Raw genomic sequence first — 72,089 nt, forward strand, 5'->3', positions numbered from 1 at the left:
ATTTTTCTTTGTACTTCAGTATAGATTTTCATACTATACAGTCATGGCCAAAAGTTTTGAGAATTACATAAATATTAGTTTTCAAAAAGTTTGCTGCTAAACTGCTTTTAGATCTTTGTTTCAGTTGTTTCTGTGATGTACTGAAATATAATTACAAGCACTTCATACGTTTCAAAGGCTTTTATCGACAATTACATGACATTTATTCAAAGAGTCAGTATTTGCAGTGTTGGCCCTTCTTTTTCAGGACCTCTGCAATTCGTCTGGGCATGCTCTCAATCAACTTCTGGGCCAAATCCTGACTGATAGCAACCCATTCTTTCATAATCACTTCTTGGAGTTTGTCAGAATTAGTGGGTTTTTGTTTGTCCACCCGCCTCTTGAGGATTGACCACAAATTCTCAATGGGATTAAGATCTGGGGAGTTTCCAGGTCATGGACCCAAAATTTCAACATTCTGGTCCCCGAGCCACTTAATTTTCACTTTTGCCTTATGGCACGGTGCTCCATCGTGCTGGAAAATGCATTGTTCTTCACCAAACTGTTGTTGGATTGTTGGAAGAAGTTGCTGTTGGAGGGTGTTTTGGTACCATTCTTTATTCATGGCTGTGTTTTTGGGCAGAATTGTGAGTGAGCCCACTCCCTTGGATAAGAAACAACCCCACACATGAATGGTGTCAGGATGCTTTACTGTTGGCATGACACAGGACTGATGGTAGCGCTCACCTTTTCTTCTCCGGACAAGCCTTTTCCAGATGCCCCAGACAATCGGAAAGGGGCTTCATCGGAGAATATGACTTTGGCCCAGTCCTCAGCAGTCCATTCACTATACTTTCTGCAGAAGATCAATCTGTCCCGGATGTTTTTTTTGGAGAGAAGTGGCTTCTTTGCTGCCCTTCTTGACACCAGGCCATCTTCCAGAAGTCTTGGCCTCACTGTGCGTGCAGATGCGCTCACACCTGCCTGCTGCCATTCCTGTGCAAGCTCTGCACTGGTGGCACTCCGATCCCGCAGCTGAATCCTCTTTAGGAGACCATCCTGTCGCTTGCTGGACTTTCTTGGACGCCCTGAAGCCTTCTTTACAAGAATTGAACTTCTTTCCTTGAAGTTCTTGATGATCCTATAAATTGTTGATTTAGGTGCAATCTTAGTAGCCACAATATCCTTGCCTGTGAAGCCATTTTTATGCAACGCAATGATGGCTGCTCACGTTTCTTTGCAGGTCACCATGGTTAACAATGGAAGAACAATGATTTCAAGCATCACCCTCCTTTTAACATGTCAAGTCTGCCATTCTAACCCAATCAGCCTGACATAATGATCTCCAGCCTTGTGCTCGTCAACATTCTCACCTGAGTTAACAAGACGATTACTGAAATGATCTCAGCAGGTCCTTTAATGACAGCAATGAAATGCAGTGGAAAGGTTTTTTTGGGATTAAGTTAATTTTCATGGCAAAGAAGGACTATGCAATTCATCTGATCATTCTTCATAACATTCTGGAATATATGCAAATTGCTATTATAAAAACTTAAGCAGCAACTTTTCCAATTTCCAATATTTATGTAATTCTCAAAACTTTTGGCCACGACTGTAGAAACATGTATCTAAAAAGCTCAATAGCATTCAGTTTGACACAAACATTTAAAAAGCTCAAGAGCATTCTAGATAAGAAATAATAGAAAAAAAGATTAGAAATATTAGATAATTTAGATAGATTAGAAATGATGGATTATAATCATAGATAGCAGTTTGATTGTGTCTAGGGCTTCAAGGAGTTTAGATTTGAATTTTTGACAGTTGGGGAGATTGATCTGAACATTCTGTCAATGCAAGTCAATGGGTGATTTTCCGAGTTTTAATAAGGGTAAACATAAGTCCAATCAGTCAGAAAAGATAGCATACCGAGTCAGAACAGTCTGAAGGTCTGAGCCGAGTTTGGAGTTTGTACAGTTAAAGCTAGGAGGAGATAGATTTCTAAATTTAGGGTCAAAATAATAATAACGAAGATAGTAAAGTATTACTTTTCGAGAAAAAAAGACAGATAGATAGATTAGTTAGAAATAAAGAAATATAGATTAGTTAGAAAGATAGATAGATTAGTTAGAAAGAAAGATAGATTAGGTAGAAAGAAAATATAAAAAATAAATACAATATTTTTTATTTGCTTTGGTACTATTTTCACAAGTTATGTGTACATTTTCCAAACTCTTAGTGCTAATATCACAACAGATCATCAAAAGTGCACTTTTTTCAAACATTTCATTATGTTTTCAATTGTGTTAGCACAATACACAAAATCACAAAGTATCCTTTTCACAACACAAAATAAGTGTTTCATCTACATAAATGTTTCATTCACAGATTTACCACGATTTACCATAGTTTACCATGATTTACTATAGTATACAATGATTTACCGATTCTAGCATGATTTAGCATAGTTTACCATGATTTACCACGATTTACCATAGTTTACCATGATTTACCATAGTATACCACGATTTACCATGTTCAAGTATGATTTATTGATTCTAGCATGAGTTACCATAGTATAGCATGATTTACCATAGTTTACCATGATTTACCATAGTTTACCATTATTTACTATAGTTTACCATGATTTACCATGTTCAAGTATGATTTACTATGATTCTAGCATGATTTACCATAGTTTACCATGATTTACCATAGTTTACCATGATTTACCATAGTTTACCATGCTAGCATGATTAGCATGTTGCTAACATGTCGGTAACATAATTAGCAAGTGACTAGCCATGTCGCTAGCATGATTAACAAGTTAGTAGCATGTCGCTAGCATGTTAATAGCATGATTAGCATGTTTCTAGCATGACTAGCATGCGACTAGCATTTTGCTAGCATGATTTTAGCATGCGACTAGCATTTTGCTAGCATGATTTTAGCATGATTAGCATGTTGCTAGCATGTTTCTAGCATGAATAGCATGTTGCTAGCATGTTTCTAACATGACTATCATGCGACTAGCATGTTTCTAGCATGATTACCATGTTGCTATCATGTCTCTAACATGATTAGCATTCAACTAGCATGATTAACATGTTGTTAGAATGTTTCTAGCATGATTAGCATGCAAATAGCATGTTGCTAGCATGATTTTACCATGATTAGCATGTTGTTAGCATATTTCTAAAATGATTAGCATATTGCTAGCATGTCGCTAGCATGTTGCTAGCATGATTAGCATGTTGTTAGCATGTTTTTAACTGTTGATGTTGATTAGCATGCGACTAGCATGTAGTTAGCATTATTTTACCATGATTAGCATGTTGTTAGCATGTTTCTAGCATGATTAGCATATTGCTAGCATGTCGCTAGCATGTTTCTAGCATGATTAGCATGTTTCTAGCATGTTGCTATGATGTTTCTAGCATGACTAGCATGCGACTACCATGTTGCTAGCATGATTTTAGCATGATTAACATGTTGCTAGCATGTTTCTAGCATGATTAGCATATTGCTAGCATGTCGCTAGCATGTTTCTAGCATGATTAACATGTTGCTAGCATGTTGTTAGCATGTTGCTAAAATGTCGCTAGCATGTTTCTAACATGATTAGCATGTTGCTCTCATGATTTAAGCATGATTAACATGTTGTTAGCATGTTTCTAGCATGATTAGCATGCAAATAGCATGTTGCTAGTATGATTTTACCATGATTAGCATGTTGTTAGCATATTTCTAACATGATTAGCATATTGTTAGCATGTCGCTAGCATGATTCTAGCATGCAACTAGCATGTTGCTAGCATGATTAGCATGTTGTTAGCATGTTTCTAACATGATTAGCATGCGACTAGCATTGTAGTTAGCATGATTTTACCATGATTAGCATGTTGCTAGCATGTTTCTAGCATGATTAGCATATTGCTAGCATGTCGCTAGCATGTTTCTAGCATGATTAGCATGATTCTAGCATGCGACTAGAATGTTGTTATGATGTTTCTAGCATGACTAGCATGCGACTATCATGTTGCTAGCATGATTTTAACATGATAAACATGTTGCTAGCATGTTTCTAGCATGACTAGCATGCGACTAACATGTTGCTAGCATGATTTTAGCATGATTAGCATGTTGCTAGCTTGTTTCTAGCATGACTAGCATGCGACTAGCAAGTTGCTAGTTTGATTAGCATGTTGCTAACATGATTTTAACATGATTAACATGTTGTTAACATGTTTCTAGCATGACTAGCATGCGACTAACATGTTGCTAGCATTATTTTAGTATGATTAGCATGTTGCTAGCATGTTTCTAGCATGATTAGCATTTTGTTTGCATGTTTCTAGCATGACTAGCATGCGACTAGCATGTTGATAGCATGTATCAAGCATGATTAGCATGTTGCTAGCATGTTTCTAGCATGACTAGCATGCGACTATTATGTTGCTAGCATGATTAGCATGTTGCTAGCATGTCGCTAGCATGTCTCGAGCATGATTAGCATGTTGCTAGCATGTCGCTAGCATGTTTCTAGCATGATTAGCATGCAACTAACATGTTGCTAGCATGATTTTAACATGATTAGCATGTTGTTAGCATGTTGTTAGCATGATTAGCATGCGACTAGCATGTTGCTAGCATGTTTCTAGCATGTAGTATTTTGCTAGCATGTTTCTAGCATGACTAGCATGCAACTAGACTAGCATGTTGCTAGCATGATTTTAGCATGATTAGCATATTATTAGGATAGATAGATAGATAGATAGATAGATAGATAGATAGATAGATAGATAGATTAGATGAGTTTGAATGAGTTTAAATTGATTAGCATCAAAGCTTGATTGAGTCTAATGGGATTTGGAGCTTGGGTCATCTGAACATCCTGTCAATGAAAGTCTATGGGATTTTTATGATTTTTAATATTAATTTTTAAGAAAACCGTAACTCAAACCAGTCTGAAAAGATATAGCACACCAAGTCAGAACAGTATGAAGGTCTGACCCGAGTTTGGAGTATGTAGCTTGAACGGTCTAGGAGGAGTTAGTTAGTAAAATTTGCGGTCAGAAAAATAATAATAATAAGAAGAAGTTTAAATAGGATTTCAGTAAGTTGGCTTTCTCAAGCCAACTTAATAATATAATAATATAATTTATTGGCATTTATAATCTAATGCCAATACTCGCTGACGTTGACAATATTGCTCTGATAAAATGGCTCACTCTCACATTTGCTCCACTTTTGTTCGCACTGATTCAATGCGCTCTAGCTCGAAGATTTTGTATAGAAGCATGACGTTTTTTTGAGTCAGAGATGAAGTATTACATGTCTGCCATGTGGTGCAGGGGGGGTTGCATGAAATTTGACACCCTATTTGATAAAACCGGCCGTTTTATTCAGTGCTGCATCTTGTCGGGTAAACTCGACCGTGGCGCCAAGAGGGTTAATATAGGCAGGGTAATGACTATCAAGTGAAGACACCTGAGTGCAATTAACAGGAGTGCAATTACTGTGATGAAAGGACAAGGCTTTGTGGGAATTGTAGTGCCTACGGTGAGGTGCCTATGGGGAAGTGAGACCACTAGTGGAGACCCAGGGAAACAGAGACCAGACACCTTGACACCTGGACATGCTGAGAAAGCATGGAAGGAATGTCTGTGGAGGATGTACTTAAAAAATACTCATACTTCAGCACACCTGTGTGAGTGAGTATAGTAAAAAAAAAATCATTACCCGTAAAATATCTTGTTTCAAATATTTTCATGTATTTTATTCTTCTGTTCCCTTTTAGCCCATCTGTTAAAAATTTTAAACAATAGTTTTAGAAAACAATGTCAGATTTATCAGTGTATACAAGAACATGATTGTATATTGTGACAATGATTGTATATTGTGACTCTTATACATTAGCCTTCTAATTCTACTTGTCTGAGCCAAAGAGGATAGAACAGAATTTGATGAATTTGAAAAATGTTTTAATTTTTTCCCTCTTTATTATTTGTATTATTATTTATTTATTTATTTATTTGTTTTTAATTTTTATGTAGGGGGACCCTGCTACACCCTTTCCTTCCATACACCTGATGGATACTTACTGTAAAATGTCAATAATAGGAGGAGGGTGTGGTGACAGAAGATTGAATAGACGTGTGTCAGTGCACCAGCCTTGATGAAGCCTTCATAACAGCCTTCTGTATGTATTCTGTTTTCAACATTGCATATCCAACACACATGAGAAAGACACTGACTTTCCTTCAGAGGCACATTCTCAACATTAGAAGATGAGACAAGCTCTGTCGGTAACTTTACTCTGAATGATTTGCCTCTTGTATTAGATCCTCATGCCTCAACTCTACCATTGCCCAAAGTGCACTCCAAGGACATTCACTCTTTTGAAGTTAATCCAACATGTGTGAGTTGTACATGCACATGAACCAAATATTAGTATAACCCGTGGTATAGATGAGTGCCAGTCAACTTTTTTGGGATTACATTCTTTGAGAAAACATGCACAGGATGCATATGTACTTTTGGTACTCCGTGCAGAGTCAGCAGTACAGTTGTATTATAATATAATGGAGAAAGGTCAGGCTGCAGACTTGCACTCTCAGACTCTTGCGCTTCCACTAGTGAAAACACTTGCAGTCTTTTTTTTATTTGATATTTTAGTCTACTTATTGGTTACTTTTTGTTTGATTCTCTCAACATTAGTTTTTTTCTCTTGTGTAGGTATGGTTGACTGAAAGTCTGTACTGTCCAGATGTAAGGAAGACATACAGAGTGGAATTGGAGCTCAGCAGATGTGTGACGGCTGTAGATACTGTGGTCTTGGAAAGAAGGACGTCTTCACAGCTTTCTATTCAGACAAAGAATTGGATTCTGTTCTATGGACTTCACTTCACAGTGCCAGTGGCGCCCCCAGAAAATGTTAACAGGGGTGGCCAAATGAGGCCACAGTAAATTTTGGGGGTGGCACATTAAAATAAAGAAAAAAAATTAAGGGTTTGCAATATAGACAAAAAGTTATATCTCTGTGAGTTCTAGGATTTTATCGATAACGATAATTACACTATTTTGCTGAGTGTTATTGTGCTGATATCTTATTTTTAATTGTGCTGACACCGGAGTGTTTTTTTTTTTTTTACCTTTACAACATTGTTTCTAAAAGTGTGCACCATATTTTAGGTCAAATACTTGCATTTGGGCTGTTACCAAGCAAATGCAATCAGTATCAACAAAATTGATCTTTGCAATGTAGATAAAACAGAAGCTGCATCTGAAGTGCCATTTAGATGTTTTTACACACTGGGTAGGAGGCTGGAGAGGACGCTGGCATCGTGTGTTCGCCGCTTCTCAGCCTGCTGGACTGCTGTGACTGTTCTGTGTGTCTGCTCTGCTGGTGGCAGATATTGAGCTTTGTTTGGATGTTGGAAGGGTGTGGACCCTTGGACGGTTCACAGTGTAGTAGCTGGCTGGGGCTTTCTCGCCCAGTGAGCTGCATTGGTCCGTGGCTAGGCTAACCGGCTGCTGCTACCAGATGCTGTCCTTAAACCAGGTCTTCTGTAGTCCGCGTGGGCTCCCCTCACCTCCAACGCGTGCCACGCTTGTCCCCTGGGTTGCTGCGGGCACTGCCGCTTGTCCTGGTGTGCATAGTCATCATTCATCCACGTTTGCCGGATCCATGGATTACTGCTAACTGTAGCATTACAGCGCCTCTTCCATCCACCATGCTCCGGTACCTGCCGAACCAACTCTTGGAACTTAACACTTGCTTCGCCCCATCAAACATCTTTGCTCTCAAGCAATTGGGCATTCTTCGCCGACCCCGCTACGTCCATAGAGGGTCACGGCGGCGTTTTGTTTACCCCCAGAGCATCCCTGAGGGCTCAATTCCAAGCCTGTGGACAGCTGCTGGCGGCGCGTGCCAACGACGTCATCGGATGCGTCATCAGAGCTCTCATGGTTCAGGTCTAAAAAAAAAAAAGATAACCGGCCACACTTAGGCCCCCTGCTGGAGGAACCACTCACTGCACGCCCGGGGAAATGCGGAGTGGACCATACTGTGCTGCGCTCTCTGGTAAAGTGGACTCCATCTTCAGTGATTAAAATGGAACTGTTAAACTGCCAATCACTTACCAATAAGTCATCCTTTATCCACAACTATATTTTTGATCAGAAGATTGATTTTATGTGCCTCACTGAGACCTGGCACAAATCAGAAGTGTATTCTGCACTTAATGAAGCATGTCCTTCTGGCTATACATATCTAGAAAACCAGGGGTACTGGACGTGGAGGGGGTTTGGTGGTTATTCATCGCTCTGATTTGCACCTTTCCTCTGTGACATTGCAAAGCTATCATCATTTGAATGCTTGGCTTTTACATGCGAAAAACCCATCCCACTTACAACCATCATCATATACCGGCCACCTAAACCACACCCACGTTTCATTTCAGAATTAACTGAGCTACTCATGTCAGTGTGCACCACATCAAACAATGTGGCAATTCTTGGAGATTTTAATATCCATGTTAATTCTCCCACTAGTCATTATACTACAGAATTATTACAACTTCTTGATACACTCAATCTCAGACAACTCGTGACAGTCCCTACCCATACAAAAGGGCACATACTGGACCTCATTATAACAAATTTTCCTGTTAACAATGTTCATGTACATGATTTAGGCATATCTGATCATAATGCCATATCATTAGAATTTTCATTCCTGACCTCACTCAACAAGCCTAAACACAAAATCTGCTTTCGCAAAACAAAAGAAATTAACCCTGAACACCTGTCTTACGACCTACAAAATCTGGCCATATCCGCCCATCACTCTTCTCCTGACGCACTTGTTGATCATTACAATACCGGACTGCAAGAGATACTTGATGCCCATGCGCCCCTCAAGACACGAACTGTAAACTTTACACGCTCTGCCCCATGGTACACTGGTGTGCTGCGTAGACAGAAGGCGGCTGGGAGGGTCCTTGAGAGGCGCTATGTTGCCTCAGGGCTGACTGTCCATAAAACTGCTTATAGAGAGCACCAAAGATCATATTCCAAATTACTCAGTCAGGCACGATCACAATACTATTCCAACATCATTAACAATAACCCAGGAAATTCAAAACAGCTCTTTAAAACAATAAATCATCTTCTTAGTCCACCAACCCTGAGGCAAAATAACAGTACAGATGATCAGTGCAATAAATTCCTTGATTCTTTCACCACAAAAATAACTACCATCCGTTCTAACCTAACACCCAGCAATGTCATTCCATCCATCCCCTCAACCTCAGCACCAACATTCTCTCATTTCATTCTCCCCACACACAGACAGGTTGAGCCTCTCATACACAGTATGAGACCCTCAACGTGCTCACTGGACCCCTTTCCCACTGCTCTGATCAAATCAAATATGACTTTCCTAAGCCCTCTCATCACCACCATTATAAACTCTTCCCTGCAATCTGGCCATTATCCAATCTCTCTGAAAACTGCACTTATCAACCCTCGGCTTAAGAAACCTTCCCTCGATCCTGATGTTTTATCAAATTACCGGCCTATTTCTAACCTCCCATTTCTCTCCAAAGTCATTGAAAAAGTAATTGCCACCCAAATCCACAATCACCTTCACTCACACAGTCTCTATGAAAAATTCCAGTCTGGTTTCCGCTCCGCCCATAGTACAGAGACAGCCCTGGTCAGGGTCACAAACGATCTGCTTGTGGCCGCTGACCAGGGCTCTCCATCCCTTCTCCTGCTCTTGGACCTCTCAGCCGCCTTCGACACTGTTGACCACGCCATCCTCCTCCACCGTCTGCAACACTTCATTGGCATTTCACACATAGCATTTCAGTGGTTTCAGTCCTACCTGACTGATAGAGTTGAGTATGTGGCCCTGGGGGGAGCCAGGTCGAGGCCTCACACAGTCACATGTGGAGTGCCTCAGGGTTCTGTCCTCGGCCCCACCCTTTTCTCCATTTATATGCTTCCCCTGGGCCACATCATAAGCAAGCATGGAGTTACCTTCCACTGCTATGCTGATGATACTCAGCTCTATGTCAGGTTGGACCCCACATCCCCTACATCATCACTCCCCACTCTAACTGCTTGCCTGGAGGAGACAAAGTCATGGATGACTGACAACTTCCTTCAGCTAAACAGCTCCAAAACTGAAGGTCTCCTCATTGGGACCCCACACCAACTCCGATCCTCCACCCTGACCATTTACTCATTTGCTGGCCATGACATTTCTCTCACATCGTCTATAACAAACCTGGGGGTTCGGTTTGACCCCCACCTATCATTTAACACCCACATCCAACATATCTGTAAGACTGCATTCTTTCATCTCCAGAATATCTCCAAACTCCACCCCTCCCTCTCCTTTTCTGATTCAGAGAAGCTGGTTCATGCCTTTGTCTCCTCCAGGCTCGACTACTGCAATGCACTCCTCATCGGGATCCCTGGCAGGAGCCTGCAGAGACTGCAGTACATTCAGAACTGTGCTGCCAGGGTTCTGATGAGGGTGTGTAAATCTGAGCACATCACACCCATCCTCTATAAACTTCACTGGCTTCCTGTTAGGTTCAGGATTGAGTACAAGATATGTCTCCTGACCTATCAGTGTGTCTACGGTAGCGCACCAGTGTACCTCCAAGACCTCATCAATAGGCAAAACCCAACCCGACATCTCCGTTCCTCTGATAGCCACCAACTCCAGGTCCCCAAGTCCAAACTCCGCACTATGGGAGATAGGGCCTTCCAGGTGGCTGCACCTCGACTGTGGAATACCCTCCCCAACCACCTAAGGACACCACAATCTATTGAGGTTTTTAAAAATAATTTAAAGACTCACTTATTTTGTATTGCATTTTCTTAATATAATTCTGTTTTAATGCTGTTTTTGACTGTTTTTATGTTCAGTTATTTTATCTGTGCACCTGTAGCACTTTGAGATGTGTTCTTCATGTGTAAAGTGCAATATAAATAAAATGTATTATTATTATTACTGTTTACTGCAGCTCTGTGGAACATGGAATACTTTAACCTGCAGTTACAAATGAATAAATAATGTTTTGATATTTTAAAGATAAAACTTTGAAAACTGATGTTTGAAATTATTTAAAAAATGAAAAGGTTCCATTAAATGTGAAATTAAAACCGCCAATAGGTGGCAGCGAGTCACTGTTAATAAGTGAGTCATTGCGATTGAACCGAATCATTTAAACGGTTGATTCATTCAGGAACTAAACACTTTAATGTTGCTCAGACAGGGCCGGCCCTGACCAATTTGCTGCCCTAGGAAAGATTTTACCTGGCGCCCCATGCATCACAGCCCATTTCACCCTGTCATTGTGTTCATGATTTAGCATATATATATATATATATATATATATATATATATATATATATATATATATATATATATATATATATATATATATATATATATATACACACACACATTACAGCAGAACTGTTTCCAACACTCATAATAAATCATCATATTAGAATGATTTCTAAAGGGTCATGTGATTGACCGGATGTCACATGTGACACTGAAGAATGGAGTAATGATGCTGAAAATTCAGCTTTGCATCACAGAAATAAATGATAATTTAAAGTATAATAAATTGAAAACAAATTATTTAAATTGTAATAATATATCACAATATTACATTTTTTTTCTGTATTTTTGATCAAATAAATGCAGGCTTGATGAGCAGAAGAAACTTCTTTCAAAAACATTAAAAATAGTAATGTTTCCAAACTTTAAGCCTGTACTGTATCCCCCCAAAACTGCACAACTGTAGAGTAAAACATTAATAAAAAAGTGATAATAAAAAATGCGTCTTAAAACTGACATGATTGTACAAAATCACAGTCTGGGGACTCAGAACTCAGAACAACTGCTAACATTAAGTTTAAGGTAAAAAATAACTGCAATGAAATTATAGTATCTTACTCCTATGCAATAAATATTTCTTTCACTGCATCTCTTTACCTCTGTCTTTATCCTCTTCTCTTCTTTTTGGCACTGTATCTATCGCAGACTATGCTCATTTATAATGTGTCATGTAAATTCGGCCTTCCGTCACAATCAGGAAACTTTCACCGTGTCTAGAACTGGCGCGAGCTGCCAGGCCCGAATCTACGAGCTGTGTGTTAACAAAAGCAGTGCTGTCTACATTGGATGCGGCGTCGGGCACGCTACACAACAAATTACCAACAACTGATCGTGCGCGCGCTCTGTTTTCTGATGCACTTCAAGCACTCGATGGGCGGGGGAAGATTGAAGAGTCAGACTTTTTTTTTTTTTTTTTTTTTGCTTTATTTGGTAGTATTTCAAATTAATGGTTTCTAAATAGTAGCCTATTATAAAAAAAATATGTAAAAAAAAAAAAAAATTCACTCGTTCACTCATTCTGGCGCCCCTATGGATGAGTGGTGCCCTTAGCATTTGCCTATACCGCCTATGCCGCGGGCCGGCCCTGTGCTCAGAGACGCAAAACTGTGGCTGCAGCAGGTGCTGCACTTTTTTTTCACTTCTTCAACTATTGTGAATTTACATTCTGCATTTAAATTAATAGGACCCACTGTAAATAATCCTAGGGGTGGCCGCAGGGGTGGCCAGAGTTTATACAGGGGTGGCCGTGGCCACCCCTGGCCACCCCTTGGGGGCGCCCCTGCACAGTGCATTAAGTAATGTTAACAAATACAACGTTTGACTTTAACTTAAGAACAGCTAGTGCGACTAACCGTGTTAAAAGACGTATGTATTCTCGAAAAATAATTTTAATTTTGTTAATATATAATTAAAATTTGATTACTGATAAATCAAGACCTTAACTTGTGGTGGTGATGACATCAGTAACCCATGCCATGAAGTTTTAAAGGTACTTTCAAAAGTAATGTAAAATAATATTCTTAATATCATTAATGCCGTTTTTACCTTGGAAGAATTACATTTGTTTTTATAGGATTATGTTGAATTTATGGCTTCCTTTTCATCTGCGATTAAGAGTATATGGCTTGCTATCCTTTTTTTTTTTTTTTGTTTTTTTTTTTTTACAGCCAGCTTTCCCATTACCTTTTGGCATGCCCCCTACCTTTCGTTTCACCAATGAGAAACCTTTTGGCACGCCCCCCACCTTTTACCACGCCCCCACCTTTTGGCACGCCCATTGCTCCAGGCTGCAGCTTCCCCGACTTGAACAAATCGTCTCACCAAGTAATTTTCCCTGTATTTCCCTCCTCTCTCCAAGTGTGTACGTCTGCAGACTGCAAGACGGGGGCGTAACTTGAAGTAGGAGGCGTAACTTGAAGTTGTACAAATCACACAGAACCACGCGAGACCTCAAAACGATAAGTTGTTGTCAATATGGCGGCACAGAGTAGAATATAGATTACGTTTTAAGGGAGGCAGGGGTTTTAGGCAGGATTTGATGCATGATGTGTGTGTAGATATTAATGTTAGGGGACAATGTGAGAGTGTACGTTTTAGTAGGAAAACGTATTATCTGACCCACACTCCAGAACAGAAGAGGGCGGTATTGCACCAATAACATTTAATCATTTAGCAGACGCTTTTATCCAAAGCGACTTACAAATGAGAACAATAGAAGCAGTCAGGTCAACAAGAGAACAACAACAGTATACAAGTGCCATGACAAGTCTCAGTTAGTCTAGTATAGAACGCATAGGTAGGTTTCTTTTTTTTTTTTTTTTATAAAATTAAAAGACAAGAAAAGGAAAAGTGCTAGTGTTAGTTGGTTAAGTGCAGGCGAAAAAGATGAGTCTTTAGATGTTTCTTGAAAATGAGTAAAGACTCAGCTGTACGAATTGAGATTGGGAGGTCATTCCACCAGCTGGGCACAGTCCAGGAAAAGGTCCGTGAGAGTGATTTTGAACTTCTTTGGGATGGTACCACAAGGCGTCGTTCACTTGCAGAGCGCAAACTTCTGGAGGGCACATAAGATTTAACCAATGAGTTTAGGTAAGTTGGTGCCGTGCCAGTGGTCGTCTTGTAGGCTAGCATCAGTACCTTGAATTTGATGCGAGCAGCTACTGGTAGCCAGTGTAACCTGATGAGGAGAGGAGTAACGTGAGCTTTTTTTGGCTCATTGAAGACAACCCTCGCTGCTGCATTCTGGATCAATTGCAGAGGCTTGACAGTACATGCAGGAAGGCCCGCCAGGAGAGCATTACAATAGTCCAGTCTGGAGAGAACAAGAGCTTTGACAAGAAATTGGGTTGCTTGATCTTCCTAATGTTGTATAAGGCAAACCTGCAGGACCGGGTAGTTGTAGCAATGTGGTCTGTGAAGCTTAACTGATGATCCATCACAACTCCTAGGTTTCTAGCTGTCCTCGAAGGAGTAATGGTTGATGATCCCAGCTGTATAGAGAAGTTGTGATGAAGCAATGGGTTAGCTGGAATCACCAGGAGTTCTGTCTTCGTAAGGTTAAGCTGAAGGTGATGGTCATTCATCCAGCTAGAGATGTCACTCAGACAGGCTGAAATGCGAGCAGCTACCGTCGGGTCATCTGGTTGGAATGAGAGGTAGAGTTGGGTGTCATCAGCGTAGCAGTGATAAGAAAAGCCATGCTTCTGAATGACAGATCCTAATGATGTCATGTAGATGGAGAAGAGAAGTGGTCCAAGTACTGAGCCTTGAGGAACCCCAGTAGCAAGGTGGTGTGACTTTGAAACATCACCCCTCCAAGACACACTGAAGGATCTGTCAGAGAGGTAGGACTTAACCCACAGGAGTGCTGTTCCAGAGATGCCCATCTTTCTGAGGGTGGACAGGAGAATCTGGTGATTAACAGTGTCAAAAGCAGCAGAAAGGTCCAATAAGATGAGTACCGAGGATTTTGAAGCTGCTCTTGCTAGTCGCAAGGCTTCAGTAACCAAGAGCAGAGCAGTCTCAGTTGAGTGGCCACTTTTGAAGCCAGATTGGTTGCTGTCCAGGAGGTTGTTCTGTACAAGGAACATAGAAAGCTGGTTGAACACAGCTCGCTCAAGTGTCTTTGCAATGAATGGAAGAAGGGATACCGGTCTGTAGTTTTCAAGAAGCGCTGGATTTAGAGATGGTTTCTTGAGCAGTGGGCTTACCCGAGCCTGCTTGAATGCTGAGGGAAATGTTCCAGAGTGAAGAGAGGAGTTGATAACGTGAGTAAGCGAAGGTATGACTGAAGAAGAGATCGCTTGAAGGAGGTGAGTGGGGATCGGATCAAGTGGACAAGTAGTAGGATGATTGGACAGGAGAAGTTTGGAGACGTCCATCTCTGAGAGTGGGGAGAAGGAGGAGAAAGAGTGTGCGTTGGTCATTGTGAAGAATTGGTCACTGATGGATCTTGTCTTATTTGTGAAGAAAACTGCAAAGTCGTCCGCTGTAAGAGTCGATGGAGGAGGTGGTGGCGGCGGATTAAGAAGAGAAGAGAAAGTCTTGAATTTTGTTGTGGTAGTAGGATGTTTTAGCCGTGAAAACATTTGCAGAGAAGGAAGAGAGGAGAGACTGATACACACTGAGGTCTGTAGAGTTTCTTGATTTCTGCCATTTCCTCTCTGCAGCCCTGAGTTTAGAGCGATGTTCACGGAGAACCTCAGACAGCCAGGGGGCAGATGGGGCGGTGCGTGCTGGTCTAGACAACAGTGGGCAAAAGTTGTCCAAGTTGTCCAAGCATAAGCTGGATGCGAACCGCCGTTAAACTGGAAAGAAGACGAATATGATAGCTTGCTGTGAGAGACAACGGTGAGAATCTTTTTTTCCCTAAATAATTATTTAAATTGAAGTGTATAAGTCACTTTCATACAGTGGTATTGTTTTTGGAGTTAATAATTTATTAAAACTAAGGCGTAAAGTAAGCAACATATAAGCAAAAGGTCTAAAGACGCTATCCCCAGGTATCACAGGCTCAATCTGTCTGTGACCTACATAATATAGCATATCTGTGATTTTGCTGTAAACATGTTTTATAATGCATAACTAACAGGGGAGCTCCATTAAGTACACGACTCAATAGTGGATTTACATAAACCATATATACTTCTTGAAGACTATTACTAAATGTCTATTTATCATCTGACTGGATAATGTTTGATAAGAATTGTAGATGAGCACATCTAACAGACATGAAACAGGTGTCTGAGTGATGTGTGTGTGATATTGTGTAGAATTCACTTTTGTCAACACTGCTAACGATGAGTGTAAGTCATGTAAACAAACAAATCTACGTAAAGTAACTAAACATAAGTTATCTTATTGATAATTTAAGGAACATTTGTGTTGGATAAAAAGTGAGTTACATCAGTTATTAACTCAACATGTAAATGCAGTATATCACAGATACATGACAGAGGAGACTGACTCTTGTCTGGATGTTACAGGGACAGATGAGACACGTGTGTTTATCTGCTGTAGAGACACTGATGAAGGAATGCTAAAATCAAAGGATTTGTGTAAGCACACTACAAAAATAAATGAAACATTTTAAATCTTAAGTTGTATTTTATTTTGATTAATGTAATTTTAAACACCTATTACACCTCCCTTCTTATTCTTGATTTCTGTGCATTTGCTGCAGATCTTTTGAGGTGGAGCAGGACCTGCAAGGAAAGGTGAAAAAAAGGGAAAACCTGAAAAAAAAGAATAATGTAATGACTTTTTGTATTGTGTATGTGTATTTTTGTAGGGCATGAAAATGTCTGTAGACTGATGTGTGCACTGAGGATGGAGAAGACCACAGCATCATCCTGGAAATGATCGAGAGTCACAGATGAGACGCTCCATCACTCCAGCTCTTACTGTCTCATCAGGACCAGATGCTGCTGTGGTGTCTGCATCCTCAGTGACCCCAGAGCCAGTGAGAGCATCAAGAGAAAGACCACAAGACACTGAGGATGTGATTTTGGAAAGTTTGTTCAGCTGGTTACCGTTTGAACAATGAAGGCTGACTTTCAGAAGCTTCAAAAGCATCATCAAAAAATTTGATGGAGCTTTTATCTGAAGTGATTGACAGTGCTCTTATTACAGGGGCCTACGTACAATCCCCTGATCAACCTGGAGAAGAGAGCCTTGCTCAAGGACACACTGGTGTTCCTGTGGCTCAAGTGGTAGAGCATTGCATTAGCAGTGCAAGGTTGTGGGTTCGAATACCAGGGAATACATGTTAGGTAAAAACTGTTAGTCTGAATGCACTGTAAGTCACTTTGGATAAATGTATAATTTATTTATAAATTTGAACTACTTCAGTGGTTTAGCCCACTTTAAAAGTAATAAATCAATGCATGTACTTGTAAACTCTGTGTAAATGTTTTACAGGTAGTCGTGCTCATGGGCTGCAGGCACACGAAAGTTTGGAGCAGACACAGCAGTCAGATTGTCCTGCACGTGTTCTTCTGCTCTCGCTTTAAGGTTGTGTGGTTCAGAGAGCCATCATCAAGGTCTTCCTCATCCTGTTGCTCAATGACATCCCCCTTGAGAAGAGTGAGATTGTAAAGTGCAGCAGCAGAACTGTATCAGCTGTGTTCAGATGGCAGGAGGATGTTGGGTTCACCATCTGTAAATACATGATTGTTAGAACAATAAGTTTGAATGAAGCTTTGTATCAGGTGTTGTTGACTTGTACATGTATGCATTTATTGTGATGCTAACTTTATATACATTTTTTTAATCATTTAGACATGTTTTTTGTTGTCAGTAAATAACATATAAATATTTTATGCATTCATGTATTAATTGCTTGACTGAAAATGTATGTATTCACATCGACTGCATTTATTTAACTAGTATATATTCATGTATAGCTGTGTCACAAAAGAAAATACATTTGGCTTCTTTTACTAAAATGTCATTTTAAGAAAAAAAATTATATAATTATTGGTTGGCATTTATCGTTATTATTGCATGGTAAGTGTTGGGGTGGGCAAAAGATGCAATTCATTATGGGGTAATGTTAATTTTCGAGTAGTAATACTTAAATTTTTAGAGTAGAAAATCAATTGTTGCAGAGTCGCTGTGAGGAGTTAGTGCACCTGACCCTCTTTTTTATTATTATTGCCAAATTTTTTCATAAAAGATCATGGTAAGACGGTTGTATCTAACAATAAACAATCATAATGCCATAAAACAGTAAATAAAAAATAAAAAAATCATGTTTTCATCATAGTATGAGATACTATACAAGAAAAACATTTTTCACGTAAAATTGAAAAAATATTTACAAGATAATGATTTTGGGTTTTCAAAGTATTAAAAAAATGCTTTTAAGGATAACACTTGATCACATTAGTGGAGTTAAAAATATAAAAAATTAAAATCAACAGTATTGGCTATACTACAATCACAAAATAAAAAGGCAGCTGTTTCTGCAACATGTTCTTCATTATAAAGATAATTACAAATACATTAATTAAACATGTCACTTATGTCTTTTACGTTTTTGTGCTTGTTTTAACTTTGTAGGTCACATGATCAACATAGCGGATGATGATTTACAATTTGCATTCATACTTCATACATACGCATTTAGGCTGTAGAGTATATACTCTTTAAGCGCTCGTTAAGTTAATACTTATTGAAATTAAGTGCCTAATTAAAGGGTATGCGGTTTCGAACGCATCCCGACAAAGTCTCGTTTTGACATCTCGCGTGGTTCTGTGTGATTTGAACAACTTCAAGTTACGCCTCCTACTTCAAGTTACGCCCACTTCAAGTTACGCCCCCGTCTTGCAGTCTGCAGACTCTCGCCGCTTCTCTCTCTCCAGTCCAGCGTGTGGCGCTAAAACACATTCGTGTGTTTGTCAAACACCATCAAGCCTCAGAGGAAGAAGATTCGTTTCACCGCGCTCTCTGTTGTTGTAATGTGGTGCTGGTTTAATACAAACTGTTAGAAATTGAATTTATGTAAACAGAAAAATACAGTTTTTGAATGAGGTCAGTAAATACATGTAATATTCTCATCATCATAGTCGTGTCTAAGTGTTGAAGCAAATAGAAATACATCGGGAAGAATATCAGCTGAAGATGGTGTTTGTTGAAGAGGAGATTGAGGAGAACACGAGTGAAATAAAAGAAGAGGAACCAGAAACCTGGAAAATAAAAGAAGAGGAACCAGAAACCTGGAAAATAAAAGAAGAGGAACCAGAAACCTGGAAAATAAAAGAAGAGGAACCAGAAACCTGGAAAATAAAAGAAGAGGAACCAGAAACCTGGAAAATAAAAGAAGAGGAACCAGAAACCTGGAAAATAAAAGAAGAGGAACCAGAAACCTGGAAAATAAAAGAAGAGGAACCAGAAACCTGGAAAATAAAAGAAGAGGAACCAGAAATTTGGAAAATAAAAGAAGAGGAACCAGAAACCTGGAAAATAAAAGAAGAGGAACCAGAAATTTGGAAAATAAAAGAAGAGGAACCAGAAACCTGGAAAATAAAAGAAGAGGAACCAGAAACCTGGAGAATAAAACACGAGGAAACAGAAACCTGGAAAATAAAACAAGAAGAACAAGGAGGTAGGTCTTTATTCATATTTAATGACTGTTTGTGGTACAATATTCTTATGAAGCATTAATCCTCTGGGTCTGAGAGGGTTTGGTGGTCCTGGAGAAGTTTTGAAATGGCCTGGACATTTGTCCTCTTTCAGTATCTTTAAAAAAATAATGACTAAAGTTTGATTACACTCTAATCAGCAGAAACTGTGCTACAATAATATGTGAGCAGCATAAATGTAGCCTACATGCATGTGTTTTTGAGAAAATGACATGGTTAGTGAAAAACTAAAACTTTTAAGTCACTAAAATAAGAACATAAAACACACTTTTGTTCACAAGACGTTTGAGAGCTGGATGTAGTAGAATAAGAGTTTTTGCTAGGGCTGCTCGCTTATGGCTATATGTCCAAAACTACGAGTTCTACGAGTGATTTACTTGAAGATAGTGGTGTGTGTCTGTGTGTGTGTGTGTGTGTGTGTGTGTGTGTGTGTATTGTTGGTTTAATTTAAAGATTGAATGTGAAATTATTGCAATATAAAAGTAGGGTAAACATAACTATTAAGCTCACCAAAATCTAGATTAAGACATTCTCATAGCACAATATATTACAATACAATGTTGATTTATATAGCACATTTAAAACAAAGTCAACTAAAGTGCTGCACAGAGAATGCAAAACAGATCAGTCAACATGGTAATAAACAATAAAACACTCACTGTAAAATGGACGAGGTTTACTAAAATAAAGGATCATTGCACAGTAAGTTAAAATATATGTATAAAATATTAAATGCCAAGGAGAAGAAATACGTTTTAAGAGTAGACTTAAAAACAGATAGAGATGAGGAAATCCTGATAGGAACTGGGAGACTATTCCACAACTTAGGGCCAACAACAGAAAAAGCACGATCACCTCTGTTTTTGAGATGTTCCCTGTGAACTTGCAATAAACCAGAACCAGCAGATCTGAGTGCTCTTGTCTGAGTGTATGGATGTAACAAATCGGATAGGTACTGTGGAGCTTGATTATGAGGACATTTATAGACGAACAGTAAGATTTTAAAATCAATTCTATATTTGACTGGCAGCCAATGCAATGTAATCAAAACTGCTGTAATAGACTCATATTTGCGCTTCCCATTAGGAAGCCGAGCCGCTTCATTCTGAACCAACTGTAGATGAGAAATGCATGACTGAAGCCCCGATATACAATGAGTTACAGTAATCCAATCGTGATGTTACAAAAACATGCAAACTATTTCAAACTTCTTTAAAGACAAAAAATGGTTTCACCCTCGTCAGAAGACGAAGATGATAAAAACAAGACTTGACCACAGCACTTATCTGCTTATCAAATGTAAGATTATTATCGAACTAAACAACCTAAAGTTTCTTGCACATGAAGTTCTATATGGAGTAAGAAGTTCAGATTCACAGTGGTCATTTGGGCCAAACTAAATAAATTCAGTTTTATTTTCATTGAGGCTTAAGAAATTACTTGTAAGCCAAAGTTTTAGTTTGTCAAGACTGCCTAAAATAGGCTTTAAAGCCTGTTTATCACGCTGAAAAGGGATGTAGATTTGAGTGTTGTCGGCATACAGATGAAAAGAGACCCCCAAACTTTTTAAAAATAGATCCTAAAGGAAGCATATGAAGAGAAAACAGTACTGGACCAAGAATTGAACCCTGAGGGACACCAATATTTAAATACGTCTCAGATGAGGATTGGTTTCCAATACTAACAACATACTTCCTGTTGGTGAGATATGAACAAAACCACTGCAACACCGTGCCCCAAAGGCCAACACAAGTTTCAAGTATTGTATTCTGTATTGTATTGTAATTAGGGCTGCAACTAACGATTATTTTGATAATCGATTAATCTGTCGATTATTTTTACGATTAATCGGTTTGTGTGCTTATATTGTTTTATTGTGTTAGTAATCCTTTGTCGAACTCTTCTGCAATCAGAACACTGACCCATACTCTAGCAAATTTCACAAGGAGATTTCAAATAATGTTTTCACCATGGCAGTCCTTAGAGCTCCTAAAGTAGTTTAACATCCTGAACAAAGCTTATCAAGGAATCTTTCAGAACATATTTTCACGAAGAATAAGGATAAAACAGAATAAAATTGCAGTGCATTGTATTTTATTATTTACTGGGAAACAGCTTTATAGCTTTTGCTGTGAAATTGTAAACAATCCTTCAAAAAAAGTGCCAATGGCATGAAACCTGAATGGAACTCACAATTTAAATCCATCAGAAGGTTGTCCAGAAAAAAAAAAAAGGACACACACAAAAAACCTGCTGTGTGAAAAAGAGCAGTGAATAATACTTAGAAAAAAAAGTGCATTTCAAATATCTACATTTACCTCTCTCATTCAGTCATAATTAGGCTGCACGACTGAATTTTGAACTGGTAAATGACAAACTGATCACAGAACATGTTTGTAAAGCTTTAAATGTTAACTGTTAAAAAGCAATGTTATCAGCTTTTACGAATAAACATTTGCAAACAACATTGTACTGGAGAATCTGCACAAATGAAAGTCTTAGGGGCCGTTCACAAATCGCGCCTAAAAACGCGTGGAAAACGCTAGGCGCACCGCTTTCTCCTTCTTTCCAAAGCGCTCGGGCAGAAGCGCCCCTGAGGCGTCTGCCTTTGCTAAGCAACCATGACGTGCTCTCTCCTTGAAGACGCGGAAATTTCAGCAAAGGATAAATGGATTTGCAGCTCAAAAAATGTGCTACTAAAATCTGCTACTAAATTTATTTCAAAATGGAAATCCATATACAACTATGATCAGCTGTTCCTTTCATCTTGACAGCTTTTAACGTTGTTACGGGAAAGGATGAAGCTGATTGGTTAGTTCTTGTCACATGACCCGCGGTGCGGTTGCGGCATTCGGAAAAGTTTAAATGTTTTTAACTCGATGCGGTGCGGTGTTGGAAATAACGAACTTGAGCGCGCAAAAGACGCGATATGTGAACGTCCCCTTAAACAGTGCAGTAGTGCAGAGTTTACAGGTTACTCTTCTTTTTTTAAAGGCTCAATGTAAAGTACTCCCACATCACGCTGAATGCTGCAGACATCATGTCTCTGGCTGCAGAGACGCTGTTCAGGAAGCACGTGACATAAAACAAGGCCAGCTATTGGCTATTCGCTACTTCTCCTGTTGTACTGGCTGAGTAAAACCTCCGGTGGCTCATTACTGCCACACTTTGGTCACCGCAGATTTGAAATATGCACGAAATGAGCCGCTTACGGCAAATAAAAGTTATTTAGCAACGAATCGATGACTAAATTAGTTGACAACTATTTTAATAATCGATTTTAATCGATTAAATCGACTCGTTGTTTCAGCTCTAATTGTAATATATTAAAATAGAAAAAGTTTAAAGATTAACATTTTATTTTAAATGACAAAAGCTCTTCAATTAAGATATACTTCATTAAATACAAAAAGTCCGGCTGTGCTTAATGGTACATTTTACACCCCTGTTCCCATTAAGCTCACATCATGTTTTATTAAAAAAATCTTGTTTATTTTAAACAACCTTTTTAAAGATTATATATATATTTTTATGTAAAAAAAAGTTTTGACGCCCTGGACATTTGTGCTTTTTCAGTATCTTAAAATACTAATGATTAAAGTTTCATTACACTACACATTACACATTACATTAAATCATTCTAAAACAAAATCCCTCTTGAGGAAAGTCTGTTCACTCGGCGGCCATATTTGTACATATTTGCAAGCTGGGGCCAGTTGTACTGTTAGAGGGGCCAGTTACATTTAGACCTTATTGTTGTCATATAATTTTCTGCACTGCAGGCATTAACAAGAAAAATACCATGTTTATAATCATTCAACAATGTATTTGCATTTTATTTTTTTATATTTGCATTACATATTCAGTATCAGTCACATTAACTGTATTCTACGATTTTATGAAAGATTACCAAATTCATCTAGATTTAAGGCCTTTGCCCTTCTTGACTCAATACTTAGAACACCTAAATTGCTTAATCTGTCATCTGACATTGTGGACCTGAAACAGGTTTTCTCCAGATTTAGTGCAGAAAAACTCTGTTTACAAGAAGCAGTACTAACAGGGATTGAAACAGCTATCTTGCATAAAGCTCAAAGAAAACTTCTTTATAAGGTTCAATTAATAATGCCAGCTCTACTACACTGGAGGGTCTCTGTATTTTCCTTTTTAAATTTCTTCTGAACTGATGTAGTTCATACCCCAATTCCTCAGTATTTGATTCATACTTCCTAGCAAATGGAAACAGGGATTTTCTTTGAGAAACACATCACTTGAAGGGTTTGGATGCCAGTCTTTATTTCACAGTTTTTGTTAGAAAACCTTCTGTTAAGCTCATTGAGCATTTGATCTAAAATGGTAGGGCTGGGCGATATATATTTTGCTATATCTCTATACGATATATCTCCATCTTTACAGGAAAAATAATCCCCCAAAAACTACTGTAAAAACAAATATGCCAAATATAACATGTTTAGGTCCCTATGAAATGTTTTATTTTTTTCTTCACCAAATGTTTTATTGTTACCTAATTCTGTGTTTAAGCAAGTGTAATTATTTAAATGCAAAAAAACAACTTAATTTGTAAAAAAAAAAAAAAAACTTAAAATAGCCTTATTTGAAATGTTTTTTCCCCTCTGAAATTCTGTGTATTTACATTTTTCTGGTTATCAAATGAAGGCATAAAATGTTCATTTAATTTGTCTTTTAATTATTGAAAAATAAGCAAACTTTATTTTTTGGTAAACAAAGGGGATTTACTATTACTATTAAATTCAGATTTACTATTAAAAATAATACATGGAAGAAATGTTGTGTGATTCCTTGAATTATGTTCGTTTCATTTTAATAGTAGTAGTAGTAGTAGGCTATGTACATTCTGCTGAACAATAGGCTAGTAATAGATTTCTTGCAAATACTTTTATTTTGACGGGTTTACCTTTACAGTTCTGTGTATGTGATACTACAGTCTATGATGTAATATATGACGCTAGTTTTACTCCAATCAAATGGTCAAATGCTCATGAAGTGACTGTCAGAGCAGTTTTGGAGATGTTGTTCATGTGTTCACGTCCTTATTTAGTGAGACAGCAGATGCTGAAATCACGCTTCAGCGCCATTCATTAACAGAGACACTCAGAACATGCAGGATTCATATTTAAATAGACTGTTCCAGCTTAATATTTACAGATATTAGTCCATATCATGATTTGATGTAAGTGCAATGACCTATTTTTGATTGATTGATTCAAAATTTGGCAAATTCCGTGCCATCCTGCGTTTAACTGTAAACTCCGTTTTTATGACTGGATTACACGATACCGTCCGCGTTTTCTGCATCGTGAAAATCATGGAGCCCTAGTTGTGGTATGCCAGCTCTATCTTGCAATGGACACACGCCACAACGTTCTCTTTACGTTTGCCCGCGCCCTCAAAACAAAACACTGCTGACTCCTTGCAGTATGCCATTTCGGACGCAGTGCTTTTGTCTCCTTCCGCTTTGTGGGTGACGTAAACGCGTTGTCACATTAAAAAAAAGAACCTGATGTGAGATTTCAAATAAATTAAAAGAGGCTTCGAGGCAGAGAAATTTGCCTCAATTATTTTTTGTAATCGAGTTACACGAGGAATCGTTTCAGCCCTATCTGAAACATCTCCTTATTGATCCGTTTTTGGTCTGCGACTGAATAAATTCACTAAGGGACAGAAGTTGCAGTTATGAGTGGGGTAGCCAACTCCAGGTTCCGCCCCTGCGTTTAATGCCATTAAAATTCCGTGTTAACACACTTTTTTTGGACTGCACTATTTTAAACAATAAATATAAGCAAGGCAACACATTATTCAATGCTTTTTACTTTTGCATTTACTTCGTTATTTAAATATTAACTGTCAAAGACCGACCGAGATCGAGATCTCTATTGTTAGTTAACGTTAGTTAGCGTTAGTTCACCCAAAAATCAAAATTATGTCATTAATGACTCACCCTCATGTTGTTCCAAACCCATGAGACCTCCGTTCATCTTCGGAACACAGTTTAAGATATTTTAGATTTAGTCCAAAAGCTTTCTGTCCCTCCATTGAAACTGTCTGTACGGTATACGGTCCATTTCCAGAAAGGTAAGAAAAATATCATCAAAGTAGTCCACATTTGAAGCATCATAAATACATTTTGGTCCAAAAAAAGCAAAAACTACGACTTTATTCAGCATTGTCTTCTTTTCCAGGTCTGTTGTGAGATTTCAAAACACAGCAGTTTGGTGATATCCGGTTCGCGAATAAATCACTCGATGCAACCGGATCTTCTTGAACCAGTTCACCTAATCGAATTATTAACAAAGTTCAGGAGCACGATCAGATAATCATCCAATTTGGTACAGGTGCATCTCGTTTAGCTAATCATCTTAACTAGAACACAAGCGTATATATATCCAGTCTTCCTACTTCCTGTCCCACGACAGTTTTTCGGCATCCACTTGTCTGCCAGATGTCGGAACTCGAACTTTTCCCTTCGAACAATGAGCTAGAAGCTTCCCAGCAAGCCACCGCCTCTAACGCACCTTCCTCTGCTGGCCCCAAGGCACCTCCTACTCAGCCCAGATGCAGCGCTGAGCCCCAGGCCTCAGCGCGCGGGCAAAGATGAACAAGACCCGCTACGCACACAGCTAAGCAGCGAAGTCTCCGTTCACCTCCACCATCGAGACAGCCAATTCAGTCACCATCATCATCATATGCATCTAAATGCATCCCACCCATTGGAAAATGGACCGTCGCAGGACTGAGACAAGCGCTGTCAAATTCAGAAGTTGGGTTTTCTCGTAATATGAGCAAAGCTCAACTCTATGAACTTTATAGCACACCGGGAAATAATTCACCTACCTCCAAAAAGGTAACCAAAGCCCACAGGTCTAAACAACGTGTCTCACTAATGTCATCTTCCAGCTCAAGTTCCGGCTCCGCCCTGGCGTCAGGACATAGCAGATAATCAGCAGGTCGGGGCCATGCCCCAAATTCGGCCTCTCCTCCCATTCACTGCCTCCCACTTCACAACCTATCTCTGCAGCTCCTCCAGCTGCCTCGCCGCATGCAACAGCGCCCACGCCTGTGACTTTCCAACCTCCACTTCCTTCCACTTTACCTTTGGCTGCAAAAACTAGCGCAAGGCTGCCTCCGCTAGCCGCTTAAACTCAGCCTCCTTTTACCCCTCCACTTTTTCTTTTCCCCATCAATGGCCAGCAGCCCCAGTTGCAGACACCCAAGCTGGGAATCCTCAGCCAGCAACACCAGCAGGCTGGCCTCCTTCCTCACTTCCATCTTCCTCTTCTTATGGGCTTCCCCAAGCACCAGGGTTCAATCCATGTGTGAGGATGCCTCCGCAACCTGGTACAACCCCTCCCTCATTTCAACCTTTCTCCCTCTATCCTTATCCCTACGGGCCAACCCTAGCTCCAGGGGATAAGCCGTGCGTGAGGATGCCTCCGCAAACGGTTATGGCCTCCGCTCATCTTCCTTCCAACTCTTCTTCCCAAGCTAAACCGCAGTATACTCTATTCACAGTGACCCCTCTACATAATCCACCAAATGCCGCTATGGAACCCCACCCCCCCTATGCCCAGTTCCATCAAATCGCAGATTCTCGCAGGTGTGGATGTTGATCTCTCCTCTCTCGGCTCCCTCCGGCCGATTCCTACCAACAAATAGATTGCAGAGATTTCTCATTGACTTTAAAAAATTAGACTCCCAGATTATCCTGCCTCCTTTCTTTCCATCCATCATCAAATCTCAACAGAGAATCCTTCTCAGTCACGGGTAACCAACAGGTCTGCGGTAATTTCAACAGAGGAAATTGTGTGAGACAGCAATGCAAGTTTCTCCATGTCTGTAATTACTGTGGTGGAGCCCACGCTCGTACAGTATGCCCAGTCATGAAAGCTACCAATAAAATCTAGAAACTACTGATCGACCTCGATTAATATTTCATATCTTTCCTTTGAACTTTCACACCACCCAGACAAAAATTTTACCAATTTTCTTTTGTCTGGCCTCACACAAGGATTTAATCCCGGCACTACATGCCCAATCTCACAGACATTAACTCAACATTATTTGCACAACATTATTTGCAAAAATCTTTAATCCACACTCGCGGAACCTGATACAGTAGATAAATTCATCAAAAAGAAGTCGAGTCAGGCTTCATGATCGGGCTCTTCAATGCCCCCCCCCCCCCCTTCAAAGAATTTAGAATCGGCCCTATCGGAGTGGCTACCAGGACATTTTCAGGAAAAAGGAGATTGATTATCGATCTCTCAGCCCCACATAATTCCCCACGGCTCCCTTCGGTCGCAGCAGGAGCCCTTCATCCGATGCATCAAACCGCGCCTCGAATCTTCTTGCCTATTCTGCATCTGACGGGGATCTCCCTTCCGGTGCAGCAGACCCACAGCTCCCTTCGGTTGCAGGGTGAACCCCTGTCTGAGTTATGATACTTGCTCTAGGGCAGACAGGGATCTCCCTCCCGGTGGTATAGAGCCGCTGGCTCCCTTCGGTCACAGTGAGAGCCCTCCATCAAACGCATCAAACCATGCCTCGCATCGCAAGGGGGACTCGCCTTTCTGGTGCAGCAGAGACGCAACTCCTTTCCGACCCAGCAATAGTCCCTCCAACAGTAGTATTCCAATTAGCGTCAAACAGGGCTCTCCCCTCCGGGTCAGCACTACCGATGGAGCAGAGTTGCGGACCCCCTACGGAGGCTTGGAGAACCCTCTGAGGTGTAAAAACGTGCCTAACATCAACCCGCAATGGGGGACTTTCCCCCTCCGGTGCAGCAGAGCCGCAGCTCCCTTCGGAGGCAGTCAGAGTCCCTCATTTTTTAATATCCGGCATCGTGCTCCTCTCATGAGCGGCACGGAGGGCTCGCCGGTAAGACGTTGCGAGCCGCAGCTCTCGTCAAACACTGCACAGGCTCTCCCGGTCGCTCTGCGTTTTTCTTCTCAACACGCATATTTTGGGGGGCAACTAAATTTAGCTCTCTGGATGCTGTCCTACTGTCCTATGACTTTCAGCTTCTTTTGGGGAGTTATTAGGGTTCGGGTTATTATGCTCCGGACCCCTCCCCCAGGACAGCACGCCAAAATATGCCTACTATCCGCCTTCAGATTAGATGTAAGGGTGAACTCGTGAAATGTGGTTTTACTAACAAAGTTTGGGAGGAGCACGATCAGATAATCATCCAATTTGGCACAGGTGCATCTCGTTTAGCTAATCATCTTAACTAGCACACAAGCGTATATATATCCAGTCCTCCTACTTCCTGTCCCACGACAGTTTTTCGAAACATCCCTCCTCCACCCCAACTCCTCACTTCTAATCTATTTATCCCAAACTAGGGATAGGGGTAGTTATTTGGGTTCGGGCTATGCTCAGGGCCCAGACCCCTTCCCCAGGACAGCACGCCAAAATATGCCTACTATTCGCCTTAAGATTAGATGTAAGGGTGAACTCGTTAACTGAATCATTTGAAACTGTTCGCGTCTCCAATAAGCATTAATCCACAAATGATTAAGCTGTTAACTGTTTGTGGCTGACACTCCCTCTGAGTTAAAACAAACCAATATCCCAGAGTAATTCATGTACAGTGTACATGTACATGTACAGTACACTGACTGAACTGCTGTGAAGAGAGAATTGAAGATGAACACAGAGGCGAGCCAGATAACTAACAAATGATTTTGTTTTTTTGATGCTTCAAAAAATTCTAACTGACCCTCTGATGTCACATGGACTACTTTGATGATGCTTTTATTATCTTTCTGGACATGGACAGTATACCATACACACAGTTTCAATGTAGGGACAGAAAGCTCTCGGACTAAATCTAAAATATCTTAAACTGGTATTTAAGAGGTCTTACGTGTTTGGTGCGACATGAAGGTGAGTTATTAATGAAATAATTAGATTTTTTGGGTGAACTAAGTTGCTCAAGTGGCAAAACATTTAAACTACTTTTCTTAGATTATCACAATATTATCATTGAAAGAAAACCATTGACAGGGTCTGCTTTTCTATCTCCACGAGTGCCAATTATTATTGCCTTGGTTATCAAAATATGTGTTGACTGTGAAGCACCGTAGACTTCACACCGTCATATACCGTATTTTTTGGACTATAAGTCGCATCAGTCCAAAAATACGTCATGACGAGGGAAAAAACTTATATAAATCGCACCGGACTATAAGTCACATTTATTTATAACCAAGAACCAAGAGAAAACATTACCGTTTACAGCCGCGAGAGTGCGCTCAATGCTGCTCAGTGTAGGCTACAGGAGCACTGAGCAGCATCTCTGGCAGCATAGAGCGCCCTCTGGCGGCTGTAGACGGTAATGCTTTCTCTTGGTTCATTTCTCCTGGTTCATGTCAAATTAATTTTGATAAGTCGCACCTGACTATAAGTCGCAGGAACAAGCCAAACTATGAAAAAAAGTGCGACTTCAAGAAAGTCAGGAAAATACGGTACATGCAAAAATGTCAAAATGCAGCGCTTGGTGTTCATGTATATTAGGGCTGTCGAATGCGATTTTCATGCACATCTCATCAGTAAAGACGCTCCTGTAATTAGAAGTATATCTCCAGCACGTGCGTTCAGATCAGGGTTGCCAGGTTTTCACAACAAATCCTGCCCAGTTGCTTCTCAAAACTAGTCCAAAACTAACCCAATCGCGTTTCCAGAAGGTTCCCCCATAAAAAATTGCTTCCCGTGGTTAAAATATACGTTTTTTTTAGCAGGGTTGCCTTGGTAAAATTCGCATTTTAGGGGCTAAATATCACGTTATTTTTATTGGGGTCGCTTTGACCCGCGGACATGAAACACAACCACAGACTTGGCAACACCAGTTGGCATTTACTAAACAGAGCCGTAATTCACTGACAATCTACACAAAATCGATGTTAAAATCGCAGGCGATTCTTTGTAGATTTTGAAAACGATTTTGTGTTAGTTGTCGGTAGACTACGGCTCTGTGTAGTAACTGCCGCTCCACCTGAAACAGTGTTGCCAAGTCTGCGATTGTTTTTCATGTCCGCGGTTTGAAGTAACCCCAATACCAATAACGTGATATTTAGCCCCTAAAATGCTAATTTTACCAGGGCAACCCTTTCCAAAAAATTGGAAGCAATTTTTTATGGGGGAACCTTCTGGAAGCGCGATTGGGCTAGTTTTGGACTAGTTTTGAGAAGCAACTGGGCAGGATTTGTTGTGAAAACCTGGCAACCCTGATCTGAACGCATGTGCTGGAGATATACTTGTAATTACAGGAGCATCTTTACTGATGAGATGCGCAGGAAAATCGCATTCGATTGTTTGCACAGCCCTAATGTATATTCATGTAAACCTTCATCAGTTATGTTTTAAATGAAAGTAAACAGTTAAGATTGAAAATTCAACTGTAACAGAAACTTTAATCCGTGAGGCTCTTAAAGTGGCAATAATTAATATTCCTTTTGCTGTTTCTGTGCTTAATATGAATCAAACAATTGACAAAGACAAAATAACTCACTTCTATTGACTGAAGAAACCATTTTTAATTCTTACATTGAAGACTGTGCTGTTACATTAGTTACACTACCCCCCAACTATGGTTATGATTTTTGCCATAATCAAGCAGCCCTAACAAAAACATCTTTCTGGACATGGGCTCATTCTCTTCCAGGAGGACACACTTCTGGAGCACTAAAACAGTGGGCTCCCCAGTAACGTCTGTACACAAAGCAGCGCTGAGGTCATGAACACTACTTTACGAGATAAAGTGAAAATGACATCAAACCTTTTCTGAAGACGATTCCCTTCAAAGATACTTTCATATAAATCACCCACGTCATGTTATGATTTTAAAACATGTTGTGCTCATGTTTATTCAACAATGTCAAACTTTAAAAGCCTTTAGTGGTGAGACACCACAAATAAATCAGTGTATAAGAAACACTGATAATGTATATCGTAAAAACAGATTTCTGTTCAATCTGGTTTTAAGGGCCGTTTTAGTCCAGTACTAGGCATGATCTCTGTCCGGGAACTTCCTCTCAGCACGCCTTCTGCAAAAAAACTAACTGTATCTGAGATTAACCTGTTTTTTGAGGTGATGTGGGCATTTACATATAATAATAATAATAATACTTTGTCACATTGGTAACACTTTCTTTGAAGCCTGTATTTATGAAACATTATAAGGGAATTCTTAAGGCATTATAATGAATGCATAGTGCATTATAAAAATATGTATAACATTTTATATAAACTCATGAATAATCATAACGTCAATTATAATATGTCATAATACTAATGTATTTGTGGTTATAAGTTTGAGTATGATTATTTATAACACTCAATGAACACCATAATAAATCTACTTCATTTATAGTATAATGGACTGTATAATATCTTGACATTTAATATTAGCACAGTATCTACAGCTTTTGACTGGTTAGATGTTGAGTGTTATTTGAGTGTTTCTTCTGAGCTAATGTTAATTAATTGATGTGAGCTTAATACCCCAACTGAAAAAATGCAATGTTTTATATGGTTGCATTTTATTTTGATGGTCCCCTTAATCAGTTGACTAAAAGCAATTTTGCAACTACATGCCAACTAACTCTATCATTAGAGTATCAGTGTGCTCAAGAATTGTTGAATCTAGTATTATAAGCTAACATACTTGCAAAGACACTTATAGTCAGTTTATCTGTTGGTTGACCATCAAAATAAAGTGTTAGCATATATTTAGAATACTTATACATACTAATACTCTAATGACCGCTAGTTGATATGTAATTGCAGAGTTATCAACAGCTGTCTAAAGGGTATCATCAAAATAAATTGTTCAAAGCAAATGTGTCTTATCACACATTAATTTGATATCTGATCTTATGGCTGTTAAGAGGAAAGAAAATGTAAGTAATTTCTTCTTACAAGTGGTCTTTGGCTGCTTTAAGTAAAGTAGCATCAGAAAAATGGCAAGAAATGGGACTTGTCATACATTATAACTATGAGAAATACAGGTGCTGGTCTTATAATTAGAATATATTCAAAAAGTTGATTTCATTAATTCCATTCAAAATGTGAAACTTGTATATTCTATTCATTCATTACACAACTAATTCAGTATCTCAGAAAATTAGAATATTGTGAAAAGGTTCAATATTGAAGACACCTGGTGCCACACTCTAATCAGATAATTAACTCAAAACAACTGCAAAGGCCTTAAATGGTCTCTCTGATTTGACAGTGGTCCAAAAGATGACAATTGACACCTTGCACAAGGAGGGCAAGACACAAAAGGTCATTGCAAAAGAGGCTGGCTGTTCAAAGAGCTCTGTGTCCAAGCACATTAATAGAGAGGCGAAGGGAAGGAAAAGATGTGGTAGAAAAAAAGTGTACAAGCAATAGGGATAAACGCACCCTGGAGAGGATTGTCAAAAAATTCAAAAATGTGGGGGAGATTCACAAAGAGTGGTCTGCAGCTGGAGTCAGTGCTTCAAGAACCGCTGAGCACATATGCAAGACATGGGTTTCAGCTGTCGCATTCCTTGTGTCAATTCACTCTTGACCAACAGACAGCATCAGAAGCGTCTTGCTTCAAAAAGGACTGCACTGCTGAAGAGTGGTCCAAAGTTACGTTCTCTGATTAAAGTAAATTTAGCAATTCCTTTGGAAATCAGGTCCCAGAGTAAGGAGGAAGAGAGGAGAGGCACACAATCCACGTTGCTTGAGGTCCAGTGTAGAGTTTTCACAGTCAGTGATGGTTTGGGGTGCCATGTCATCTGCTGGTGTTGGTCCACTGTGTTTTCTGAGGTCCAAAGTCAACACAGACGTATACCAGGAAGTTTTAGAGCCTGTTGGGAGATGCAGATTTCATTTTCCAACAGGACTTGGCACCTGCACACAGTGCCAAAGCTACCAGTACCTGGTTTAAGGACCATGGTATCCCTGTTCTTAATTGACCAGCAAACTCACCTGACCTTAACCCCATAGAAAATCTATGGGGTATTTTAAAAAGGAAGATGTGATATGCCAGACCCAACAATGCAGAAGAGCTGAAGGCCACTATCACTCTCATAACACCTGAGCAGTGCCACAGACTTATACGACTCCATGCCCCGTCGCATTGCTGCTGTAATTCAGGCAAAAGGAGCCCCAACTAAGTATTGAGTGCTGTACATGCTCATACTTTTCATGTTCATACTTTTCAGTTGGCCAAGATTTCTAAAAACCCTTTCTTTGTATTAGACTTAAGTAATATTTACATTTTCTGAGATACTGAATTTGGGATTTTCCCTAATTGTCAGTTATAATAGTCAAAATTAAAATAAATAAACATTTGAAATATATCAGTCTGTGTGTAATGAATAAATACAATATACATGTTTCACTTTTTGAATGGAATTTGTGAAATAAATCAACTTTTTGATGATATTCTAATTATGACCAGCACCTGTATAATCCATTGTAAAAGTAGATTCAACCTGTTCATTGTGTTATAAATCATCATACTCTTAAAAGCTATAAACTCAAATAAATATTATATGTAGTATCATCTCATGCATATTCATAGGTTTTTTTTTAGAATTCATTATGCATTCATTATAATGGCTTAAGAATACTCTTATAATGTATTATAAATACGGGCTTCATAGAAAGTGTTACCGTTATATTTATATAGTGCTTTTCTGGGTACTCAAAGCGCTTTACATGAAAGGGGGAATCTCCTCATCCACCACCAGTGTTCAGTGTCCACCTGGATAATGCGACAGAAGCCATATTGCGGTAAAACGCCCAAATACACACCAGCTTATTGGTGGAGAGGAGAAAGAGTGAAGCCAATCAATGTATGGGGATGATTAGGAGGCCATGATGGTCAGAGGCCAATGGGGAAATTTGGGATTTTTAATGACCACAGAGTCAGAACCTTGGTTTAATGTCTCATCCGACCCCAAAAGATTAATTCTACTGACAGTTATAAAGTTTCAAGTAGTTTTAGATCATTTGTTGTAATAAAAACAATCTTTAGAATAAAAATGGAGCAGCAAATAGGGGACAATTTTTTTCAACAAAATGTTTGTTACATAATGTTGTAGTTGATGAAACATATTGAATAGTTCTCCTTGAAACATTGGGGTTTGTGTATGTAATGGTTTAAAAATTATATTTTTATATTTGCAGGAAGGTTTAGTTTATAAAATTGTATCAGAAAGAAAAAAACTTTTTTCAAGTTACTGACAAGTGAACTGTTTGCTTTTATTTCAGAGTTTATTGAAGAAAGAGAGGAGAACAAAAAATGGAGTGAGGCTGAGGATAAAAATCATGTCAAAACTGGAGAAAAACCTTTGAGTTGCTCTCAAACCAAACAGAAAGATCTAAAGAAAAGAAGAGCCAAGAAACCTTTCACCTGCACTCAGTGTGGAAAGAGTTTGACAAGCAAATATAATCTTGATTTTCACATGAGAGTTCATACTGGAGATAAACCTTATAAGTGTTCACACTGTGACAAGAGATTCAATCACTCAGGATGCTTGAAAACACATGAGAGGATCCACTCTGGAGAGAAACCTTATAAGTGTTCACACTGTGACAAGAGATTCAATAGGTCAACAGACCTGAAAAAACATGAGAGGATCCACACTGGAGAGAAACCTTACGAGTGTTCACTTTGTGACAAGAGATTCAAACAGTCATCACATCTAAAAACACATGAGAGGATCCACACTGGAGAGAAACCTTACGAGTGTTCACATTGTGACAAGAGATTCAATAGGTCAGCAGACCTGAAAACACATGAGAGGATCCACACTGGAAATCCTTATATATTCATTATAATGGCTTGAGAATACCCTTATAATGTATTATAAATACGGGCTTCATAGAAAGTGTTACAGTTACATTTATATAGTGCTTTTCTGGGTACTCAAAGCGATTTACATGAAAGGGGAATCTCCTCGTCCACCACCAGTGTTCAGCGTCCACCTGGATGATGTGACAGAAGCCATATTGCGGTAAAACAGCCAAATACACACCAGCTTATTGGTGGAGAGGAGAAAGAGTGAAGCCAATCAATGTATGGGGATGATTAGGAGGCCATGATGGTCAGAGGCCAATGGGGAAATTTGGGATTTTTAATGACCACAGAGTCAGAACCTTGGTTTAATGTCTCATCTTACCCCAGAATATTAAGTCTACTGACAGTTATAAAGTTTCAAGTAGTTTTAGATTGTTTGTTGTAATAGGAACAATCTTTAGAATAAAGATGGAGCAGCAAACGGGACAATTTTTTTCAACAAAATGTTTGTTACATAATGTTGTAGTTGATCAAACATATTGAATAGTTCTCCTTGTAGAAACATGGGGCTTGTGTATGTAATTTTTAAAAAATGATATTTTTATTTTTGCAGGAAGGTTTAGTTTATCAGAAAGAACAAACTTTTTTCAAGTTACTGACAAGTGAACTATTTTTGCTTTTATTTCAGAGTTTATTAAAGAAAGAGAGGAGAACAAAAAATGGAGTGAGGTTGAGGATAAAAATCATGTCAAAACTGGAGAAAAACCTTTGAGTTGCTCTCAAACCAAACAGAAAGATCTAAAGAAAAAAAGAGCCAAGAAACCTTTTAAATGCACTCAGTGTGGAAAGAGTTTGACAAGCAAATATAATCTTGATTTTCACATGAGAGTTCACACTGGAGATAAACCTTATAAGTGTTCACACTGTGACAAGAGATTCAATTACTCAGGATGCTTGAAAACACATGAGAGGATCCACTCTGGAGAGAAACCGTACACATGCAATCACTGTGGAAAGAATTTTCTATGTATAGGAAACCTTAAAGAGCTTATGAGATCTCATACTGGAGAGAAACCGTACACTTGTGATCAGTGTGAGAAGTGTTTCACACACTCATCACATCTTAAGGATCACTTGAACATCCAAGCTGGAGAGAAACTGTGCTCATGTGTTCAATGTGATAAAACATTTTTGAGAGCTTCAGACCTGAAGAAACACCTGACAGTTCATATAAAGGAGAAGCCGTATTCATGTTATTCGTGTGGAAAGAGTTTTTTATGTTTTTCAATTTGAAAGTATATCAGAAAATACATACTGGTGTGTGAGAGTACATGTGCTTCGAGTGTGAAAAAAACTTCACTTCAACGGACAGTTTAAAACGGCACGAGAGGATCCACACTGGAGAAAAACTTTACTAGTGTTCACACTGTGACAAGAGATTCAGTAATTCATCAAGTCTGATAATACATGAGAGGATCCACACTGGACAGAAACCGTACACATGTAATTAGTGTGAGAAGTGTTTCACATGCTCATTACAACTTAAGGATCACATGAACATCCACACTGGAGAGAAACTGTGCTCATTTGATCAGTGTAATAAAACATTTTTGACGGCTTCAGACCTGAAACGCCAGACAGTTCATACAAAGGAGAAGCCATATTCATGTTTGTGTGGAAAGAGTTTTTCACATTTTTCATTTTGAAAATACATTAGAAAACATATACTGGTGTAAAAAAGTACAAGTGCTCCAAGTGTGAAAACACTTTTACTTCAGCGGGCCACACTGGAGAAAAACCTTACAAGTGTGCATACTGTGACAATAGATTCAGTCAGTCGTCAAATCTGAAAACACATGAGAGGATCCACACTGGAGAGAAACCTTATCACTGCACTGAATGTGGGAAGCGCTTCAGTCATTCATCTGCTCTACACATACATGCAAAAAACTATCACAGTAAGGCCCCGTACAAACAGTGATGCATTTAGCTGTATATGTACCAATTTTGTATCCTATTGGTGTGTCCTCTAGAGGGATTCTGCGTTTTGGCAGCATAAAACTTCTAATTTTTCTTAACAGGTCCCAGAGTGGATTGATCTGAAAACAACACCTTTGCATTTTTGTGTGTAAGGCAAATCCAAATATTTTGTGAAACAATGAAGTAGGGGTGTGCGATATGGTGATTTTTGATTGTTAACAATAAAAATGCATTTACACTCTGCTTTTGAAGAAATATTGTAGTATCATGCTACAGTGTACATTCTGTCAGCTGCAGTTCTGGTGTCTCTGTCTGAACTGTACAACATCACATTCATTCACATCAGTGTTAACTCGGCTTTAGAGTTACTCTCACGGGTCACTGCACTTATTCGTAGACACAAAAGTACATTATAAATGGTAAATGGACTGCATTTATATAGCACTTTCAACAGACCACATGGCCATCCAAAGCGCTTTACAATTTTGCCTCACATTCACCCATTCACACTCACATTCACACACCGACTGCGGTGTCTGCCATTCAAGGCGCCATCCAGCTCGTCGGGAGCAGCTGGGGTTAGGTGTCTTGCTCAAGGACACCTCGACACTTGGTCAGGTGGAGCCGGGGATTGAACCACCAACCTTCCGGTTGGTGGGATTATTTGTATGTGCTTTAAAGCCTTGCTGGTTAAATGTTTCATTCATGTGCTGGTCTGATGTATGCCTTTTTTGAGCGTCACATACACCCGAAGCATGCGCACCAAAAAGCCTGTCAAACAGCGCCTGATCGCTGAACTAAATTATCTTTTGTGCTTATACTGTCAAAACACAGAAGGTTTACAAATAGACTCCGATGGTTTGTGTAAAATGAAAGTAAGCAGTTGTGAGAAAAATGGATGCACACTTGTATATTAGATGCATGCTGGTCTTAAAGGGACGGAATTAAATATGCAGTCGACTGTCATTAGGCATAGTTCACCCTAAAATTTAAATTCTGTCATTATTTGCTTACTCACGTTGTTCCAAACCTGAATTCATTTCTTTCTTACACTGAACACGAAAGGAATATATTTAGAAGAATGTGGGTAACCAAACTGTTTGGTTTTCCACATTCTTAAGAATACCACTTATGTTCAGTAGAAGTAAGAAACTCTTTCAAGTTTAAAACTTCTTTTGAGTAAGTAAAATTCTGGTATAAAAATTAAGAGCTATGGCAGAATTGACAGACAGATGACAATTTGTATTTTTGGGTGAACTATTCTTTTAAGGGTAATAAAAAAGTGCAAAGAGAAAAATCACTCACTATTCTTGACTTAAAAACTGTTGTAATACAGTTGCTTTAGGTATCAGTTTATATAGGGTTTTATTTTTAGATTTGTTCATTAAATTTATTAAATGTTCCTGCTAATTAAACCTTTTGTACCTGAAAATAAGCCATTATTTTGTTTATTAGTAGTTGTAGTTGTAATGTGTATTTGTGATGGGTGCGTAGCCCACCTCACGTTTAGCTTCTACCACCATTTATTTGGTTATAGCTATATTTAAATTTAATTTGTTTATTGGTTAATGTTTGATTTACAACCCGAATTCCGGAAAAGTTAGGACGTTTTTTAAATTTTAATAAAATGAAAACTAAAAGACTTTCAAATCACATGAGCCAATATTTTATTCACAATAGAACATAGATAACATAACAAATGTTTAAACTGAGAAAGTTTACAATTTTATGCACAAAATGAGCTCATTTCAATTTTGATTTCTGCTACAGGTCTCAAAATAGTTGGGACGGGGCATGTTTACCATGGTGTAGCATCTCCTTTTCTTTTCAAAACAGTTTGAAGACGTCTGGGCATTGAGGCTATGAGTTGCTGGAGTTTTGCTGTTGGAATTTGGTCCCATTCTTGCCTTATATAGATTTCCAGCTGCTGAAGAGTTCGTGGTCGTCTTTGACGTATTTTTCATTTAATGATGCACCAAATGTTCTCTATAGGTGAAAGATCTGGACTGCAGGCAGGCCAGGTTAGCACCCGGACTCTTCTACGACGAAGCCATGCTGTTGTTATAGCTGCAGTATGTGGTTTTGCATTGTCCTGCTGAAATAAACAAGGCCTTCCCTGAAATAGACGTTGTTTGGAGGGAAGCATATGTTGCTCTAAAACCTTTATATACCTTTCAGCATTCACAGAGCCTTCCAAAACATGCAAGCTGCCCATACCGTATGCACTTATGCACCCCCATACCATCAGAGATGCTGGCTTTTGAACTGAACGCTGATAACATGCTGGAAGGTCTCTCTCCTCTTTAGCCCGGAGGACACGGCGTCCGTGATTTCCAACAAGAATGTCAAATATGGACTAATCTGACCATAAAACACTATTCCACTTTGAAATAGTCCATTTTAAATGAGCCTTGGCCCACAGGACACGATGGCGCTTCTGGACCATGGTCACATATGGCTTCCTTTTTTCATGATAGAGCTTTAGTTGGCATCTGCTGATGGCACGGCGGATTGTGTTTACCAACAGTGGTTTCTGAAAGTATTCCTGGGCCCATTTAGTAATGTCATTGACACAATCATGCCGATGAATGATGCAGTGTCGTCTGAGAGCCCGAAGACCACGGGCATCCAATAAAGGTCTCCGGCCTTGTCCCTTACGCACAGATTTCTCCAGTTTCTCTGAATCTTTTGATGATGTTATGCACTGTAGATGATGAGATTTGCAAAGCCTTTGCAATTTGACGTTGAGGAACATTGTTTTTAAAGTTTTCCACAATTTTTTTACGCAGTCTTTCACAGATTGGAGAGCCTCTGCCCATCTTTACTTCTGAGAGACTCTGCTTCTCTAAGACAAAGCTTTTATAGCTAATCATGTTACAGACCTGATATCAATTAACTTAATTAATCACTAGATGTTCTCCCAGCTGAATCTTTTCAAAACTGCTTGCTTTTTTAGCCATTTGTTGCCCCCGTGCCAACTTTTTTGAGACCTGTAGCAGGCATTAAATTTTAAATGAGCTAATTAAGTGGATAAAAGTGTAAAATTTCTCAGTTTAAACATTTGCTATGTTATCTATGTTCTATTGTGAAAAAAAAAATTGGCTCATGTGATTTGAAATTCCTTTAGTTTTCATTTTATTAAAATTTAAAAAACGTCCCAACTTTTCCGGAATTCGGGTTGTAGTAATTTGTCATTTTTAAATTCCCTTATTTCTGATTAAAAAACACACACACACATACCGTTAAGATTATTTAACAGTTTATTGAACATAGAAGGGTGCACACTTCTTATGTTTCTTTGTTTGTACTTTACCTAGAGTCCTAGAGTCTCTGGCCATTGAGTGAACGGTCACATTCCATGTGTCACCAACATTTAAGTAAATGTTAAGATGCATTTTTTTGTTGCAAATCTTTTTGTTATTTGGGATTTCTGTTAAGGTGTTATCTGATTTTTTTCTTTTTAATTTTGTTTGGTAGAAGCTACATGGGTATATTTAGAGGTTGTTGGTACTACCCAGTCAGTCGGCTGATCATCTGGGCTGATTTCAGACATTCTTCTGATTTCTTACATTGTATTGTTACTTTGCTAGCAGGGCAGATTTATTATTTTTGTAGGCCTGTTTAAGTTCAGTTATTTTTCCTTTGTTTTAGTTGAGTTTGCAGGAATTATGTTGAACTGGACTTTTGATATGTCTGCTTCTGTGGATTTGATTAACATTTTTGTTATTGTTTTGATGGAAGAATAAATCAACAATATTTTTCCCACAACTGTCCTGCTTGTTCTTGGCTACCACTACAGTATCTTTGTTCTTAATTTTTAACACACCATTCCCACGGGTTCTTGAAATCCTTGAAAGTTTGTTAATCTGAAAAAGAAAATTTCAAGGCCCTGGAAAGTTTTTGAAAATAAACATACATAGATACAGTTTCTTGAAAGTTCTTGAATTTTTCTGGAAAAAAAATCTATATTCCCTCTGGTCCACTAATGTGTTATTTCACCAACACTTTGTGGCCTATGCCTTGATTTACGTTAGTTTATGTGCATTTCCACGTTATGTTATGTTACGTGTAAGTTACTTTGTGTTGTACGTTGCCATGACTTTCAAATGCACACAAAACTAAAGTGAAATTAATGTTCAATTAATTTGCTTGTTAACAATGTAAACTCATGAGGGAAGAAAAACTTAAAAGCATATTCATATATCTTAAATCTTCTGGTTACATTAGCCTAAGCTCTTTTCAATAAAATCTAAGCAAAATAAGGTTGCCAACCATTCTTTAATGAAGAGAAGCATTCTGTATGAAAGCTATACAAAAACAGTTTGTCCTGTATTCGCAGGAATACGCCGTATGGCCACCTAGACCATACAAATAACACATTAATAATTATTTTTGCACAAATAATTGTTTGAATTGCGAATGTAGCCTCTCAAGGAAGGCTTTAAGACCTTGCAAAATACTCTGCCGCCTGAACGCTCCCACTTCACTCATGCTAAAGGCAATCCACGGAAGAGGATTAGGGCCATGCAAAAAAAAATAGAAAATCTTGAGAAAAAAGTTGTTACATTTTGACAAAAAAAAATTTAATAAAATGTTGAATAAACATTGAATTTTGAGGAAAAACTTGAGAATAAACACACTTGTTTTATGTTCATTTAATCTCATTGGACAGCATTAAACAGTGTCGAGGATAATGCACGGGGGAGAATTGTATTTTACGATCGACTGGGATCGAGCCTTTTTTTTTTGCCAAACTCCCTTTTCTTCCTTTTCTCATCAAATATCATATCGGAAAAGTCTAAGTCAATTGCTTAACAAGTGTTTAATAGTAATGTATTAATAAGGGATAGGCTGGGGATTTCCGGTAATGGTGTAACGAGACAGACGTGTTTGGTGACAGCTCTCTGAGATTGATGGAAAATACTCACCAAAACTTGATGATATATAATACATTAATAGATTAAGTTAAGCATTTGGCTGGGGTTCAAAACATTAAAGGACAAAAAGATGCAAAATATCTAAAGGAGACAAATCAATAACTGCGACAAAAGCTAGCAATGCAACCAAACAAGCAAGCACGAGCCCGGGCGGAACTAACAAAACCTTAGGTGCTATATTGGAAGCAATAGAAACGCTAAAATCCGAACTGAAGGTGAACAATGACAAACAAAGGAAAGACATTGATACTCTGCACCAGGAGATGGGTAATCAACTTGACAACCTGATAGAGGAAATGAGAGGCCTGACTGAAAGAATGGAAGAAGTGGAGAATCGCGTGATACATGTTGAGGACATGACAATGGATTTTACTGAAGAGCTGACTGAAAGCATTAAGCGACAGAGGACTGTACAAAACAAACTGACCGATCGCGAAGGAACAACATTCGCCTTTTCGGGGTAGGAGAAGGAGAGGAAAGGAAGTCGGTGATGCAATTCATGACGGATTTCCTCAAGCATGAGTTACCTTTAACAGTGGACTTGGACCTTAAAATTCAGCTAGCCCACAGAGTCTTCGCAGCCAAGCACCGAGCCCATAATAACCCGAGACAAATTGTAGTAAATTTCCAAGAATATACTACTAAAGAGCTAATCCTCAAAGAAGCGTGGAAAAAAGGACGCATTCAGTCAAATGGGAGAAACATTTATTTTGGCCACAACTACGCAACTGAGATCGTCCAAAAACACATGGCCTATCAAGAGATTTAGAAGATTAAAGATTCCAAGATTCAAGATTTTTATTCCTCACATACGCAATTATATAGAGCATATATAACCAGCAGTGAAATGTGAGTCAGGTCCGATCCAAGGACAGTGCAATTGTTAAAGAATACAAAAAAAAAAATGTGCAAACACTTTCAGTATGTCAATGTGAGGTAGTAAATGATGTATATATTACTGATAAAGTGAATATAAAGTGGAGACATGAAGATGTTAAGAGGCTGCTTTTGAGTTTAGGATCCTGATGGCCTGGGGGAAAAACTCCTAAGTCTCTCGGTTTTAGCCATCTGGCTACAGAAGCACTTACCAGATGGCAGCAAAGTGAAAAGATGGTTACTGGGGTGGATGGAGTCCTTGATGATCACTGTATCTAAACCAACAACATGTTTATTAAATCCTGTACCCACTAAATTACTGAAAGAGTTGTCACCTGTAGCCGAAGAACCGCTTCTCAATATCATTAACTCGTCGTTATCCTTAGATCGCGTCCCAAAACCATTCAAGCTGGTGGTTAAGCCTCTTTTTAAGAAACCAAAACTAGATCCTAGTGAACTGGCAAATTATAGGCCTATTTCAAATATTCCATTTATGTCTAAAATTTTAGAAAAAGTTGTGTCTGCTCAATTGAGCTCCTTCCTGCAAAAAAATGATGTGTATGAAGAATTTCAGATCAAGGCTGCATCTCATTGCTAGTTTTACTTGATCTTAGTGTTCCTGTAGCTCAATTGGTAGAGCATTGCGCTATCAAGCGCAAGGTTGGGGGTTCGATTCCCCGGGAACACATGATAGGTAAAAAATTGATAGCCTAAATGCACTGTAAGTCGCTTTGGATAAAAGTGTCTGCTAAATGCATTAATTTAATTTTAATTTTAATTTAATCTTAGTGCTGCTTTCGACACCATAGATCATGACATACTCATAGATCAATTACAAACCTATACAGGCATTCAAGGGCAGGCTCTAAGATGGTTTAGATCCTACCTATCCGATCGCTACTATTTTGTTTATTTAAATGTGGAGTCATCTCATTTATCACCAGTAAAATATGGAGTGCAACAAGGATCCATCCTAGGTCCCCTTCTATTTTCAATATACATGTTGCCCCTTGGTAATATTAATAGAAAATACGGAATTAGCTTCCACTGTTATGCTGATGATACTCAGCTATATATCTCAACGAGACCAGATGAAATTTCCAAATTGTATGTAAAAGATTAGATGACCAATAATTTTCTCCAATTAAATTCGGATAAGACAGAGATATTAATTATTGGACCAAAAAACACTACACAGAATCTTGTGGATTACAGTTTGCAGCTAGACGGATGCACTGCTACTTCCTCTACAGTCAAAAATCTGGGTGTTATATTAGACAGCAACTTTTGAAAATCATATTTCCCATGTTACAAAAACTGTATTCTTCCATCTTAGGAACATTGCCAAGCTACGAAACATGTTATCTGTTTCTGATGCAGAAAAGCTATTTCATGCATTCATGACCTCTAGACTGGACTATTGTAATGCACTTCTAGGTGGTTGTCCTGCTTCTTCAATAAACAAACTACAGGTAGTCCAAAATGCAGCAGCTAGAGTCTTTACCAGGTCAAGAAAATATGATCATATTACCCCAATTTTACAGTCTTTGCACTGGCTACCTATTAAGTTCTGTATCAGTTACAAATGATCATTACTTACCTATAAGGCCCTAAATGGTTTAGCTCCTGCGTACCTAACTAGCCTTCTACCACGTTACAATCCATCACGCTCCCTAAGGACACAAAACGCTGGACTTTTGGTAGTTACTAGGATAGCAAAGTCCACTAAAGGAGGTAGAGCTTTTTCACATTTGGCTCCCAAACTCTGGAATAGCCTTCCTGATAATGTTCGGGGTTCAGACACACTCTCTCTGTTTAAATCTAGATTAAAAACGCATCTTTTTCGCCAAGAATTCAAATAATGTATCTGTAATATAATGTGAGTGTAGTTGCATCTGATCAAATACGCATTCTTATTCTTTAGCTTGGGTTAACCCTTTAAAACCGAACGTGTCGGCGCCGACACAATTTACCATGCGGTATTAATGTTTTCATAACTCAGCAACCGTTTGCAATATGAAAAAAAAATCTAATTGCGTCTGATAGAAGACAGCTTGCGCTTTAAGACAATACACAGCTTAATACGGTAACTGCATGCTTTCCAGCAGCAAATCACAGCGGCTTTCGGGGAGAGGGGGAAGGGCGGAGTTGAAGCGGGAGATACGGAGCGCAGCAGGTTTGAAAGTTTGAGAGTGTGAAATATAAACAAAAATGAACAAAAACATGGCGAAAAAAGGTTTTACACAAGAGGAGGCGATTTATTTGATCTCTGATTACACCTGGGAAGAGGCTGAACATGATTCATCGGACCCGGAGTCTGTATTCAGACGTTGAGGAGGTATACTGGTTTTGATCCAGTCGTGGATTGGTAAGTGAAGCTTATTTATTTGTGGTTTTCTGATGAATCGATGAGAAATGAATAAAATAGTCAGAAAAAACACTGTTTCACACACTTATATGTGCGTTGCACACACGTGTAAGTGCGTATGTGCATGCATGCGTTCTTATTTGCTTATGTAACATTAGCGTTATGTGTATGGGTGCGTGTGCATCCATACATAATTGTGTATGTACGTGCATGGACATATCTCTCTCTCTCTCTGTGTGTGTGTGTGTGTGTAAGTAAGTAAAGGTGCGTGTGTGTGTATGCAAATGTGTGCGTGTATGTGTAACGTTATATGTATGTTTGTGTAAGTGCATGCATGTGTGCATATGTTTATGTGTGTTTGTGTGTGCTACTGCTAATGTGTGCATGTGTATATCTGTGTGTATATCTGTTTGTGTGTATCTGTGTGCAAGTGTGAATCTTATACAGTCTATGATGTGTATGCAAATGTGTGTGTGTACGCGCTTGGATGACTGTGCATGCATGCATTTATGTCTATGTCTGTATATTTGCGTGTGTGTGTTTGTGTGTATGCAAATGTAAGTAAATGCAGTCTTTATTTTTATTATTTTATTGTATTATTATTATAGTTATTTATTTATTATATTATTATATATTTATATATTATTTGTACAAATTTTCTCTTACTAATAGATTGCTTCATAATGAAAAGTATTTTTATGTACATATATAGTGAGTTTGTAATACATGCTGCTTTTTTTTCAGTGTGGCTTACTCCAGTTATCTATGAAGAAGCAAATGGGCCATCTACATCGAACACACACCATCTCAGAGGGGCCGGGGCAGTGGTCGCTGCTGTAGCTGTACAATAAGTACATGGGGGGACTTGACACCTCCAACAAGATGCTAATTTTCCAGCACTTCCTGGACATTGCATTGACCAACAGCTTCATTTTACACAAAGAGATGTGTGCCATCCACCATGATAAGCTCATGACACGGCAAAACTTTCAAGAGCTGCTAGCAGCTCCGCTCACAGATGTTCCCCTGGATGGCAGCTCGAGAGCGATGCGATCATCTGCCTGTTCCTGTGAGTGATACTCAAGACCTTTCACAGAGTTGCATATGATGCAAAAGGAGTACCCCATGGAAGTGCAAGGAATGTGATGTGGGATTATGCTTGCAGTTAGACAGGAACGGCTTCAGAGAGCACCACATTCAAATGACTGGATTGAAGGATCCAAAAACGCCTATAGAACTGGAGTACAACAAATGGCTCCTGAGTGAAAACTGTGCAATCCAGTGTCTCAAAAAGACTTGTATATATGTATTAAAAGTTCCTTTTTCAAGATTGAGGCATTAGATTCTTTCAATCATGACTTTTCAGATTTTTTTCTAAATAAAAACCAGTACAATTTCTTCCTGTTTTTAATTTTTTGTCTATTTAAATTCTATTTACTAACTCATTACACAAAATAATGTACAATAACTGTAATTTCCTGAAAGCCTATAATTTTCTGAAACAAATGACACCTTACACTTGAAAGTGAAAGTGAAGTGACATTCGGCCAAGTATGGTGACCCATACTCAGAATTTGTGCTCTGCATTTAACCCATCCAAAGTGCACACACACAGAGCAGTGAACACGCACCCGGAGCAGAGGGCAGCCATTTATGCTGCAGCACCCAGGGAGCAGTTGGGGGTTCAGTGCCTTGCTCAAGGGCACCTAAGTCATGGTATTGAGAGCACTGTACATGCACTCCCCCCACCCACAATTCCTGCCGGCCCGAGACTCGAACCCACAACCCTTCAATTGTGAGTCCGATTCTCTAACCACCAGGCCACGACTTCCCAGTCGTGATACCACATTATGTTCTAATTTTATACTCAAAAAAACAAAATGAGTGAAAACGGCCAATTTTAGCTTTAGGTTCTAAAGGGTTAAACTAATTAATTTTAATGTGTGGAACAGCAGCTACGCTAATGATGTCTCTATTTGTTTCTAGGTTTTGCCACGGGATGTGTAACTAGGATTTACACAAGCTCCAGTCTGGATCCAGAACACCTGAGAAGAGATGATGCTGACCCTCAGAGGACCCCAGATGATGCTAACTCTGAATCAATAAACAGAACTAACAAATATCGCTACAAGTGTGACTGCATCATATAATAATTGCTGTTAATAATGTTCATCGTCTGGCTGACTATGTCTTGTATTAATTTTTTTAATTGTATTAAAAAAATCCTGTCCTACGTGCAAAAACTGACAGTCCCCACTTATAAGCTACTACTAAATATTGAAGAAACTAAATTTTCTGTAAAGTTGCTTTGTAACGATTTGTTTTGTAAAAAGCGCTATACAAATAAACCTGAATTGAATTGAATTGAATGTGGGTAGTCCAAGTCAGGTCCTCGGAGATGTTTACACCAAGGTACTTGAAGCTGCTCACCCTCTTCACAGGGGTCCCACTGATCATAAGAGGAGTATAGGGCTGCTGCTGTCTCTTCCTGAAGTCCACAATCAGTTCTTTAGTTTTGCTCACATTCAGAGAGAGACAGTTGTCCTGGCACCATGATGTTTAGTTTCTCTACCTCTTCCAAGTATGCGGCCTCATTATTGTTGTGAATGAGGCCCAGAATCACAGTACCATCTGCAAATTTGAATATAGATGTGGAGCTGTGCGAAGACACGCAATCATGTGTGTAGAGAGAAGGGAGCAGTAGACTCAGGACACAGCCCTGTGGGGCTCCTACGTTCAGGGTGATGGAGTTGGAGGTGTACTTGCCTACTTTCACCACTTGAGGTCTGCCCGTGAGAAAATCAAGAATCCACTTGCAGAGTGAAGAATTCAGGCCGAGGTCCATGAGTTTGGAAGCTAGCTTTATGGGGACTATAGTATTGAACGCTCAGCTAAAGTCAATAAATAGCAGTCTTACATACACTAAGTAGACATCCAAAAGGCCCTTTTTACCGCCACACGTACCACCGCGGTGGCCATATAAAGTGCATTTGTAGCCTTTGACAGCTGAGTGGCTCTTTAACCACAAGTTATCAAACAAGCGCATCAAAGCACATTTTCCCTAATAGACGTCAGTTTTGCCTCACTGATGTGTTAGATTTGATGGCTTCAGTCAGGGAAAATGAAAGAAAAACACTGTAGTTAAAATATTTAATATTTAATATCCACAGACGAAAGTTTGGTACTTATGAAGTTATGTGAATTTCTTAGAACGAATTCAAGCAGGATGTCAAGCCTGTGCTTGAACCTGTGATAATATTTTCTCTAATCTACATGGTATTAAACCATATTTTAGATTTGACACATTTAAAAGGTGTGCAGTATTATTTATATTATATTATGCGTTATATTATTCAAAAGAAATTTTGGTTTACTTTGCATTGGAGCATTAAAAGTGGTAGCCTATTTTAGGGGGGTTGGCTACATGGATTAATATGCAAAATGTCAATATAAGGATTACTTTATCACAGAATATCTGTTTTCGGCGGGACTTGTTTAGTTTAAAAGTAGACATGTCAAGCTTTCTATAGATATCTCTCTCATGTATTTTCGTTGAGTATTCACGGAGTTACAGTTCATTTTAATGACGTGTTTGTAAAAGAAGATCAGCGCAGACAAAGGCTGCAGACAGCACACCTTGTTTGTTATCTTTATTTTATAAGTGCAAAAAGTTTTGTTGTTATTATGTCTGTATCCAAAAAAAGTAGACCCTTTACAGATTCGATTGATGTATTGCTCTTATCTGTACGATTAAAACTGAAGGTGTAATTTAAGTTCTTTTCGGGGTTATCAGGAGAAAATGACTCATAACGCATATCCGCGTTAATCGACTCCAGAGGGTTAATAAAACAACATGCATTTTTGTTATTTGTTACCTGTCCTTTAACTTATTGGGGAAAAACATTTGTCTGTAAACTGATTAAGAAATTGTTGCATGTTTAAATGTGAAGCACTGTATAATGTCGTTCCCATTATTTAGGCCTAATTGGCCTAAAACCAGAAACGCATAAAATTAAACCGGCATGAGTAAATCTTTGAAACTCTAAAGAATTAATAAAACGTCCTCACAATTAAACTCAAGTTCTCTCATTATAATCAATAACATTCACATGAAGTAAAAAAAAAGCTTTAGTAATTGACAACTAAAGTAATTTTAAAGGGAACCTGCTTTACTTGTTTTTAAAGTAGGGTAATATCATATAGCCTAAAAAAAAATCCTTTTTTTTTTATTTTAGAAAAAAAAATCTGATTTATGATTTAAACCGATTTTTAAATCAATATTCAAATGACGAAGAAATTTTACAAAACTATTTTTAATATAGTTCTTTATCATTCATTTAGCAGTCACATTTATAACTGCAACAAGATGATTAAAAAAAACAGTACTGTTATAACCTTAATGCTGGAAAGATGCTATTTTTTTTAATACTTGCCCATCATGCATCTAACCATCCACTCAGCTTTAAGAGCTGTTCAGATTAAAACTGCAGCTCCGCAGTGAGTCAGTGTCATGGATGGAGGACCTGTTAATATTTTTTCTAGTTTATATTTCCATCTCGTTATGCCACTGGTTTAGATTTTTTTTTTTTTTTTCTTATAGAACTTATTTGTAAATAGAGCAGTCACTGTCTGTGTCTACACCAGACGCGTCACGCGAGAGTTGTCATCCGTGCCCCACAGCGAAAAGTGTGTCTAAACCTGATGACATCACACTATAGTGTCAAATCATCTGAAGTGTCAGAACATTTCATCATAAACAGAACGAGCATCAGTTCACTGATGGGGATCGAGTCCAGTGCATCCATCACTGTGTTCTGTTGTCTTTTGTTGGATCGTTTCACTTCCACGTGTCCGGTGTAGACCTGGCATGCGTTTTTTTATTGTTTTATTTTACAGCCGTGCTTGTTTTAATGTTTTTATTAAATATCTGTATTGACTGCATGGTCATATTATCGAATGATTTACTGCCATGATGCGACCTACAAAAGTAAAGCTTGGCGAGTCGATGAACGAGCATTGCTGCAGGTTGATTTTCGGCGGATGTGCCGTGCTTGTGTTCCCGCAATCGTCTTCATTTCGTCGGGTGAAACATCTCTCTCACTCCGCAGCAGAGTCTGTGAGAAGCAACAACTTCCCCTCCATGCGCTCTGATACCAGAAACATAACATAGCATATAAAATAATAATAATAATAAAAAAAATAACTGGAGAGTTTTAAAGTGGCTTATTTTGTGTAAACTTTTTTCCCTATAGCCTATCACATGCCAAACTAATAACATTGTAAGCATTACATCTTTAATTGCTGCTTTCTGCTGTGAAAATTTTGTTTGTGATGAAAATAACAGTATATTTTTGTCAGTTTTTTTTATCTAAACAGATCGATTAACTTCAAGATTTCAAAATCAGATAGCATGCTGATAATGTAGGACTGTAAGATTACATTTGTTTGAACGCATTATTGCAAAAGCGATTGAGTGTGAATCTGTTTAAATCATGCTTTAACCCGAAAATAATCAGTAAAAGAAACAGACAAACTGTTAACATCCCGCTGTACTCTTGCAGTCAACCTTCTGATCAAGCTAAATAAGTTGGCTGTTGGCATGAATTTTACTCGTGATAAGAAGCTCGATCATATTTAAGTGTTTGTGCAAAAATTATTAATGTGCATTAATGACAGGGAGGCGCCGTCTCATCACTTTAATTTTTCATGATAATGAATGTATAATTTTTTAATTAACATAATATCGTGGTGTCTCACATAGGTACATTAAAAATATATCTACTGAAAGCTTGAAATGTTTTTAGACGAAAAGGAAAAGTGTAATGTGTGAATGTTGCATTTCTCTCGTCGGAGAGAGCCAGCACTGTGAATATAATCAAAACAACAGTCTTATATAAACCAGTTCAGCAAGTGAAAGCCTCTGTCCATATGAAAGAGCAATTCACACTTTTATCTCGACCTCCACAATCCATGAATAACTACCCAAAACCCAACCCCCTCCAGCTGAACAGAATTCGGTCTGTGTTTTGGCTCTGAGGAACATGTTACTGGGCTGAAACATGCTTGTACTCAGAAGTACTCTTTGTATCCATAATTTTCTCGCAGCCCATATTATTATTTTCACAAGACCATAATGATAATAACAAATCATCAATTAATAATTAATCATTATTTTACGAAAATCATTGTTATTTGTGATCGTGGATGTTTGCGGGAGGCTTTAAGACCAAGCGTAATCCTCTGTTCCCGCCTCACAGCGCACGGGTCTCGAGGCTTCACTGTCTGCGGTTTGACTTTACTGAATCAGATTGAGGCGAATAAAACTTATTGATCGTGAGCCCAGGGCCAGCGCAAGCTCAAATGCCGCTATAGGCAGAGCACGATCGTGCCGCCCCCCTCACATTCACAATTAGGGATCCTTAAGATGCATGTAAACATTTTTTTTAAAATCTATGAAATTACACTAAAATAAAAACGTGCAAGCATGTTTTCAGAGTTTTTAATTTTTTTTTGAAAAGGGTAGCCTACACAATGCAACAGCTAAGTATAAATTCTGTTTTATAGGCTAATAGATAGTGTACATAAAACTAAACATGTGCACTCAACTTTTTAGCTCACAAAACTGGAGTTTTCGATTGTTTTCTTGACTGATACACACATTCACACACCTTCATTTCAGAAGTGTGCGCGTCGGGCTTTCGCAGCGGCAAACGCTTTGATTGCGTCCTCGAGTTTAACTTGTACTTCGGAGATCATTTTTATCAGTTTAAGCTTTGAGAAACTGCGTTCTCCATAGCTCACAGTGACAGGGAGAGTGAGAAGCACTCTCAATGCTACAAAAACATTTGGAAAATTGTTTTCCATCCCTTTTTCACAGATGAATTTAAGCGCATCCAGTGGTTTAGATCCAGCAACCAGGCGTCTGCCCAAAGCAGTCAGCTCTTCAAACAATTCATGCCCATCAACATTGTATAATGGTCAAAATTACTCAGGCAAATGGTATTTTTTTAATGACATTATTTTATTATTATTATTATTATTATTTGAATAATTGTAGCTTACATAAATAGGTAAAGCAAAACAAATATTCGGATTGTCCCTTATTTTTCCCTTGTTTTCCTAAAGAATAAACACGTATTTTTTACAAGAACAAACATGATAACATATTATTAATTAATAAAAAATAATTTAAGCAATTAAAACCTTTTTTTAAACTTGAATTTAAATACTATTAAACTAATTTAAATTCTCAAGGAGTTTATAAGTAAAAAAAAAAGTTCTAAATGAACTTGTGTTAACAAATTAGAACTAACAATGTAATTCGATTTTTAAAAATGAACAATTCCTGTATAAAATGGGACAGCAACCTTTATATCAGTGGTTCTCAACCTTTTTTTTCCAGCGGGCCGCACTATGGTCTAAGTGCAAGTCTACGCATATAATTTAAATATTACGTCAGCAATACAAGCCAACCTGATTTATAATATTATAGCCTAACTATTATGATATATAATCTATCACATTCATTGAAATAAACAATTCTACTCCCCATAAATAAAATACCTGATGCTGTCGGGAGCTGACCAATTTTCTGAGATTCAGCTTGAAAGGAATAACACAAAGAAGTTGCGATTGTAACTCCTGTGTTATACTTTCCGCATGAGCAATCCGGACGCGTACACGGCCAGCGCGGACGCAGACTTCTTCAATTTATACTTCTGAATGCGCAGGCTTGATGGTCCGCTCTGCAATTGCCCATAATTATTGCACATTGCAGTCTTTATATTCTTTTACTGACATATTGCACAGGTTCGAGTAGCAATGAGCTTCTTCACTCTGCCTGCACATGTGCAATTTTGCTTTTGAAGCCTAGTGACCACGCGAACCTGTCCGCGCGGTCGTCTGCTCATGAGCCTCGGTACACACTCTCCAATGACGATAAGGATTGTTACATAGTGTATGGTGTTTCCATTTATCTGAACTTCTTCAAGTGAGTTGCGGGGCAAAAAAAAAACCAAACGAAAATCCAGCACTTCTCCTTCAATACTGATACTGCGACTATTCACAGTTTGTAGCCTACATGTTCATTCGCTGGCATTTTTTGAATTTCTTTTTTTTTCTCCCTTAAAAAACAAATGTGTCCATTCTGATGCGCAATTTTACCTTAAAGGCAATTTACCTAATGGCTGTTGATGACTATTTGAATTGAATTCTGCCAAAGTGCGCTCTTGTATGTGTTCATTAAATGCTTATGCCAGTGCTCATGTCTGAAAATAATATATGAAGAAGAAAAAATCACATAAAAACATTAGGATATAGCTTATATTTCATTAGTAGCATATTTTTTTTTTAATTGATGTAAATAATAACATTTTAGAAAATTATTAAAAAAAAAATTGTTATTCAGCATGTGGTCCGGGCCTCATTTGAATTCGTCACGGGCTGCGAGTAGAGAACCACTGCTTTATTTCAAACATTTTTAAATCGTCCACAGCTGAGTTTTGCGGGAGGCTGATCTGCGCCAGGTCGCGTGAAATGAATGTAATGAAAGTCATTTTCAGATGCAATGAAAAAAAAAAAAAACATGGATAACCTAGATTAGTCCCAGGCTCTGTTCTGAAGTAAAATAATTATAATTACTGTTAACCAAGAGTAACACATTTTTAACACATTTTAACGGATAAATCGCCTATTTTCATTTGCTGAACGTTTTCTTTATTTTTTTATTTTTTAAACACGCTAAAAATTAAATAAAGTTTGTCAGAGGAAAAAAAATATGAGTGGTGTATAGGTTTCATTTTAACGGATCAATCACCTATTTTCGTTTGCTGCATGTTTTTTTTTAAACACGCTAAAAAATAAATCACAGTTTGTGAGAGGAAAAAAATAGGCTATAAGAAAATATTTTACAACAAATCCTTTACAGTACAGGCGGTGGTAAGCCCCAGATAGGATGGCCACCTACTGTAATTCCTGTTATTGCTGTCAATGTGCGTGAGGGAATAGTGCAGGATGTGAGATAAGGCATCAAGAGTGGATCTGTTGTGGCGATAAGAAAACTGAAGAGGGTCCAAAGTATCCGGGATGGAGGAGCAGATGTAGTTTTTAACCAGTCCCTCAAAGACCCTCGTGACTATTGATGTGAGGGCAACTGGATGATAGTCATTCAGACAAGAGGGTTTATTGTTCTTAGGCACAGGGATGATGACTGATTTTTTGAAGGAGGTGGGAACTACTGAGGTAGCAAGGGATTCATTAAAAATAGATGTAAACAAACCAGTGAGCTGATCAGCGCAGGACCTCAGAACACGACAAGAAATACCATCAGGTCCGGCTGCTTTCTTGAAGTTCATAATAATAATAATAAACTTTATTTTATAAAGCACTTTTAAAGGCAACTTCTCAATGCGCTGTACACAAACAAAAAAAAACAAAGCTCAAACAATAAAAGTAACATCAACAATCAAATGTTAATTTAAAAAAATAAGTCTTAAGTCTACCTTTAAAAATGTCGTAGCCCTGTGCTTCCCTAAGATCAGGAGGCAGAGAATTCCAAAGGACAGGAGCATATGAAGAAAAAGCCCTGTCACCCATAGATCGTAAGCATGTTTGAGGAACAACCAACAAGTTGGATTGTGAAGAACGCAGACTCCGAGTTGGGGCATAGGAAGTTAACAACTCAGATAAATAATAAGGGGCCAAGCTATGCAATGCTTTATATGTCAGCATCATAATTTTTAAATCATCTCTGAATCGGACTGGGAGTCAGTGTAAGGACTCCAAACTGGAGTGATGTGATTGCATAACCTGGACCCAGTCAATATCCTGGCGGCGAGTTTTGTACATATTGTAGTTTGTTAAGTGTGGATTTAGAGACTCCGGCTAGAAGGGCGTTACAGTAATCTATCCTAGAGATGACAAAGGAATTCATCAGCTTTTCAGCTACTGAGAAATTTAGCATAGAACGTAATCTAGCTATATTTCTGAGGTGAAAAAAGGATGATTTAACTGTACTCTGAACAAAAGAATCAAATGAAAGCCTACTATCAAAAATAACTCCAAGATTCCTCACTTTAGCTTGAGTAGCCGAGACAGAGCCTTCAATAGTCAAAGAAAAGGAACCAGCTTTTGAAATTTGATGACGGGAACCAATAAGTATAACTTCAGTTTTACTACTATTCAGACACAAAAAATTTGTACTCATCCATTTCTTTATCTCAGACACACAGCCGGACAGAAAATCAACATCAAGATGTTCACCAGACTTTGAGTGTACATATATAAATCTGCGTATCATCAGCATAAAAGTGATAATGGAGGCCAAGCGATCGCAACAACTGTCCAAGTGGTGCCAGATAAATATTAATCATGAATCATTCATAATACTAAGGACAGTATGGCTCAAAACATCGAAGCAAGATTTAAATAAGCTTGAGGGAATAGGATCAAGCAAGCAAGTGATAGATTTCATGCTTGATACCTCCCTTTTGAGACCCTCAGAATCAAGATGTGGAAAATTAGTGAGAGGAAAACCAGTAAACCCAGATGAACAGAGAAGAAGAACAGAAGTTCACTCGCTTTAGAGCCCTCCGGACCTCATCCTCCAAAACGGTGATCACATGATCATCGCTGCTCTGACTGCTGCTTCCTGATGCGCTGATCGGCAGACTCGTGCTGTTTAGATTGCTTTCAAATCGGCCGTAGAAAGCCAGCGACGGATCTGCTCTCACCTCTGCAGAGGATTTGTTTCCAAAGGCACAGATCGTCCTTAGTCCTTGCCACATGCGTCTGGAGTCATTGAGCTGGAAATGTGACTCTATTCGTTCCCTGTATCTGTGTTTTGCAGTTCTTACTGCGCATTGGAGAGCATAGCTCAATGCTTTGTACTTGCTCATGCTCCCCAACAGAAGACTTGTAAGCAGCAGTGCATTTGTTTACTGCAGCACAGATTGTTCTGTCCACCCAGGGTTTCTGATTTGAGAAGGTCCTTATAGATATTGTTTCAGTTGCTTGCTCTGGGGGATCTTGAACAAGCCTTTGTGTATATTCCAGTGTGAGGAAAATGGTGGCATGGTCCGATTTACAGTAAGCCGGTGGTGAGCAAGCTTTGTAGGCATTCTTAAACTGAGTGTAGCAATGATCCAGTGTTTTATATATATGGTGATATGGAGAGAGAGAGAGAGAGAGAGCTCATCTACACACAAGATGACATTAAAAGCCCAAACTTAATAAATAAGAGCTCGTCTATCATTAACGTTACCTCTTGTAAGTTAACGTTAGTTAGCCTTACGGTTGAGATGCTAACGGACTTTTTCTGACGACACTAAACCATTTCTATAAAGTAATTATTAAATGGAAGCGTATAATTTACATGAAATAAAGTGTCAGAAACACTTTAATGTACTATTTGTGTAATTTTATAGACTAAACTTACCTAAAACAAAATAGTGAAACCACATTGAGTGTCAGCGATCAGCTGCTTGACGGTTGGGCTGCCGCCTCGTTTCCATGGTGACGTCCTCCGCTCCAGTTCAGCGCGTGCGCCCTTTACAGCACCTAGAAGTCACGCAGAATTTCACTGTTATTTCAACATCTATTTTGGGCTATATTTGGACCAAATCCCACAGACAAAACAAAGACCATTGCTGATTTTAGGCTAAATTTGGACCAAATCCGACGAACCAAGCAAAGACCAACTTTCAACGTCAATTTTTGAAGGCCATGACGAGCCGAGTTGATTTAGACAAAAAAATAAAAATAAAATAATAATAATAATAAATAATTAAATTAAAATTAACCTTTCCAAATAACATATGGTGACAATCCAAGACAATATATGCCACCAATAGAAGAAAGCAAATTACCCATAGAGACCCACAGGGACTATTACTGTGACCATTAAAACCAACAAAATTCCCATTCTAACCATTAAAACCATTACAAATTTTGTAATGGTTTCTATTGTTTGTGTGTTCATTTTTATTTTTATTTTTTTCAGCAGTAGCCTACCCACTAAGACCATTACAGTTTTCCAAAGAAACCACTAAAAAATTTATTGTAGTCATAATGGTTTCTACTGGTGTACAGTAGATACCACCAGAAGTTTCCAAAGGTGTTCTATTGGTCCTTAATGGTATCCAATAGACAACACATGCCACCAATAGAAAAAAGCTAATTACCAATAGAGACCCACAGAGACCATTACAGTGTCCATTAAAACCATTAGAATTCCAATTAGAACCATTAAAACCATTACAAATTCTGTAATGGTTTCTATTGTTTTTTTCAGCAGGGATGTCTTCATTACAGTAAAAAATCATTAATGTAACTTAAATTAAGGTAAAAAATTACTTCAGAAACTACATTTTCTTGTCAGAAATACTCCTCAGAACAAATCCTGTCATAATATACTTTACTGTATTTAATATACTTTACTGTATTGTCAAGTCTTCATCACGTTTTAAAAATCACTAATGTAATTTGAAGGTGGTAAATTACTTTAGAAACTACATTTTCCTGTCAGAAATACTCCTCTCAGAACAAATCCTGTCATAATATATTTTAATGTTTTTTTTTTTTTTACTGTAATGAAGACATTCAGAAACTACATTTCACTGTCAGAAATACTCCTCTCAGAACAAATCCTGTCAGTTAATTAATCCTCCATTGTCAGCCTGTCTTGTCACCATCATAGGCCTTTTCATTTTATTGGAATAATTAAGTTTTTAGTTGTCAAGTTACAACTTTTAAGCAACATTTGTAGAAAAGTACAAAGTGACTTGCCTCAGAAAATAGGTGTAGTGCTTGATGAATGATCCTTGATGGGGGGGCAGGGGTCTTTTATTCTTGGCAGCAGTCCAATTAGAGATATCACCAAGGCACATGATGAACTTTGGCCAATGGTTTTCTTTTTTCTTGTGTGCATGCAATAGACCTTATGTAGCCCCGCCCTTTTCCAGCGCTGCTTGGGTCTGTTAACTGTAATTTGTTCTGTTTGTCTTTCTACAGTACCTTGGATGCCTGGTGGAATGATTTTCTTTTAAATAAATGTTGTTTTTATTGAAATTTAATTATTTTAATGATTGTATTTACTGTTATAATGTATGCATTAAAATAACTCATTTTTAATTTGTATTTATTATAATAATGCATGTATTTAAATTGTTTTAATGAATTGTATTTATTATAATGTTTTTAAATGAACTTATTTTTAATGAAATTTTATTATGCTTTTAAATGATCATATTTTTATTAATTGTATGTATTATAATGTATTTAAATGAACTTATTTTTAATGAACTTCATGTATTCTAATGTATTTAAATAAACTTTTTTTTATGCACTAGTACAGTGTTTCCCAAACTTTTTTTCTGGGGACCCACATTTTAAAGTCGATAAATCCTTGTGACCCAATAAAAATTAGGCCCATATAGTTCATATATCACAAAGAGAATTTATGCATTAACAAAATATGTATGACAATTTTTAAGGTCAGTTAAGCTTCCACTTAACTATTTAAAAGAGATACAGATATTTGACAAAGCACAATTATTTTTTTATTTACCTGTTGTTGACAATAAGTAAAATGCAGAGATGAAATGAGAAAGGAAGAGTTGACAGGGCATCTCATTGTTTTCATATTCTCATCATTACAGTGTACACAATTTATACTTAATGAGACAAAGTGCAAAATAGGGCAGTTAATCATTTTTTTTTCTTCCTATCATCAATAAAACCAGACAGAATCAATGCATGCCTTTCATATAACATTCAATGCTTTGCACATCTACCAGAATAATATGAACAAGTTTCTTACCGAATTATTTTTTGAGAACTTTTTTTATGCACCCACTGTAATATACACATTTTATAAAGTGCACAGTATGACAGGCTCTCATTTTTTTGTACACGAGGAGACTGCAACACGCATATCAGGTGCAGCATTCAGTCTATTCCTGTATTTTGTCTTTATTTTTGTGAGAACTGAGAACCCAACTTCACATTTGTATGTAGTTGTAAAAGGAATAAGCAACAGTATGCTTGCCTTGCTTAAGACAGGGTATTCAGATGAAATGCTTACCCAAAATGATGATAATGTCATTTTTATGGTTGGTTGCCGAGTGCAGAGCGCAGCTAAAGAAAAAGAAAAAAAAAGACCCCGGAAGAAAACGACGAGCTCCCTCGTGCGGCTAATTGGTGAACTACACATATAAATTTTTAATCAAGAGTATATAGCACACTGAAAAATAGTGCTCGACTTGGCGACCCATACAAAATCTCCCGCGACCCACTTGGGACCCCGCCTTTGGGAATGACTGCACTAGTATGAGTATTCATTATACAAAGTAACGCGTTAGAGTACTCTAATTACTTTTTTCCTGAAATGTGTAACTTAACACGTTAGTTCCGTGCGTAAGTAATCAGTAACTTCATTATTTTTAAAAAAAAGTAATCCGTTATTTTAAGGAAAGGAAAATCCCGACTGCAGCCTGCTTTTTGTCAGACAGTAGGCCTAGGTCTACTGTGCCACCTGCGGATGTATCAGCGGAGCCGAAGCTCTGTGATCGTAAAGTCAATGGCTGTGATACGTCTGTGCCCTGCGCCTGACCCTGTGTGTGTGGGGGTTTTTTTTTTTCGAACTCCCGGCAAGATGGCAGAGAGGACAGCGTTTGGTTTATTGAAGTACGCACATTATTTTCAATTTGTCAACGAAAAAGAAAAGAACATAACGGTAAAATGCACAATCTGCGGTTATGTAGTAGAGGAGATGCTTCCAATTACAACTGTGGCGTCTCCATCTTTCCGTAGATTAATCAGTAAAATCCCAACTACACGTAACACAGAGGGAACAGTGCCTGACCGCAAAACATTTGCAAGCTATCTGGACAAATCCTACATAGACATGGAGAAAGAACTGAAAAAAACGTTTGAAGAACTGGACTTTGTTTCTACCACGGCAGATTTGTGGACAGCTAATAATAAGAGCTTCATGGGAATCACGGCACACTGGATACATCCATCAACTCTGAAGCGGGGGAAAGCTGCAATCGCATGTAGGCGGGTGAGAGGACGGCACACGTATGATGTAGTTGCAGGAGAGATCGAGCAAATTCATACGTCATATGGCCTTGGTGGAAAGTGACAGCCACTGTCACTGACAATGGATCTAATTTTGTAAAGGCGTTCCAGGTGTTTCACAAAACGGCCTCGGACTCAGAGGAGGAGGAAGATCGGAGTGAAAGTGTCACTTTCGAGGATATAAAATGTGCTGTCAAGCTCTGATGGTGATGGCATGATCAGTCTCCCTCCTCACCACAGATGCGCGTCTCATACGCTGAATCTGATATCCACCACTGACATAGAAAAATGGCTGTCTTCCAACAGTGACACAAGAGCAGTATACAGGAGTGCTACTGCTATATGTTCGGCACTCTGGACCAAAGCGAGCAGATCAGCATATGCATCAGAAACTGTGGAAAAATTCAGCAGGAGAAAGCTGCTGGTTCCCACGACGACTAGATGGAACTCTTTTTATGAGGCTTTGTGCAGGGTCATGGACATCCCCATCACTGACCTGCACAACTTGTGCACCCAGCTGGGCATCAGGTGCATTACTGACAGGGAGTACCAGTTTATTAAAGAGTACTGCGTGATTCTCAAACCGCTGGCCATGGCCCTGGATATTCTTCAAGGGGAGGAAAACTGTTTTTATGGAACGATCTTGCCGATACTGGAGGCCCTGATGGCAAAAACACTGGATTTAAAAGACAGTCTCTCCCGGATGACATCTGGCCTGCCTGATGTTATAGTTGAGGTAAAATTGTTTGTTCGTCTGTTTTTTGTTTTTGCTCATTTCTTACCAAGCTTTACTAAAATATTTTTAGGCGAAAGAGGTAACTTTACGTGACAAACTCAAAAAATGAGAATTAACAAAGGCAATAGAAGGTCATCCATCCATTTTTCCCCAAAACGCTATAAATCCATCCTTTAAAAAAAAAATAATTATGGTTTGTCTTTTTTTAAAAAAGTATTTTGTCATTTATGAGGAAAAAACAATGTTACATGACAGTTCTTCTCCATTACGGACGCGACCACCCTGAAAGCGCCGCGGCACTGAAAGACTTTCAAACTTTCACAGAGACCTCAAAAAGAAAGCACAAAGCCTTTCTTTAAAGCGAATTTCGTTTTGTATTAATTGTATCTTAATTTTAATCCATGTTTCATTAACCAATTTCCTGGATGGATTTAATAAATAAAAAGTAAATAGGCTATCTTGATTTTGTAGGCTATTTTTTAATTATAGCCTAAGTGTAAAATATTAGGCTGTGTATACCGACATGGATCAATTATTAATATTAAATTTCATCTGTCTTTTGTAGGCATAGCTGATGGTGCACCAACGAAAAAGCCTAAATGATGTGCCAAAATGCGTTTTCTATTATAGGCTACAATTAAAATAGTGTACGGTCAGGTTTGCCGAAGTGCGTTTAATTTAGGCTATTTATTTAAATTATTTATTTATTTTTGTCCAGGTGCGCCGATCGGAGACAGACTTCACTGCTGATATTTTGAGGTACTCCTCATCTCTAATGCCTGCCTGTATCTTGCAGGCCATAAAGACACGCTTTGCATCCACGCTGGACAGCAAGGAGGCCCTGCTGGGTGCAGTGACCATTCCTAAATTCAAACTGCGCTGAATAAAAGATGAGACTAGAAAAGACGCCACCAAGGTGCTGCTTGCTGCCGAGTGCCGTGCGCTGGGGCATCCGCCGCTTGACGAACTGCCACCTGCACCCGTCAGCAGCAGAGAAGCCGTCGAGACCGACTTCTTTTCATTTACAGAGGACAGACAGGTCTCAGAGACGGTGGACACTGAAATTGCTGAGTATTTTAAGTCAGGTGTCGAGATCGATATGTTGAACAAGTTCCCCAGGATCAAGACAGTGTTTCTGCGCTTCAATACCCCACCACCCTCCAGGGCACCCGTGGAGAGGCTTTTCAGCCTCGGGAGTCTCATTCTTACTCCCAGGAGAAATCGACTGTCGGACAAACATTTCGAAAATCTGCTTCTGCTATGTTTTAATCACTACTTTGAAGAGTAAATGTAAGAGGACTGTGTTAAAGCGAATTTAGGCTTGTGACTGTGAGTGACACTTTAATAATAATTAGTTCGGCTATTAAGTGATTTGTCATTTGCCTGTGTGGCAGTGAAGGATTTAATTCGGTTTGTTATCATTTTTGTTTGACAGGCAGCTGTTAATTTCTGTTAGATCGTTGGCTGGCTGGTTGTTCATCATTTCTAAATGGATTTAAATCTGCAAGCCTGTTTAAGGTTGTGTTTACAAGTAAGCATACTTGTACTTTGATAACTGCATTATTTAAAGTTAAAGAAATCAGGAGTTATCTTGTGGTGCTCATAATATACAGTAGCCTAGGCTACCCGGGCTAGGGTAGGTGCGAATTTTGATTAATAATATGTTCTGTGATAATAAATAAATAAAACGCCATGTGGAATAGCCTATTGCTGACTGTCTTTCCTGTTATTGTTATCCTGCAGTGTTAATTTAGTCGGATGACTGACGTTATTCATTGTCGGGAGTCACGACTTCTAGGTGCATTTAAAGGGCCCGGGGGCTGTGTCTGTCATGTGTGAGCCGCTGCAAACGGCTTTTAATTTTTGGTAACGCATGAGTACTCTAACGTGTTACTTTTATGAATAGGTAACGCTGTATCATAACTGATTACTTTTAATTGATGGTAACGTTGTTACCTAACTAACTACTTTCCAAAGTAACTATACCCAACACTGATTATAATGGATGTATTGAAATTAATCATTTTTTTCCATTTAAAACTAACCTCAGTTGACTTCATCATAATTTACTCCTTTTATTGTTGGTGTTCTTTAGTGATGTATTCATTAATTAAATGTTTATACAATGGGGACAATTTATATAATTTTAAACATACAAAATAAGATGACCGTTATCAGTTTTTCAGCACGTGATTGATTATAACCAATGAGATTGCTGGAGCTGCGTGAGAGAAATCATTCGGCTCTCGCTCGTCGACGACGAACTCTTGTTGCTTCAGTCAGGTAAGTGTTTGTCTTTTAAAATTCGGAAAAAAATATCAAAATAGTGGTGAACTAATTAATTGGATTAAAATTAAACTTATTTTAGCCTGATTATGACTGAGTATTATGACTTATGAGTATTACTTTCATAAATGCTGTTCAAACTTAGAGGCCTCATGCGGCCGACTAGCCACTAACGTTATTGTTAACTTATCCGAGGTAATGATAATTTCTGAGTTAATTTATGTTTTAAATGTTTATCTTAAACGTACAGAATTCATTTACGTCCGTTTTGTTCATTTTATTTATTGATATGAAGGGATGTTAATGGCCGAGCTATGGATATAAAGCACTGGCTAGGTCGATATTGTGTATTGAACATGTTTAAAGGCTTAACGTCTTAAATACAAACCTAAACGAAGCTTTATTCCATGTAAATGTAATACATAACCTTAAACCTACACTACTCTTCTCTATTGAGCGTTCGCAAAACCCGCCACCTTTAGTAACCGTTGCTATCGACGACCCACTCACTCACGCGACGCCACTCATGTTCACATGCAGTGAACAACACATCGCGGAGCTGAGGGAGACTGACAACGCGCTGACAGACAGGACACACCAGGGTACTTTTGATGACACTAAGTCTCACCTTTCAAATTTGGTCATTTTTTAAAGAAATGTAAGCAATAAATACTGTTTTGTGGCTCTTTAGTGTGTCTGACAGATCGCTGTAAAGCCTCAGTTAAAGGCAGCTGCTTGTGAACCATAATCTCTTCCTTCTAGTTCATTTATAGCATCAAGTAAACATAAATGAACAGCAGGAGGAATGTTGTTTTAACCGTGGAAAGAAGTCTGTACACACCGTTTCTTAAATTAAAACCCTCCAACTGCTTTGTCGGATTATGCGGATTATGAACGTTAACTGCTTTTTCGGATTAGGCGGATTATGATTGGTCAGATCGCCTGTCAATCAAACTCCCTTCGAGGGGGTCAAATACGTATGATTCATGTTCCGGCCTTTCATTATTGATAACGGGCAGATTCAGCTTTACACACACAATTTTTTTTTATTTTTTATATTTTATTTACGATGTGTAAATGTAGCCTATGTTTTTGCTTTACATGATTACAAAAATTAGTGTTAACATTACTTTCATTTGCTGTGAGCGCGCGCCGGAGAGAGAGAAGATTTGCATTATAAGTAATAAATAGGCCTATATAATCAAAGTAAAACATTTAGGCCATGTATACATCAGGAAAAGTTTCAAACTATTTTCTGTGCCACATGGTGATTTTGTACAGTTACAGTGCCGTTAAATATCTGTTAACTCCAAGGGCTAAGTATAAATGATCACACTTGTGTATTACATTATAATAGTATAGCATTTTGATATACTGTCTGTAGATACTGTAGCCTGTACTGATATGGAACATACACATATTCTAGCACATATTGTGTAACAGTTCTGAAAAACTGTTTCATGTCATATGCTGTAATGCTTCTCCCCACCTCAAGGGGGATCTAGGGAAGTTTCTGAAGGGAAGGCTATCCTTTTAAGAGAGACGAGTAAAACTGTTTGGTAGAGGAACTGGCATGGCTTTGAGTGTTTGCTTAACTTGGTAATGCATGAGACCCTATTATGATGAACATTTTTTGGTTCTACAGCTCAGTGTAAGTTATGTATATATTTTGTATTTCTATGTTTGTTTTCTGTGTTTAGTTGCGTATTTTGATTTTTGTTTTGCATATTTGTTCAGAGGGTTTTCTTTAGGCCTCCTTTGATGAACAAGGACACTGCATCTGGACTATATGATCTATATACTACACCTTTGCTTATTGGGACTGACGTTTGGTTATGGTTTGGGCCACTGTATGTTGAACTTTTGTGGATTTCCAATTGAACTGTCGGAATGTGGTGAGATCCTCATTACTTACCTGATTATGTGGGATTTGTGAGAAATGGACTTTATTTATGATTGAACTCAACAGGTGGTTGGGCTTAAATGCTCTAAAAAGATGTTTCTTTTCTTTGAATGTTTTGTTGATATTGGTGCTTTTATGGGTGATTGCTCTTTAACCCTTTAAATATATCCTTCTCTACTCTTGGATGAATGGATCCCCTTCCTTTTATATATGTGACAAAATAAGAGTGTTACATAACATGGCGCCCGAACAGGGACTATCCTCTAACAGAGTATGAACAAGGTATGTTGGCTAATTGACAGTTGCAATTGTGAGAGTTTGCAAATTATTTATAATCCTTGTCTATTCCCATTTTTCTGAGTTTAAAATTATGGATGCATCTCAGGCCGAGACTGGGGTGGGTACGGACCCAGACTTCGCTACCGAACCTTTCACAACTTGTCGAGAACTAATTCAAGAACTAATACACTCCCTTAGTAGTTTGTACTTGGAGTCTAAAGTGGAGGCAGCAGTCTCAGATGAGGATGATGGTTGGAATGATTTACCACCACCTCCACCGATAGAAGAAGATGAAAGTTAAATCAGTTAAGTATGAGAATTGACAAGATAGAGAAAGATAATGTGGAGTGTGTTAGAAGAGTGGAGCAAGGCATTCAAAATCACCTTCAGCGTCATGACCATGGTCTTAAAACTCTAGAGGAACAATTTAGGGACATACCCAAACAGATGACAATTCAAGCCCAGATGGTTGATCAGAATCAGCGAAATCTTGAGGAAAAGCTTACAGATATAATTGAAAAGCGGTGTAAGCGTTTGAAGCAAGTTTTTGAAGGACAGATGCAAGACATGGGTAAGGCCATGATGGATCAATTCAAGGCTGTATTCCTTGGTTCCTTTCTACCCGATGACCATGAGGTGGAAGCTGAGAGGAACATGAGGGAGAGAAAACAAGGGATAGGTGAAAGTATTCGGACATTTGCTTTTCAATTTAGAGCTATGTGTCTGAGACTGAGGCCATCAATGACAGAAAGAGAAATACTTCAGGCCACATTAAGGAACTGTAATCCTCGAGTTGCCAGTATTCTGAGAAGCACAGCCACAACCTTTGATGAGTTGGTACGTTTGGGAACTTAAGTGGAACGGGACATGGCAGAAGAAAGAGTTTACTGGAAGCAACGCAATGCTGAGCAAGCCAGCAGGAAAGCAGAGTCAGACAGATCAGGTAAAGGCAGAGGCGGAAGCCATAACATTGCCCTACTATCAGAAAGTAACATCAAGCTTTTAACCTTTTCTGTAATATTGCAGAAACATCCGTGTGATGCTGTGATAGACACTGGTAGCTCATATTTGTTGATTCAAGAGTCCTTGTGGAGGAAATGGAAGGATGATGATGAGTCCTGGAAATCCAGCAGAGGACTGTCGTTTGCTCTTGCCAATGGCCAAGTACAACGAGCCCTTGGAGAAGTCAGTTGGGAATGTACATTGCAAGATAAGACATGCCCAGTGTGGCTGTTCATTATGAGGAATCAAGATCTGTCATTTCCACTCATTCTTGGTCTTGATTTCCTTGTGTCAGTTGGCTTAAAACTTGACTTCAACAGTTTTTCTTATTCATTTCCTGGACAGGAGAAGGCACAATCATTTTCTTGTTATTTACAACCTGCCAGCGTTAACATTCACTGTTCGTTATCAACTATACAAGTATCAGAAAATACAATAACCATCATTAAGGATTTGGTGAGTCAAGCTGATATTTTACGTAGTGAGAAGAGGCAACTGGAAGGTATCTTATTGAACTGGCCCACTGTATGTACCGATGATCTGGGACAAACTGCCATTATCAAACATCAGATTGTGACTAATGATTCCATCCCGGTACAGAAAAGACCATACCCTGTACCAATCAAAAGGCATTGATGAGAAGATTGAGTCGATGTTGAACAAGGGTATAATACAGCCATCCACTTCTGCATGGGCAGCTCCTATAGTCTTAGTACCGAAGAAAGATGGGAGTGTTCGTTTTTGTATAGATTATCGGTCCTTGAATGCCAAAACCCCATTAGACGGATTCCCAATGCCTCAAATACAGGACATCTTGGAGTCGATGTACGGAGCTTCAGTATTCAGCACCTTAGATCAGTGGTTTTCAACCTGTGGGCCGCGGCCCCCTAGTGGGTCGCGATGGTATTGCAGGTGGGCCGGCAATTACTATTCAAGATTCAAGATTTTTATTCGTCACATACACAATTGTATAGAGCATATATAACCAGCAGTGAAATGTGAATCAGGTCCGCTCCATGGACAGTGCAATTATTAAAGAATATAACATAAATATACATAAATATAGGTCTGGAAGAATTAAATAAAACTAAACAATAAAAATATAAGAATAAAATATAAAAAAGATGTATACTGTAGAATTAAATATAGAATGGAAAATAATGTGCATGAAAGTACACTGCATTCTTAAATATTAAGATACCCAGGGATGTACAAGAGGCAATGTGCATTATACTGTAGTCTTAAATATTAAGATACACAGGGATGTATAACAAGAATTTATCTTTTATATTTTTGCTGCATATGCTCCAGAACAACAGCAGTTGTGCCAAGTGGTACCAGCCCGAGTTATTTTCTGTTCATTGCCAGTTCATTCAATAAAGACAGTTAACAATCTAGCTTCTGAGTACTAAGTTATTAACCCAACAATAGCGGGGTCAGTTATTTTTTTTGCAGTGGGCCGCGGAAAGATATGTGTTTGGTTGTGTGGGCCGCGAGTTGAAAAAGGTTGGGAACCACATCCTTAGATCTTAGGAGTGGATACTGGCAAGTTATGATGGATGACTGCAGCATCCAAAAGACTGCTTTCATTACCAAAAATAATCAATATGAGTTCATTCGTCTTCCCTTTGGGCTGAAAATGCCTGGTAAATGTTGCTTCGTGTATATTGACGACATTGTGGTGTATTCGAAAGATGTCCAACAACATATCAAAGATCTTAAGGCAGTGTTCTGTGAAATGGAAGCAGGTGGGTTGACACTAAATCTTAAGAAGTGTAACCTCTGTAAAAAAAATCATTGTCCTTTTTGGGACATGTGATTTCTGAAGAAGAGATCAAAACAGAAGGGACCAAGGTGGAAGCCGTGAAGAACTTTCCCACACCAAGGAACTTAAAGGAAGTTCAGCGCTTCCTCGGCCTTGCTGGATGGTATCATCGGTTCATTTCACGTTTTTCAGAACTCGCTGCTCCATTACATGCTCTCAAGAGGAAGAATATGCCATGGAAATTGGACTGATGAGTGCCAGGATGCATTTGAGAAACTGAAGGATGCTTTGCAAAAGGCCCCGGTTCTAGTGCCACCAGATCCTAGCAGACCATTTAAAGTACAGACTGATGCAAGCAACATCGGGTTGGGGGCTGTTCTGACCCAGGAATCAGACCAAGGTGAACGTGTCATTGCATATGCATCACGACTACTTCATGGAGCGGAGAAATCATACTCTGTATCAGAGAAGGAATGTCTTGCTGTGGTATGGGCGGTGGAAAAGTGGCAGAAGTATCTGGAAGAAAGACAGTTCCAAATTCTCACAGACCATGCAGCACTTGTTTGGGTATTTAACCATCCTCGACCTACTTCAAAACTCATGAGGTGGGCCATCCAACTTCAGGGTCTTGACTTCACCGTGCAATACAGGAAGGGCCAGTGCAATGTTGTTCCTGATTCATTATCTCGTGCCCTACCTGAAGAGGATCTCCCGAGTCCAATTGCAGTATGTCATGCACAGGATGTGGGTAAGGATTTGACTGTGGACTGGGAAGAATTAGGAAGATCCCAGAAGGATGACCAAGCACTGCAGGACCTGTGGGAAAATGCAAAACATCCCCCACAAGAACCAGATCATATTCGCTATGTTGTACAGAATCAGTTTTTGTTTCGGTGCATTCCTGACTCGCTGAATGGCAATAGAGTGCAAGTAGTTATTCCCACAAAACTTCGTCAGAAATTCCTTGAATTCGCCCATGATAATCCACTGAGCGGACATTTGGGGCGGATGAAGACATTACGTCGGTTGCTTAATGTGGTATACTGGCCAGAAATTCGACGGGATGTTTGGAATCACTGCAAGCAATGTCAGGTTTGCCAGCAGTACAAGCCGCGGATATCCAAGCTTTTTGGACAACTACAGACGACGCCCATCAAGGAACCTGGATATATGTTGGGATTGGATCTCATGGGCCCTTTTCAGAAAAGTTCAAAATTGAATGAGTATCTGTTGGTTGTCGTGGATTATTGTAGTAAGTGGGTGGAAGTGTTCCCATTACGCTCAGCAAAGACTCATGTGGATAGCAGACATTCTTGTCAAGGAGATTTTTACTCGCTGGTGAACTCCGACTTACCTCGTGTCTGATCGTGGACCCCAATTCACGTCTCAGCTACTCAATGCCACATGCAAGCAGTGGGTAGTGATTCAAAACTTACCACAGCATATCACCCGCAAACCAACTTGACAGAGAGAGTGAATCGCACTCTCAAAACCATGATCGCCTCTTATGTCAACCATCAGCATTGGGATAGGTGGGTTCATGAGTTTCGCTTTGCCATCAATTCCGCATGGCAAGAAAGTACCTCATTTACTCCAGCAGAAGTTGCTATAGGACGCAAACTGAAAGGACCCATGGATCAGTTCCAATATCGTCACCAAGATCCTGACCACTCTGCATACAATGTCATTGAACGCCAACAATCCCTAATGATCAGGGTAAAAGAAAATATTGCGAGAGCCCAGGAACGACAAAGGAAGTACTAAAACCAGTAAAGACGACAGGAGGCTTTTGAAGAGGGAGATCTTGTCTGGGTTCGTGCTCATCCGTTGTCTTGAGCAGGGGATGCGTTCATGGCAAAGTTGGCTCAGAAGTGGAAAGGACCTGCAAAGGTAATTAGACAATTGAACAAAGTCAATTATATAGTTGAAGTGTCAACTGACCCTGTGCAAATTGAAACTTATGTAGAGAATTTGAAAAAGTATCATGGTTATGTCTAACCTTTCTCTAAAGGGCGGGGTATGTAACAGTTCTGAAAAACTGTTTCATGTCATATGCTGTAATGCTTCTCCCCACCTCAAGGGGATCTAGGGAAGTTTCTGAAGGGAAGGCTATCCTTTTAAGAGAGACGAGTAAAACTGTTTGGTAGAGGTACTGGCATGGCTTTGAGTGTTTGCTTAACTTGGTAATGCATGAGACCCTATTATGAGGAACATTTTTTGGTTCTACAGCTCAGTGTAAGTTATGTATATATTTAGTAATTCTATGTTTGTTTTCTGTGTTCAATTGCGTATTTTGAATTTTGTTTTGCATATTTGTTCAGAGGGTTTTCTTTAGGCCTCCTTTGATGAACAAGGACACTGCATCTGGACTATATGATCTATATACCAGTGGCGTAGCCACGAGGGGGCCTGGGTGGGCCTTGGCCCCCTCATTTACATGTCCGGCCCCCTTAGATTTCCAATTGGCTAAAATAAAATAAATAAAATCAGAAAATGTTGATTTGTCAGTCTGATTGATAGATTCACCAATCAAAATGCTCCACGGTAAAATGCGGCTTTTTTCAAATTTGATTTGATTAGCCTATGTCACATGTTGTAGGCCTACTTAACTTAGGCTGTCATCTTCGCTTGAGTGTTCATTAATATTTGGTGACAATGGCAGCTGCCGCGCAAAGTACAATATTACGCTTTTTCAAAAAAGCACGGAAAGATGAGCGAGAAGGAGAAAATGTGCCATCTACATCATCTGCGTCTGCTTCTGCCACAGCGAGTGAAGTGGCACCTGAGGCTTCTCAGGACACAGAAACGCCTATTGCATCACAGGAGTGTAGCGGTGAGACTTCCATGACACAGATCGGCATAATGCCCAATGATTTGTCTGCAATTGATGAACCGCCTTCACAACCAGTGATGACCACATTTCCTTACACTGAGTTTGCCGGAAAGAATCGTTGCCTTTCCCCAAAATGGTACAATGAGTTCACATGGCTTGAATATAGTTCATCAAATAATGCTGTGTTTTGCAAAGCATGTCGGCATTTTCCCGATCCATGCGCAGAAAAAGCATTCATCTGCGATGGATTCACAGACTGGAAACACCTCCGTAGGTCATGTATCAGACACCAAGCCAGCAAATCTCATTCCCTTTCCGTTTGTAAATATGAGGGATATAAAGCCACCCGTAAAACCCATGGTACTGTTTTAAACCAGCTCTTTCGAGATGACCGCACGTTTGTGGAGAAAAACCGCGAACACGTAAAAGTTGTCATTGACATTGTTATGTTCTGCGCAAAACAAGGCATTGCTTTACGTGGCCATAAGGAAAATGAAGAGGTTTTAAATAACGGCAATTTTTTGGAACTGTTTGGCTTAATTGCCAAGCATGACCCAAACGTGCAAAATCGTCTCAAGGAGATACCAAAAAACGCCAGACTAATGAGTGCAGAAATTCAGAACGAGTTACTTGAATGTGCAGCCTCGCTACTTCTACGAAAGATCAAGTCTG

The 72,089-nt window shown here is 38.8% G+C and overlaps 1 protein-coding gene across 1 annotated transcript; it reads left to right on the forward strand.

The window, feature by feature from the left end:
• Positions 1-18,783: 18,783 nt before the first annotated feature.
• Positions 18,784-35,384, forward strand: LOC132105982 (zinc finger protein 271-like; the record flags this gene model as incomplete). The annotated part of the gene is made up of 2 exons (XM_059511566.1): positions 18,784-19,514; positions 34,846-35,384. Coding segments are annotated over exons 1-2 (1,023 nt in total), but the record flags the coding sequence as incomplete, so codon positions are not given.
• Positions 35,385-72,089: the final 36,705 nt, after the last annotated feature.

Source organism: Carassius carassius, chromosome 26, assembly GCF_963082965.1.
Source record: "Carassius carassius chromosome 26, fCarCar2.1, whole genome shotgun sequence".
NCBI classification, from domain to species: Eukaryota; Metazoa; Chordata; class Actinopteri; order Cypriniformes; family Cyprinidae; genus Carassius; species Carassius carassius.